Consider the following 72,089-nt stretch of genomic DNA (forward strand, 5'->3'; position numbering starts at 1 on the left):
TGCGTCTGCATGCCTTCAATAGCGCTTCGTGACAGAGAAATTGATTATCTGCGTGCGATGTCTTAATATTTTACCACGTGTTCATCTTATGCGTTTTTCATGTTTCTTTCCTTTCCTTCTTATACGAGCGAGATGTATATATCAATCAATCAATCAATTTATTTTTCGCATGGAAAAATACAGCGAAAAAAAGGTGACTGAAGAAAAAGCCGCTTTGTTGCGGCTTGACTAAGCTCCAGTCACCCATCACCCATTAGCAGCGACGAACAATGCTCTTATGTGAAAAAATACACAGCGGAAAGAGAGAGAGAGAGAAGCATACATCAGAAATACTGGAATGAAAAACAAAACAAAAACAGCAAAAAGCAAACAAACAAGGCATATTACATTAGTGCAATATGTAGTGGTAGCAGTATACAAAATTTATATGAACAGCTCGGTAATACGGTAATATTCGACGAATGTGCATTTAAAAAATCTGGTTGTTAGTCATTGTCGTGACCCACCTCTCTTTGTCTCTTGCTGCGCTGCTCCCGTCGCAAGATTATGCACCAACCAGTCCAACTTTTCACCTTGTTAAATCACATTTCATGTAAACAGGTAAGTCCGAATGGCCGAGCCAGCATGCATTCACGCGAGTGGATAGATGTATTACACCACCTGCAACGTAAGCATGTGCCTGAAATTTGGCACATATGTGCGCTTAGATGCCTGAAATATGCATGAAAAAGAAGAAATAATTTTATTCAGCCAGAGCCGAGAAATCGAGCATTAACCTTTTGGGGCTTTCCCTGGGACGCACAACTTTTTGAACACGGTAAGTTGCGGGGACGTTTTTGGGATGTGTTCAGGAAAAATGAGCACCGCCTGGGGAGATTCCAAATGTCCTGATGGGCTCTTTCTGGGAGATTTTGAGGAGGTTTAATGTTTGTTGGGAGGCAAGCTCAATTTGGGCTGGCCCACTCATTTCCCACAGGGGGCACAGATAGGTGGTCTAGCGGTTGCCCCAGCCCCACTTCGTCATGTGGGACCCACTACAGCCCCCACTTGTGTGCTACTTGGGGCACTTCTGCCGACCACGTATGATGTCCTTCTTGCCAAGAGAGCAATACGAATATCCATAATCTTCATAGAATTTTCTGTCTAAACTTTCAATCTGCTCACTGATATGGCGGCCCATGTTTCTTGAGCGTGCTGTAAATACTCCTCTCGTTGACCTGATTCTCAAAGCAGCGCTTGCTTGTCGCTGTGAGGAACCAAAAAACTTCATAAATTTTTCTCTGGACCGGGAATTTTCTCTGGACCAGGTGCGAAAGTAAAAATTTGTATCCTTCTCGCTGCTTTTCTTGCACAAATTTTTTTCTTTGAGATCTTGCATCAGTTATGCGTAATCACTCAAGGTAAGGTCAGCACGAATTTCAGTCGGAGATGCCGATGTGCCTGAGAGGCCAAGGTACGAATACATTTTTTTTTTCAGACGCTCCTCTGAATGCTCCTGGCTTTCTGTTTGGGGTGCACCACTCGAACCTTTCGTGCGCGTTTTCTGTTAAGAGGGCGTCCGCCGACGGCTGCTGGCTCCTGATGCATTTATTTACATATTCATCGATCACTTCAGGGTCACTGTGATTTGTGTGCTCTCCACTCTTGGGCGTGAGGGGGGGGGGGTCAAAAGTTGCCGTCTTTTGTATTCCGCAAAGGTACGAACACACTAGCGAAAAAACGCGCGGCACTTTCTATCGCTCCCCCCTTTCTTTCCCTCTCCCTGTCCTCTTATTCCCGCTAGTCGCAGCTCAGGTGCTTCAGGTTCCGAAGGCAGATGCCGCGGCTAGCAACATATTTTCCTTCCATTGTTATTTTATTAACAAATAGCCGCTAACAACAACAAACAAGGAAAGGCGCGAAGAAGCTGAAATTCAAATTTTGACTACAGATAACTCAGCTTCTACAAAGCGCAATAAAAAATTCTTTCTGAACAATACTCGTGAAGCGGCTTGCTCTAACGTCCCAGGCATACCGCCACTTCATTAGAGCCCCTTTCAAAGCCCCTTTAACATTCTCGGTGGCAGGTCCTATCCCCTGGAATAAGGCACAACGAAGGGTGAATGCTCGCAACTGCCATTGTTGACTAATCTCTGCCCGCGGCGTTTCTTCACGTGTTAAAAAAATGGGTTGCAACACCACTTCGACGCCAGGCACGTTGTGTACTTTTTCACATAAATTTTATAGTGGTGAGTACATACGTTTACAAGATCTTCTGCTTTCTTAGGCCGAAATGCCAAAAGGCGGCGGTCTCCTACTGGGAGATTTTCGAATTTCACAATGTGTTCGCCCTTTGGTATACATGGTGCTATGACACCTTCGTGGTCCTAGCTAACATGGAGGAAGGTCACAATCTGAGATCAGAAATAAAAAGTTGTGATCGAGGCGTATGTTCACCGCGTAAAAAATTCTGTAAAATATCGAAATAAATTTATTTTCACGAGCACTATCTATTCGCAGTTCAGTAGAAACTTGTGCTGCCTCAGTTTGCCATGCTTAAAATTCAACAACACACAAGAACAACAGATATACACGAATGTTGAGATAAAGGCTGACTAGTGAGGTGCCTCTTAATGCCTGCAGCATGACCGTGAAACGCTAACCACATGAGACGATAATTAGCGGCGACACGCAGTACTATGCCACAACGAGGTGGGTTGGCAGCCACGTAAGCACCGCCGATCATTGCTTCGCTCACTTTCTGGGCTTCCAGAAAATTGCGCCCATTGCCCGGAAAGCAGCTGGCGAGACTAGCCAAGAGCAGAAAGTTTTGGGGCCACTTAACTTCCTATCTAGTTGTTCTGCGAACGAAGTATGTTATTTCGAGCGCCGTTTCAGTGAAGGAGCTGCCGAACAGGTCCATGCTGCCAACGCTCGCTTTGCCTCGGATAGATTGGTGGACGAGGAGCTGTCATGATGAGCCATGCATAGGAACAGCTCACTAAAAGCCTGGTTGGAATAGGAGAGCAGTTTGGTTTTGTTTACGGGGTTTAACGTCCCACAGCGCCACAGGCTATGAGAGACGCCGTAGTCGAGAGCGCCGGAATTTCCACCACCTTTACCGTGCACTGACATCGCACAGCACACGGACCTTGCATTTACCATCCATCGAAATCCGACCGCCGAGGCCAGAATCGAACCCGCTTCTGTAGGGTCAGCAGCTGCATGAGCACCATAACCACTCAGCCAATACGGCGGCTATAGTAGAAAGTGAAAAGATACGTGGCCTATACCTCGATCAGTTATTAATAGTATCAGCACCTTAAAATATATTAAGTGCCACTGCGCTTGTGCATTATCAGAGAGGTATTTTCATCATTGATTTTATCAACCGTGATGGGGTACTATAGTGGTGTCATACATTCTTGATAACGCGAGGCGACTGAGTTTTGAAGCAGTTTCAACGGATGCTACAATGAAAACGCGCTTTTCTATAGCCGAGGCTCTTCGCTTCGTGGCGTGTGGCAGCGGCACACACGCACCATAGTACGTCGCGTCGCGAGGAGCACAGCCTCATGTAATTACCGTTTAACGTATGGTCTTTGAGACAATGCATTGACAAGAGTGGTGTTGTCCCTTTCCAAAATTCGGCTGGCATGTCTGTTGACAATTTTTTGACTCTTTTAGAATTTTACCTTAAAGGTACATTTATCGCTTTTAACAATCACCTCTATTTACAGACGAAAGGCATTTGCATTGGATCTTGTGTTGCACCCATTTTAAGTGACATTTTTTTAGCCAGCATTGACCAGGTTTTAAGCACTGTTTTTAACTCGGACGAGGTCATCAAAGTGTACCGATATGTTGACGATTTTTTAATATTTTTGGACAAGCAGAGCCCTTTACACTACTGCGCTATTGTTAACAAGATTTTAGATGCTTTTAGGAAGTATGGAAAGGGACTAACATTTACTTTCGAGACACCGGATAACGACGAACTTCAGTTTCTAGATATTCGAGTGAAGTTGGGCAGAGATCATACTTGTTGGATGTACGCCCCTCGTGTTCAGAAGCAACTCTTGCCTTACGACTCTACTCATTCGAAGGTGATAAAAAGAGGCATAGTTAGTTTGTGTCTGGATTCGGCGCTTGAGAAATCGTGCGTCCATGAGATGCAGTCTAGCTTTCAGAACCAATTGGCTAGAATTTTGTCAGCGGGCTACCCCTTGTCGGTCGTGACTTCTGTTGCAGAAGCTTGCCTGAAAAAAGTGAAGGCACGCACAGAGAACTCAAAGAAGAAAGAAAGGAACATGAACCTGCGACCGGAAGTTGCCCCCTACCTACACAAGGTGTCGCATAACATGAAGAAGGTTGCGAACAGGTATGGGGTGCCGCTCGTTTTTTCGGCGCCGGTGAAGCTGTCAAAGTTGTGCCCTCGTATTTCCGGAAGCGAAACAAGGAGAAGCGGGTGTGGAAAAAAGCACACTACGCCCTATGTGCAATGCGCTTCTGAGGTGGTATACGAGCTGCCACTTTCATGTGGAAAAGTGTACATCGGTCAAACGGGGCGATGTATTAACGACCGGCTAGGGGAGCACCAAAGGAATTTAAAGAACAAAGAGAATGTGCACTTGGTTAGGCACTGCCAGTCATGCGTGACATGTTCGCCACGTTTCGATAGTGTTCGAATCCTAGGCAGAAGCAAGTATAAAACGGCACGTGAACTCCTGGAGGCCTTCCACATAAAGGAAAAAGCAGATTGCTGCATTAGTGATGCATCAGTTTTTTTGTACGCTTCGGAATTCAACCTTTTCGCGGCAATACGATAAGATGTTATTCCGTGGCACGTGTTTGTTTTGGTTTTCTTTCTGTAGTGTGCAGATGCGTGAGCTATTTTAAGCTTGAATTCTTTTCGCAGTAAACCAGTTGTGAGTGCAGCGTTCGTCCGTGTTTTTTGCGTGTTCCTTCTCTGTGTGTGTGTGCTTCTTCGCTGCAATATGAATCAAGAATGTTACCAACTTGCCCAAAAACGTGTTTTACTCAAGTATGGTCTTAAATTACGCTTATAGCCGGAAAATAACTTAAATATGGTGGCTCTCCTCCATGACGATTTTCAAAGGCTGCAGACTGACTTGCTTGCATAGGTGCTTGTGTTGTCTCTATAACCACTGCCGAAGTCGTGAAGTAGCTGGTGTCTTACTTTACAGCGTGCAGCCCAAGGCGGATGCGCAGCCTACTAAAGCCACCTTGCTGCCGCTATCACAACATCGCTTCAGCGCTGCCTGGCGATCGGCCCATGTAGCAGTGGGGACGACAGAATTTCATTTCCCTACGTCACGCGTACTCAGCCACTGCGATTAAGCTGTCGCGACAGTAGTCGTGGCACCGTGGACCGATTTTGATGTTCCAGCCAGCCATCAAACAGGCTTCGTTGACGACACAAAGCCCCGGGCAGCGTATGACCATCGGGAACCGGTGAAAGCATGCCGAGCAGTACAGTGGCGTTTCGGTGCAACCACGGCTCGAGGTGCAGCGCTGAACTTCATTTTTTTTCTTGTTTAAAACAAAAAAAAAGGCTCCGATAAAAAACACTGAGCAAAATTGAATGCAACTAGTTATCAATAGAGCTACAATTTATATTTTTACTATGAACGCCTCTGTATGAAAATTATGCTCGAAAACGCTGCACAGCGCACTTTCTTTAAGTTCCGTTGCTCCCATTTCTCCAGAATAGGCAGCCCACTCCTCACCCCCCCCCCACCCCCCAAGTCTTCAACTTCTTGCAGTCAAATCAGATTCCTAACAAACGCTTCAATTTTAGGACGTTATTAATGTAAAGCACACTGGGGCTGAGCTTGTTGGCTTCATAGCAAGCCTTAAAACCTTTATTTCAGTAACCTAAATCAATCATGTCCCAGCAGAAACTGTTAATTGACTGAGCTTTGTTCATGAGCATGATTACTAGCTTTGAAATAGCTGTATGAACAAATTTTTTTTAATGCAGTCGATCACGTACAACTTTGTATATATTAGGTTGCCCGTGACAATTCAAGTTTTATGTCCATTACAAATACGCTTTTGAACAGCGAAGTATCAAAATATAGACAAAAAGTAAATAAAATTGAATAAACATTTAAATAAAACATAAAATAAACAACTAAAAAACTCCAAGACCAGTTTCAACAGCCGAACGGTGGCTGTGACGTCAAAGTGTGGTTATACTGAAGAAGAACAGCATATTGGGCGAGTTGGTTTTCCATAGTTACTCATAAAACAGCGCTACGGACACAGGACAGAGAAGAAAATGACCAGAGGTGGGCAAATGCCCTCATTTTCACTTTTCCTCCCTCACCCTCACTTTTGAATACACGGCCCTCCCTCGCCCTCATTTTGAAAAGTTGTCCGGCCCTCCATCGCCCTCATCCTCACTTCCAAAAATTTTCTGGCCCTCCCTTGCCCTCACCCTCACATCGTCGGCCCTGCCTCATCCTCACTAAGGGTCATTTTAAAATTCGAGTTATATTTCCTAGTCTGCAACTTGTGGCGATATTATTGAGTAATAAACAAACAAGATACGCCCTCAACGCTCTACTGAACGAGAGGCTAGACGCTTATACTGTTGTGTGTGTGCGGGTACGTGTGTGTGAGCTGTTTGAGCTAATACGTGAGACAAAGCCGAGACAGTTAAGAGATGGGCCCTAAAATATCACTCTGCCTTTACTTCTGGCAGGCACTGCATGCATGCATGTAACCTACACTTATAACATTTCATTGTTATCTATGTTTATTTTGCTTATACTGCAATCCCCACTGGGGGTTTTAGCATGCTGGGATACAGATAAGTAAACACGACGTAGTAACACAGGCAATGAGCACAAGAACAATCTAGAACAACGTCGCTTGAAAATTTTGGAAAATAAGCATACAGAACAGATTTGTAAACAATACTGGAAAGAAATGTCGACAGAGATCATTTTGAAACGTGGTCATTGGTTAGGAGATTCCGTTCGATTACTGTTCGAGGAAACAAAGAATACTTACAATGGTTATTACCCGTTGTAAATGGCGTTACTGTGCGGCTATTTCTTTGCCTAGTGGCGTGACCAGATGAAAAAGGAATTATTCTCGTGAGTTCTCTCTTATAGTGGCCGTTATTAAATTGAAAGAGGAATTTCAGTCGCGACACCCGGTTTATTTGCGATAATGGGGGCAAGGCGCTTTAGTTAACACTTCTGTCACTGACATACGTCCGAATCTATTATAATTGAAGCGAGCTGCTTTTCGTTGCACCATTTCTTTCTTATTAGTGCAAGTCTTAGTGGAAGTGTCCCAAATAACGCATGCACAGTCTAGTATCAGCAGAATTATTTTTGTATGCGAGCAGTCGGACAGAAGGAGTAGAAAGTCTCAAAGGTCTCCTCAGAAAGAACATCTTGCGATTAGCATTAGCCAGTACGTAGTCAATGTGCCTAGTCCAACTGAGGTCATTAGTCATCAAAAGTCCGAGATACATATAATGTATCTCGAGAAAAGCTCGAGAAAAGTATCGATAGGATGAATATTTAAGTTTCTTATCTAAAGCGGCGTCTGCAGTAGCGAGCAGCGCATCTTTGTGGTGCGATCTTATATCTACTATCTGGCTATTTCTTTTGGCAGTAATTGATCCGCTAACAAGAAAGAGGTCGAGCATTGATTGAGAATTGCCCTGAAATATTGTATTTTCTTCTGCATTCTGCAATAAGTCGAAGGCAAAAGCATGCTCAAAGCAGCTTCACCTGGGGGGTCATGGTTTTGAACTGAAAAATTTGACCAGTCTACTTCAGGCAAATTAAAATATCCTGACAGTATAATACGATTGTCGGGTTTAACATTCGTGCACAGATATTTTTTCAGCTCGTCTAATACGGCAACGGTATAGTTGGTGGGTCTGTACATTGCTCCAATAATATATCTAACGTCTCCATAGAACGTTGTGCAAAAAATGCACTCTACATTGGATACATCAAGCACTGGTAAAATTCTTTCCCCTCTTCTTCAGCGCTTTTCCATTGTTGTTTCCGTATTTCGCTAACTCGTTTAGAAAAATCTTCAGCTAATGATTTTGAGCTTTTTTGGCATTTGGATTTTGAGCTGATTTTGGCCTTCTTGAGCCAATAGCATGACCGCCATACTGAAATTTTTTCACAGAAGTCGAGGAGTTTCAAAACGACTAGTCGCGCCTTATTTATTTTCTTTTTACCCACCCTGTGGCATCTTTCGACACCACTCACTGTTCAGCCTTGTTCCAGAAAAAAAAAAAAACACCATCAACTACTTCCTTTCCCATTTCCTCGCTAGCCTCCTCGCTAAGCTCTTTTATTCCGTAAATGATCAGGTTATTTCTCCTGCCTCTCTTCTCTAAATCGTCTATCTGGTTCCTAATTGTACTAAACTGCTCCTGAAGTTCCGATATTGCTGATTCCATGTATTCTACTTTCGTGGCTAAAACATTTAGGCCAGACAACTGTTTCTCAGTGCCATCAATTCGCTGAGTTAAACCGGAAAATTTGGTCTCAGTTATATTTTGAGACGCCTGCAGGCCCTCCGTTGTTGAATTAATCTTGCTCTGGCACTCCTTGGTGATGAGCTCAGCAAATACCTCGCGTCTACTGCTTTGTTGCTGTACTTTTGCGATGTGTTTATGTCGTATCCTAAAAGCTTGGTAAATTATTTATTTAATGCAAATAAAATATATTTTCAATCTTATAAATGTCATACTAAAAAAAAGCTGTGGCGAAGGCGTAGTGGTCTGAAGCAGCAGCCAGCGGAACTGATTTTTTAGCGCCGCCGTGGGTTCGGATCCCGGTCCCCCAGCTATGAAGTTTTTTTTTATTTCTTCAATGTCTTCCCCCTGTGCGGTGCCGGCTTTCCGCTGCAGTGAGGCTCTTAAGCGGTCGCTTAAAATAAAACATTATTGAGGGCGCTTGAAAATCAAACGGCTCGCTAAAATGCAGCATTTGAGCTGAATAATGGTAATCACTAACTCCCCGAGTCCGGAGTGAACGATTCCTGCGGTTGCCATTTTAGTGATCTAGCGCTTCCAATCCGCAGAAAAGTGATTGTTTGTTTGTCCGAAGCATGCTTCTTGCAAGTGGGCCGCCTTGGTCACGTGACGTTGTGACGTCATCATAAGTTGCCCATCGGATTGTGAGCAAACTGCCCACCGTGGCAGTTCAGTTTAATGATTAGTGTCGAGAGATTCCGCAGGAACAACATAGATCTCACAAAGCCACACCGATGGCAGCACCTGCCATTGCAGGGCAGTGGCGCGTAGCTTAACCGGTGCACCTCTGCGCGTGGAGCAGAATCAGGACTCCCAGGTATCTGTGAATGTAGGGAATGACCAATTCTACCGCAGTACAAGTCTAAAATGATGAAATAATACGCAAACTTACATCCTATGATATATCAACCAAGGTAAGCATGTTCAGGCCAAGCAACAGAATAGAAAGTCAAGATAATTAAACCATGCGAGACAGGACTAACGGTGCTAGCGCACGATGATCCATGGTTAACCCCAAGCGAAACCACCCGTGATATTTTTACTTGCACGTCCACGACTTACTCAAACGCTCTCGATTACCTACCATGCCTCCTAGAAATTTGGTTCATAAAATCAGGCTCGCGATTACGCCGTCACAGGTCTTATCAGGGACAGAAATAAACCGATAGATCTTGATGTTATGTGGAGAGCAGTACAATTTTTCCTTTTTAAGCACATCGCACAATGCAAGGCGTAACGAGCGATGATTCAGACCAAGGAGGTCAAGGTGCTGCTTTATTTTCAGGGTAAGACTACAGTGGTCGCCCTTGCCCACCGCATTGCGGCACCGCTTTCCTATACCACAGTTCCAGAGAAAATGGAATATAGAAAGAAGATATGGCTGTATTGAACTACACACAGCATGAGTAAAAAAAATCCACACCAACGCCGCCAACAGGCTTTGATTTGACAGTGGAATTTCGCAAAAGCATTTTTGCGCTGCAGCCGATTCTGTGAAACCTCACTGGACTGAAATCGGACTTCGTTCCAACAAAGAAGGCCTAGAAATAGGGAATTCAACAGCCTTACTAGGTATAATTTCTTCGTGTTTTACTCTACACTCTGATCATCCGACAGACTCGGGGCTGATAATGAAAATGTTGACTGCGGTACCATGGTTCCCATTGGACTGGCAGCCAGCCGCACGGCCTGGCCAGTGGGCTGTTGTTAGCGCACTATACAGGGTGTTTCACCGAATACTTTACACGCTTAAAAAAAAAAGTTTTTTGAGTTAGAAGAGCGCTTTTTTCGGCGGTGTAGTACATCACGGGGACCGAGATGGTGTGCTGCACCCGCATTTCGTGTTCGCCTCGTGTACATCCAGAGTGCAGAAATTACGTCTTTCCCGGGAACCCTAAGAAGTAGCGCTTTAAAGCGGGAATTTATAACGGACAAAAGTAATAGCCCGGAGTACGGTCTACCATAGTCCTCCATAAAGTTAGCGATAAAATTCCAATAAGGCAGGGCATCAGGCAGGGAGACACGATCTTGCCAATGCTATTCACCGCCTGTTTGCAGGAGTTATTCCGAGGCCTGAATTGGGAACAGTTGGGGATACGAGTTAATGGAGAATGCCTAAATATTCTGATTCGCTGATGACATTGCCTTGCTGAGTTACTCAGGAGGTGAACTGCAAATCATGACCAATGAGTTAGACAGGCAGAGCACTACGGTGGGTCTAAGAATTAACATGGAGAAAACCAAAGTAATGTTCGACAGTCTAGCCAGGGAACAGCACTCAACAAATGGCAATGAGGTGTTGGAAGTGGTAACGGAATTCGTCTACTTAGGTCAGGTGGTGACAGCTGATCTGGATCATGAGAGGAAAATAACTAGAGGGTTAAGAATGGGGTGGAGCGCATATGGCATGTTCTCTCAGGTAATGAATAGAAGGTTAGCAATGTCCCTCAAGAGAAAAGTGTACAACGTCTGTTTCTTACTGGTACTCACCTACGGGGCAGAAACGTGGAGGCTAACGAAAAGGGTTCAGCTTAAGTTAAGGACAACACAGCGTGCCATGGAAAGGATTATGATAGGTGTAACGTTAAGAGACTGGAAGCGGGCAGAGTGGGTTAGGTAACAAACGCGTGTTAATGACATCCTAGCCCTAATCAAGAGGAAGAAATGGGCTTGGGCAGGGCATGTACTTCGAAAGCAAGATAACCGATGGTCGTCAAGGGTAACGGAGTGGATCCCAAGAGAATGCAAGCGCCCCAGCGGGCGGCAGAAGGTTAGGTGGGCGAATGAGATTAGGAGGTTTGCAGGCATAGGGTGGGAGCAGCTGGCAAAGGACAGGCTTAATTGGAGACATGGGAGAGGCCATTCCACTGCAGTGGGCGTCGTGAGGCTGATGGTGATGATGGTGGTTGGGGCCACCACTCTCGCCCTCAAACAGTGAATTCTGCCCTCCATCGCCCTCGCCCCATCATGTCTTCCCTCTTTCGCCCTCACCTCACCATGTCTTCTCTCCCTCACCCTCACGTATTTTCATCCCTCCATCCTCCCTCACCTAGTGAAATCTTCATGAGGTGAGCGTGAGGGCGCCTTCATGAGGGTTCGCCCTCGTGAGGATGTCCATCTCTGAAAATGACACACACTGCTCAGCGCAGTGCGTGTCATTTTCCTCTCTGTTCCGAGTCCGTAGCGATGTTTTATGAGTAACTAGGTGTGTCCTTATCACGCGAGGCATGAAGAAAACTGCGATGTAATCGCTGCTTTATTGTTTTAATTCACTGCAGTACTCAAGTCAGCCCTCCTCAAGAGCCGGAACGACAACGAATGCAGAAGTAGCTATTAGGTATGTTGCACATCCTCATGCTTGACGTGACCTTTAACCACACTTTGACGTCCCAGTCATCGTTCGGCTGTTGAAATCGAAACCCAAACAACACGAGAAAGAAATTCAATTAAGAATGTTAGCTCTTAATACTTACGTTTGTCAAGAACGCGTGTCTGCAATGAAGGTCAAATTTACCAAAGCGACACCACGTAACAACACTAATCACATAGCAACAGTGGGTGCACAGCGCCTCAATTGATACCTATACTTTCGATCCATTACATATATACGCGTATAGCGGCCATCTAAGTGGTGTCAAATGACGGCATGTTCCTGAGGGTAAAACTACTAATTCAGATGAAGCCCGAAATATGTGTAGGAGTCGCAACGACGACCTTTCCGCCCCCAAACCGTGAATTTCGAGGACCTTCAGACGGCCATTATGGCCAAACAGTTTGTCGCAGGGGGTTCTAAATGGTTTATGGGAGTTTAATGTCCCAAAGAAACTCAGGCTATGAGGCACGCTGTTGTGAAGGCCTCCTGAAATTTCAACCACCTTGGGTTCTTTAACGTCCACTGCCATCCCACAGTACAAGGGCGTCTAGAATTTCGTCTCCATCGAAATTTGACTGCTGTAGCCGGGATCGAACCCCGTATTTCGGGTCAGAAGCCGGGCGCCATAACCACTGAGCCACCGCGACTGCGTATGATCCGGATAGTGTCAAACGATTCGACGTGTTGTGATGCACGTGTTTCAAAAATTTAACTGCTATAACGAGAAAATATGCCGGATATAGCGAAGGTGGCTGTAAATCCCAATAGTAGTGCAAAATCCATGAGGTAGATGGCGTTGTTTGTGTCTTAAAAGTTTGTGTCTTATGAAGAGACCCTGACAGTCGACAGATCGTATAAATACCTGGGCATAAATTTGTGTGCTGAGACTGACATGTTCAGACTGCACGAGGCCAAGGTCCGTCAATCTGCACTTCGAGCGCAATGCATCCTCCGACGTCGGTTGCTGTGGGGGTGCCACCAGTACACCATGGTCCGCGACCTCTGGAAGCTCGCGCACGTGCCAGGACTCACATTCGCCAACGCGGTGGTCTGCCTCCCATCAGCCACTAGAAATTGGTTAGAGCGCAGACAAACAGAGGTCGGCCGCACTGCAGTCGGATGTCATGGACGGGCGGCCAATGCATCCATTCAAGGCGACCTGGGATGGTCTAGTTTTGAGGCAAGGGAGGCATGCAGCAAGGAGTACCGCAGTCGACTGCAGTTCATGAGCCGCAACCGATGGGCAAGGCGGGTCTTTGAATACCTCGCTGCGACATGCCTACGCACTACATGGGTGAAGCGCCTCCACAAGATAGAAGGCAAGTATGGACTTTTCCAGACACCCATAAGTGCCGAATCGGCAACGGCATGGAAACAGGAGGCATGGAGACGGGTCCAGGAAAAAGAGAATCGCCAATGGCTGCAGGCGCTCGCGGAAAAACCGACACTGGCTGTGTACCGAGAGTGCAAAAACAGCATCGGACCCGAAAAGATTTTTGAAAACGGCCTGGGTAGCGCATTGCTGTTTGAGGCCCGTGCCGGAGCGCTGCGAACACTGGTGTACCGCCGTCGCTTCGATGCAACACCAGAAGCACAGGCAGCAATATGCCGAGCGTGTGGCGACGCGGAGGAGACCATCGAGCACCAGTGGTGATGTCGTGCCAGAGACTCCATCCGATGCCGACAGAGGGCACCACATTCCCACAGGCGCTCGGGTTTCACGGTCCTGCAGTGGACGACGAAGGCGACAGCTCCAAGGTCAAGAGCGAGGGGGTGCTGCGAACCAAGCGTCGACTAACACTTTGGTGGAGCACTGTGTCTAAAAGCGCGAAACCGCAGAGTCGGAAGTGAACGAGGTCGGTGAGCGAACCCCCCACCTCCTGATTAGCCTTTGCGTGTTTTTTTTTGTTTTTTTCTTCTTTTTCCTTTTTTGTGCGTTTTATCTTTCTCTCCTTGTGCGCTTCCATCTTCTTGTTATTTTTTGTTTTTGTTTTTGGTCCGGGTGCCCAACCTAGTGGTGCCCACCCGTTACAAAGGGCAAGGCCTCAAGTATCTGTCTATCTATCTAAGCAGAGATTGACATCCTCACGAGGGCGATCGAGTCCTCATGAGGGCGTCCTCAACCTCACCTCATGAGGATTTCACTCGCTGAGGTGAGGGAGGATGGGCGCGTGAAAATTCGTGAGGACGAAGGTGAGGTGAAGGCGAGGGAGTGAAGACATGGTTAGGTGAGGGCGAGGGAGGAAAGTTGTGATGAGGTGAGGGTCAGGGAGGGCAAGATACACTGTCTGAGGGCGAGAGTGGCGGCCCGCACCGTACTCCGGGCTAACTTTTTTGTCTGTGCAACCCATTATGCGTGCCCGTTTTAAAACGCTGTTTCTACGGGTGTAGGTTCCCGGGACAGACGTAGTTTCTGCAGTCTGGAGGTACACAAGGTGAACACTGAATGCAGGATCAAGCCGCACGCCTTCTTCGTCGCGATGCAGTACACCGCTGTCAATGCTATGCGGAAAAAAAGCGCTCTTTTAACTCAAGAAGCTTTTTTTTTTTAGAAACTCTGTAAGGTCTCAGGTGAAACACCCTTCATAGTGCACTAACAAGAGGTCACTGGCCGGGCCGTGCGGGTAGCTGCCGGTCCGACGGGAACCGTGGTACCGCAGTCAACATTTTCATTATCAGCCCCGAGTCTGTTAGAGTGTGGAGTAAAACATGTATAAATTATGCCTAGTAAGGCTGTTGAATTCCCAATTTATAAGCCTTGTTTCCCGAAGCGAAGTCCGGTGTCAGCTCAGTGAGGTTTCAAAGAGCGCAAAAAGTGCGTCTACGAAATTATACTACCAAATCAAAGCCAGTTGGCGGCGTTGGTGTGGAATTTTTTTCATTCACACTGTGAGCAGTTCATTACAGTCGTAGCTTCTTTCTATTTATTGCTGGAATCGCGATATAGGAAAGCGGTGCCACAATGTGGTGGGCAAAGTCTTGCCATGGAAATAAACAGCAGCTTAACAACCTCGGTCTGAATCATCGCTCGCTCCAACTTGCATTGTACGACGTGCCAAAAAAGAAATAAGTTGTACTGCTCTCCAAATAACTGGAACATCTCGGTTTATTTCTGTCCCTGGCGAGACGTGTGAGCACGTAATAGCGCTCCTGATTTTATGAAACATATTTGCAGGCATGGTATGGAATTGACACTCACCGTTCGGGCAATGCTGAGACGTGAACGAAAAAAAAAGTCACGGACACTTTAGCCAGGGGTTAACCACGAATTATCGTGCGCTAGCACCATCGGATCTGGTTTTTCATGGTTTTTCTTGACTTTTATGCTTTTGCTTGACCTGAACTGGCTTGCTTTTGTTGATATATCACAATATGTAAGTTTGAGTGATATTGCATAATTTTAGGCATGTACTGCGGTAGAATTGGTCATTGTCTGCATTCACAGATCTCAGGAAGGCCTGATTCCGCTCCTGAGCAGAGGTGCTACGCGCTACTGCCCTGCGATGGCAGGTGCCACCATCGCTGGGGCTTGTGGCACCTACGTTGTTCCTGAGGAATCTCTCGCGACTAATAATTGAACTGCCACGGTGGGCAGCTTGCTCCCAATCCGGTTGGCAACTTGCGATGACATCACAACGTCAAGTGACCAAGGTGGCCCACGTGGTAGAAGCAGGCTTCTGACGGACAGACAACCGCTTTTCGACGGAATGGAAGCGCTAGGGCACTACAATGGCAACCACAAGAATCGCTTACTCCAGACTCGGAAAGTTAGTGATTACCATTATTCAGCCCAAATGCTGCATTTTAGAGACCCATTTGATTTTCAAGAGGCCTGCATAATGTTTTATTTTAAGCAGCAGCATCAGAAGCTCACTGCACCAGAAAACCGGTGTAGCAATGGAGGAAAACATTAAAGAAATAAAAACTTCATAGCTGAGGGAGCGAGATCTGAACCAGCGGTGGCGCTAAAAAATCAGTACCGCTGGCCGCTGCTCCAGACCACTACGCCATCGCCACAGCTTTTTTTAAGCATGATAGTTATTACATTGAAAATATATTCTATTCACATTAACTAAATTATTGACAAACGTTTTAATAAAGTGCACGAAACACATTGCAAAAAAAATGAGCAGACGCTGAGGAAGCGATCGAATATCGAATCCCTGCCGTGAGCTAGACCCTAACTTAACTAATAAATTTATGGTGCACGAAATGCAAAATCGTATGCCACCATCCCAAACACTCTGTGACAAACAGTTGAGCCCCAATGTTCATATGAAGATTTGTAAAGGCAGGACCAAGTGGCCCGACTTTGACGCCTGCCAAACCGGAATATATATTCATATTGCTCACAGCGCAACAAAGACGGCAGGAAAGACGAATGGGATATATATGCTAGATCGAAATAGTTTAGTTCTGAGTTCTACGGGCGTGCGAATGTTCGGAAATTTCGAATACCGAATCGAATATCCTTGTATTTGATTATTCGAACGAATCAATCAGTGTATGTTCAAAATTATTCGAAACTAATCGAATATGCACTCAAGTTTTCGAATACTTCGCGAATAATTGGCGCGAGGTTCGAATAAGGCCAGCAGTACTTTTCTTCCATGACTTTTCCAAAAACAGGGACCATACACGCCGCATTACCACGCTGCCGCGATCGGTATGCACGGGATGGAAGGTCCAGCTCCACAGTGCGGTCAATTCGCGTGGCGGTGTTCGTAATCCTCATACATGGCCTCAAAGATCAGATGATGCAGCAGGGCCCAGGCAGGTTCAGCAAACCCAGCCTTAAAGGGACACTGAGGAGAAATTGAAGTTGGCTTGTATCGATAGAATAGCAGCTCCTGATCACAAAAATGCCACTCTTACTGAAAACAAAGCTCTTGTAATGTAGAAAATAGCAAAAACCAAAATACAGGTATCGCCGCCACAGGCCAATCTCGCAAGTACAAGCGTGATGACTTCCTAGGACAAGAGGCGCCACTTTGGAGGAATTTTCCTTACTTCCTGGATGTCGCGAATCTCTGAGGCTGGCAAAGGAAGGTTGCGCACCGCACCGCTAGCCGTCAGAAATCACGGAGTCTGCGTTTACGTCACGTGTCACGTCACTCCGTTCTGAGATGTCATAAGAGTTGCCGTGGCGTCATAAGAGTTCCCTGAGTTTGAATCAGAGCGGCGGGAAAAACTTTTTCATCTTCGAATCCAAATTTCTTTGAAATAAATGCATATTTCGTGCCCGGACAAGCTGCAACGAAGCCATGAAATGCCGAATTATCAAATTTTGCTAACAAAAAAAAATTGATAGAATTCTCCTCAGTGTCCCTTTAATGTCTGACCTCGGAGGCCAAGCCTAATACGTAAGCCCTCGTCCATCTCATGCACTCAAATGTGGCGCTAGTTTATTATCTTCTGTTATCAAGAGCTAAAGGTACATTTTCTGTGCGCATACATGTCAATCATAAAGTTAACACATTTACTTTGTTGGACGAACCCCCGGATTGAGATCAGTCTTGCCTCTTTTAAAAGATACAGCTATAGCTGCGAAGGCAGCGCCGCGCAGCGCGTCGCTGTTCCTCACAATTGCTCGTTGAATATTTGCACAAGTAGCGAATATTTGTCAAAATATTCGTATTCGATTAGGTTGCCTCATTATTCAATTCGTATGCAATTCAGTTTTCTGCCAAGCTATCCGGATTCGATTCGGTAGCAATGCAACAATATATTCGATTGGGTAGCAATAGCACGGTAGAGCTATTCGCACACCCCAATTGAGTTTTGGTCCTCGGGCATCACGCGGCCGCCTGTTATTATTTGAGTCCATTATGTAATCACCTCAGTTGCCATTGCAACCACTGGGTGACGGTTTGCGTTATAACACATAACGCTGAGACCCGATACGCAAGAAGTAGAGCTTAGCGCTCTAAAAGACACAGCTCGGTAAGGCTCAGCACATCGAGAGGGAGTGCCACTCTGGTTTGAAACCGGTCAGTTCATACACTTCCCTCAGATGAACAATCAGTTGGGCGAAATCTTAACATCCTGCCTGAAAGAACTGCCGAGCGCTTGAGCTGTTGTTGAATTGTCGTCTTCGTCACACACCCGCATTCACGCATGTTAAACTACCAGTCTGTCATGCTGTAATTTGAAAGTATGGTCTTCGTGATCTTGCATCCGTGTGCCTGGAAGCGTCATCAGGCAAGCATGCAGCAAACTGCGCTAAATGGTGAGAGATTAGAAGCAGTGAAATTCAGAAGACCCAGTGCTGTAACAATATCATCATGTAATGGTAATTAAGTGAACTGCAAAATGTCCTTGCTCCGAGTCTATTCTGTGCTTAGCACTTATTGTTATTTCGTGGTAAGCGCTACTGCGATGTTTTTTAAATACTTTTGGCGTACATTAGTTTTTCTACACGCACACAAAAATGCACTGACTCATTTTAGCAGTGCATATAGATGATAAAGAAATGTTATAAGTGCAGGGCACATGTATACATTCAGTGCGTGTGCAAAGGAAAAGCAGAGTGATATTTTGGGGCTCCATTCGTAACTGTCTCGGATTTGTCTCATGCATTAGCTCAAACAGCACACATACATGCACACACACAGCAATATAAGCATCTGCCTTCTCGTGCAATAGTGCCTTGAGGGCTTGTCTTTTATGTTTATTACTCAGTAATATCGCCAGAGGTTGCCGACTACAAAAATTGACTTGTTTTTCAACGAATGTTAGTGAGGGTGAGGGAGGGCCATGGATTCAAAAGTGAGGGTGAGGGAGGAAAAGTGAAAATGAGGGCATTTGCCCACCTCTGCTTAGAAGGGATGTAAAAGGAAACATCCGCAGATGTTTGGATTTGGTCTGCTCCACGTATGCTGGGCACACCGATGTAAACACTTGAAGCTCCTGTAGCTAACGCTTTTAAGTTGAACACTGAGGCAGTGTTGGAGGAGAATTTTGAAGCAAAACTACACTATGCCAGGTAAAGCCTACGCTAGTTGAAGTCGCTCTTTGCATGGCACTGAATGTGACCTTTGACCTTGAACAGAGGAGAAACCACATGACAGCGCTAGCTATGACTTTACTCAGCCTGAGCGCTGTTTCTATAGGCAGTGGCATTCCTGTTCATTGGCATTGACGTTCTAGACTCCGATGATTTTGAGAAAAGGAAGGGCGCATAACTTGCTCTCTGGGCCAGTGGATGCCTCAATCACACTTTGAGGTACCTGGCTGGCAGTGGTAAGAGAGAGAGAGATGTGGGCAGCATGCATTAGCGCTGACATTGTGGCAGACACGCCGCGCTGCAACAATAGGCCGCAGCGTTCATTGAGTGACCAACCTCTCATGATCAAACATTAATTTAACCACCACATCCCACGGTGGCAGGGTGCGCACCACGTTGCCTATCCAGTGTGCGGGCCGCACTTAAAGTTACAGACATGAAGCCACGTCTACTTGCCCGATTCACCACAGCTTTCACTCTCTAACCAGGTTCAGCAGTAGTTATACTGCAGCTAATTTTTTCCTTTGCTCAACAGTGCCCCGCAGACGCCCCACGAGTGCCATAGCGCAAGATCGCCATGGCTCGCAGCTGCTGTGAAAGTTCTTCTAAACCAAATCACTCATGATGCAGTTGTTAGTCTTTTCTTTGAATTGAATCCTATGGGGAACCAACCAATTGTACTACTTCCTAACTTCAACCACCCATCTGACTCTGCTGGCCCGTGCAACTTTTGTATTCACAAGGAATATATACCTGCAGGGTATTAAACTTGAGACCTCAATCTGTCAAAGCTGCAGAAAAGGAATGACTGCTGACAATGCACAGCCAAGTTTATTCCCATGAACTTTCATATGCCATGTTGCAGAACCACTGCTGTGAAGCATTAAAACCATGGCTGCTAAAAAAACAACGGATGGTACTGCAGTGCACTGGTGGGATGCTCCATCTCCAGTAAACACTGCACGAATACCCTGATGACAACACTCTGCCAACAAAATAGAGTGGCCTACAAATGCTGAATGGCACCATGTGCTTCTACATGCCTGGACACAAATGCAATGGTACTGGGGATCCACAGGGACAAGAAAATGGTGTGGCCATCACTCTGGACTACTGATGCTTGGAACACTGGTTTCATCAGCTCTGATGTTAATGCAGGCCTAGCCAGGGCAATGGAGACTTTTGTGCACATGTCTAAATTTGCTCCATGTTCACATCATTTTATTAAACCACTTTGAGGCAATAGCTGCCAGTAAACCTGAATATGGAGTGTTCACTGGGACAACCTGAAAAGCCAAAATAAGCTAAGTTCAGCCACAAAGTGCTAGGTAATATGCTATGTGCATTTGGCATATGAAGACTTTACTTATATTTCACAGTGTTGTCACAAAGGATGCCAAACAGGAAAGTGAAAGTCGTTATGACTTGAGACAACTTCTCATTTCCCTGCATTTTGGAAACTTGGGTGTTTGATAACTCCAGCAGACATTCATTCATTTTCTATATGCCATTCTGTATTCTCTCCTAGACCCTACAAGGAACCGATTCATATTTGAACAACGCAATAAAACCACGGGACAGAACGAAGAATGGACACCACAAGCGCTGTACTCGCAGCTAGATTTTTTTATTCATGGCAAAGGTCTCTTAAATACTAGGAACAACACAAACGTTCTGTCCCATTGTTTTATTGCGCTGTGCAAATATGAATCAGTACCAACTTGCCCAGTTCGCAGCCTTAATAAGGAACCGGTATCAAGCACAGAAAGCACTGCTAGCTTTTTCTAAGCAAAACAGACAATGCTTGCATCACATTCATTGACTGAGCTCAAGCAGCCAAGCTCCAGAAATATGCTTTGCTCACAGGCACAAATTAGATCTGTATGACGCACCTTCATTCAGGCAAACACAACACTTCATACTACTTGGTTGCCACTGCAAGCCTTGCACAGGTGTACGAGAGCTGCTGTGAAGCACTTGAGTAGAGCAATTTTCTGTTGAGTGCATTAGACGCACTCTTTAACAAAGTGGCTTAGTGACTATGTGAAAAATATCTCTGTACAATACTTGTGCGTGTAGTTGTGTGCATGGAAAGGAAAAAGGTTGCAGCATCGGGAGCACACATGAACTGGGCCCTTGAAACTACCTCGTTGCACCCAACAGGCTGCAGCCGGAACCAACTTTACCCTGCCTACTTCACTGCTGAGCAAAAGCTCAGCCATGTATGCACAAAGTAATCAGTATTCAAGGCTGGCACAGCAAGTAAGCTTGTTTCACTGTACACTCATTCACATGCTGCACTTCTTTCGCTCCTAGATGAACCAACGACATTTTCAGAACTGACCTTGCAACCAAACAACACACTGCCAAAGGAGGGCAAATTCCAAAACAATGAGAACCAACGTCCAAAGTTCAGCAATGCCTGAACTGCACTACCGAAAACTTGTCTGGGACCACAGCTTCTGACGCCAGCCAATGTTCCTTCCTGGCCTCTGGCAGATGAGATGCCATAGAGAATGTGCCCAGCAAACCAGGCAGCTTTCAATGAATGTGACACAGAGCAGTCACCGATGTGCGGTAGTCACTCGTGAGTGTGCAGTGAGTGGCTGGCGTTCAAGCACACTCAGGATCCTTCGAAGCAGGTTCATCTGCTCGGCATGCCTGAGGTCTCTGCGATGCTCACGCTCGTCCCTCCGCCGTTCACGCCGCTCGTGCAGCTCCTGCAGCCGGTCCAGTAGCTGCTGCTGGTCCAGCGCTGAGCTGGCCCCCCGCTTCCTGGTGGCCCGCCGGCTCATGTGGTGCTCCTCGTCGCCCATGGCGGCCAGCTCAGCGAGAAGCTCAGGATCATTGTCCTCGGCCTCCTCCTGCTGTTGCTGCTCCGCCTGGGGCTCAGCCTCGTCCTCCTCTCCCAGCGCCATCACTTCTCTCTCCTGGGCATTTTCGAAATGCACAGGCATCACCCAAGCGGAAGAGGTCGAGGGGTGCGCTACACCCATACTGCTCAGGCGTAGAAAATGGCATTGCATTTTGGAAACGGCACAAGAGGGAACAAGACACAGAAGGCATACAAAAACGACAGGACCAGCGCCGTTTATTTACCATATTTACGCGCATAATTTGCGCCCTTGCATAATTTGCGCACCCTTAACTTATCACCGGGCTTTACAAAAAAACATTTTTTACTCGCATATTTTACGCACCACGCTGTGCTAGACCACCATCATGCACGCGGGCTCTACCCTACGGCTCTACCCAGTAGCATTCGGCTATTCCGCATGTTTGTTCGGAAGGCGTTTTGAATCTTTTGTGCACTGGGCGTTCATGGTGGTGTCAGAGGCCGCTGTCACAATCGCGGCGGCACCAGCGGCATCGCCACTCGGAACGGCCAGCAGCACTTCCGGGGAGGATTGCCAGCTGATAGAAGAGTCAACACCGCTGTTTGTTTGGCTGATGCATGTGACTTGACTGCCGGCTACGCTTTTCTTTGTGGCTCTGACTGCTTGCGTTTGGTTGTTCGGTCGTGTCTTGCGATGGGATATCACAACTAGGGCCCTAGAAATACTTGCTAGTCTGGCGTACTCCGGCTGCGGCGGGGTCTGCTGCTGAATGACCGCCGCGGTGGCGCTGCAAGCAATCGGTGTGCCTTGACAGCCACGGCGTCTGCAGTAGACGCGCACGTTTTGCCCCGCGAAACGAATTCCCTGGGTGTTTTCAGATGACTTGCGCATGCGATTGCACTGATTTTTTTTATTTCAGCTTAGCCGTGGTTTTTCAATGCGCAGTTCAGTCATCGGCGTAGCGACGCAAACGATTTTTTTTTGCGAGCAAATTTTGTGCGCGTACTCCAGAGTCTGAGGCGAAACGAACCCACTTATTTTTACACCCTCTTCCCCTTTCTGAATACTGCTTCCATGCCGTATTATGTACCGTCTTCTGAGGAATTTAAATAAAAATATCCTTGCATCAAAAACGTTACCCACGATTCTAAACCACATGACCGTGTGTGCACGCAACAGAGCGCTATTGACAGCGGCATTTTCATTCATACTATTGATCCGATCTCAACTCCTACGAACTCTGAAGCTATAAAACACTGAACACTTCTAGATGCACGCACAATTAAAACATGTAAGATGAGAACCTGAGTCCTGTAAATCATGTGCTTTAGGCAAACTGCAGGAACGCATTCCTTAGTGCTTAGGCAACCGAGTTACAGAAGTAATGAACACAAGCATGCATTCTAAGCAGTTCTTAGAATCCCGTGCTTGGTAAAATATCATTATTAGCCCATGCTGTGTAGGTCAAATGACCTGTCAGGGAAAAGATACTCAAGGATCAGCAATGTATAGCACAAAATAAAAATCATTGTTAAACACATTTATTTCCATCACTTTCGCACTCAGGCTGCCGACATTTTTGTTTGCACCACCTCCTGGCATCTTCTCATCTTTAACAGCTTCGGCTGCTATTTTTTGGCAGCCCTCTCAACATTGATTGACTTCATGTAGAAGCGCAGGTGAAGCAGAATATAGAATTTGATTACAGTGTTAACAATTTCACGTCCATGTTTCACACAGCCCAGAGGCGAAAAATGTACATGTGCTAAAAAATCAGCGAAGTCAACTATGCTCTTCTCGTGCAACTTGTTCAGACTAAAATAAGTAGTGAAGCTGTCTTCAAGGCCGGTGATAATTATGTTATTCAAGGGGCCAGACGGATACAGTAAGCCACCATTATCAAATTTTGCAGTGAAAGCTGCAATCCGATCATTTTCTGTATAGCCACTGCTTTTAAGTCGTCAAGGCTAAAGCACAGTCTATGCACTGGCTTTTTTTCAGTGGTTTTCTAGCCCGAGATACCATAAATTAACATCTCGTGGCTTTATTCCTGTCACACAGGCACTGTCGTCAGAGGTAATACTTGTACGTGGCGCACAAGAAACCAATGCAGTTTTTACATCATGAGCGCTCCTTTATCAATTCATCTGTCGAGTCTAGGCAGCATATTCTCGCTGCACGGCTGTTTCTTCGCCACCCAAACTAAGGAATTAAGTGACCGCTTCTGGAGCACAGTTTCCCGATGGTGGTAGTTTCGCAAGATTGTAGAATGTGAGTACATTAACAGTAACCAAATACTGAGCGGCATTCCGATGGTCAAAGATCCTGATGATTGCCGAACAATGCTAAATACGCTTTCAAGTCTGTCTTGGCTCAAGTTTGCAGTCGTCACATACTTAAAACGATGTGTGCCGAGATCTGCATCTGCGACTAATTAAGTGCGCTCTGAATTGAAACACGAAGTCCCTCTGCTATGCTGTTGCTCAAAAACCCGCCGACTGTGGCCTTTGCATGAATTTCCGACTTTGTGAGGTTTTCAAGGAACTCCTTTAAAATAAAAATTTTGTTAACTGCGGGTATAACGCTGCTTTTGGCACACGCGCAGTCATTATCCTGATAAGCTTATTTATTCTTTTGCAAAGGATTCAGTGCCTTCCACGAAATCATAAGAGCGTCCTAACGGGGTGCAATAAATAAAAAGACCTTTAATCATATGATCACCAAATAGCTGGAATGCTGGAGCAACTCTCGTTTTCTCAAAAGAATTGGGATTCAGGTGCATGCTGGTGATCTTCGGCATGGCTTTAAGCTAAACACTCGATCTGGCTGTCCATTTTCTAAGCTTCTCGGATCGGTTTGAGCGTGCACCCGGCCCTTAGGTGCATTAAACCATTTGCCTGCAAATGCATTTCGCACGTTTTTAACTAGATGGTGGAAATCTGAAGGAAAGTCAGATGGCGAATTGAGCTGGCAAGATGTGGCGCTTGTCACGTTGTCTAGACATGACGCGATCACACATACATAAGAACACACAAACTAACACACACGCGAGTCAGCGTTCATGGATTTCGCAAAAAAACAAAAAAAAAACACCAGTATTATGGGCTCGCGACCAAGGAGCAGCGCGCACCACTACCGCAGCCACGGCACGACCGCTCCTGCAGGCATGACGTTCCGAATGTGTGCAGCGCCCCCTGCGCATTCATCCGAGGCGCGGCCAACTGGTTCCGTAGAGAGCCCCGCGCGAACGGCAGACTAGCAAGTATTTCTAGGGACCCTATCACAACTATACGGCAAGTTTCAAACTGCTTGCGTCGGCAAACTTGTGCGCACGTGGCTATTCTCGCTGGCTTCGTGGCTCCGCGCCGTGATAAGGCGCCGACAAGCAGTTTGGTCGACGCTCGCGCGGTATTGTTAAAGAATTGTGTGGTGTGATAATTGATTTGATTCGTGCTTGCTATCCCGGACGAAGTTGCGAAAGCAAACTTACGGAATCCGGAACTACCGAACAATTGGCTGGGCAGAAAGCAGTTTTAAAGCAGACGCTGTTTTAGCGTCTTATTCAGCTTCATGCATGCACCTTCACGCCATCCCGCAAGGGGGGGGGGGGGGGGGGGGGAAGATGTGCGGCTTTTCATTTAGAGTGAACATTTTTTTCGGGGGGCGGCCAGCGTGGGGTGCGGGTCCGGGTGCTGACGTATACGCAGCAACATACACTATACCTATATTGTGTGTTATGACTTTGTGGAGTTTTTTAAGTCGTACTCGCGAAATCCCCGCGTAATTTGCGCACCCCCTTCTTCGAACCCTAATTTCTGAATAAAAAGTGCGCAAATTATGCGCGTAAATACGGTATGTTCCTTCGGTATGTTCCTTCCACATTCTTGTTCCCTTTTGTGCCATCTCCAAAATACACTACAATGAACCAGCTAATCCAAATCAGGGTATTACAAGAAAATGGCAAGGACATCTCATGTTTGATGCCACTAAGTGTGTAATGTGAAAAACCCATAGCTGTGTGCAATCTTTTTGAAGCGTGCGTAATGTATAGGCACCCCAAAATAAAGAATAGTGCCAGATATACTTACGCATCATTGTAAGCACGCTCACAGTGTCCTGCAATTGTCCCACTAATACAGCCGCCTTCTTGTCTTGGCTGATTAGTTTGTGGGGTTCAACATCCAAAAGCTATGAATAGGCTAACAGAAATGCCACAACAGAGGGCTCAAATTAAGTTCAACCATTTGGGGTTCTTTAACTGCCATTGCACAGCACACATGCATATTTTGTATTTCACCTCCATCAAATGTGCCTTCTTCAGATCTTAGCAATACACTGCAGTGAAGTAGAGAAAATTTAGGCTTGACAGAAAATTTACACGAAAGCATATGCACACACAGCAAGCAATGTCAAACCTTTTGTAGGAATAAGGCCATCAAAATTTGTCATGCACTAGTGACACACAGTATTTCATTTCTGTATGCACATGCAGCTATTGCTTTCATTTCCATGCAAGCAGTAAGCATTGCCCATTTCTCTGCAAAGGCACCCCTTCCCCAATAGACCAAAAATTAAGATTAGGTGTTAAAAAAATTAACAAAATTTCCTCACCCAGACCCCCCAATAAACAGTGTACATCAAAACTCAGTTTTCCGTCTCACCGACAGCAAGCAGAGGTCTACCCCACTAAGCACCTATTGCAATCATATCAAACTGCTGCTGCAAGCAAATAAATGATGTTTTTTAGCAAAAAGAGTAAACAGCACACATCAAATACTAGACCAAAGAAGCAGTACCGAAAGATATGGGCAAAAAGAGACACAAAGCAAACACAGGCAATTACTAAAGGGGAGTACCGTGAAAAATCTCAACAAGAAGACAGAGCGTTAAAATGCAGTTCTGTATGTGTCATATCTTTACGCATGAGTGATTTTTAACTGAGCTCCGTCTTAAACACTTGTCAGACCAACTTGCCCAAATATATACAGTGCTAAGTCACTGACTTCCAACTACATGTCAGAAGACAAACTAGCTGCTTATAGCAGACAGCTATTATTTTCACGAGGTATACTCTTAAGCACACGAAACAAATGTAGCATGTTAAAAGTAACCATTTAAAAATGCCATTTTCTTTCCTGAAGTGTTTGCAAGGGTATCCTGAAACAGCTCAGGTCAGCCCTTTCGTCGCAAAGTCCCCCAACCAGGCTTCTCAATTTTATGGCTGTGGCTTCCCAGAAACTGGGCTTCAAGCTGCAGCTTGAGGCAGCCCCGCTCAGTGTTGCTGTTCACAGCATAGCAGCATCTGTGTGCATGCTCAGTGGAACACCAACTGATTTGGCGGATGTAAATCTGGTCACGTACCAGCGGTGGATTTGAAAATCGAGGGGAGGGGGCAGAAGGGAGAAATTTCCGGTGGAAGAACTGCACTGGCCTCCTCCCCCATTCCCCCTCCATTTGTGCTTGATGAAGGAAAACTAAGAAATGTATTGTGCAAATATGACAGCACCCTCCTCCCTCCAAAACATGCCCATTGAGCCACCCTTTCCACAAGTACAGCTATGCGGGGCGTTTCACCTAAGATATTACACAACTTTTTTAAAATAGGCTTTCTGAGTTAGAAGAGCAATTTATTCGGCATGCCATTGTCAGCGGTGTAGTACATCAGAATATAGCTAAGACGTGCTAACTAGCCGGCTGGTAAATTAAAATTGAATAGTTAGCTTTTTAACTATTACCGCAAGGCTCCTAATTACTGAGAGGATTGTGGCGCATCGTGAGTAATATGCATATCAATTTTTAGAACTTCGAAAACGCGATTACCCTCGGCGCGGTGACCAAACAAATTTTGGCTACATCGCGCCAAAATACATGCACTTTCGAGAAACTTGCAGGCAAAGCAACCTCTCCAGTGCATGTAAGTCGTCGAAATCCCAAAAATTTGTTGGGCCACAGCACACAGGGTCACCGCATTTTCGAAATTCTAAAAATGGAAATCGATATCATCAGAGTCCTTCAATAGCTATTGAAGGACTCTGAGTATTTACGGTGGGCAACATGCCCCTCAGTAGTTAAGGAGCCTAACAGTAATAATGAAAAGTTAACTATTCAATATTAGTTAACCAGCCTGCTAGTTAGCATGTCTTAGCTGTATTCTGATGTACTACGCTGGTGACAATGCTATGGCTGAAAAAACACTCTTCTAACTCAAAAAACTGAGAAGACACCCTGTATAGCTGCAAGAATAACCAACCACTCTATGGGTTCCTGAACAGTTACTCAAAACTGCAAGCTCATTTTCTTTACAGTGAAAGAGTGTTCAGTGCATGTCTCCTGCCTGGTTTTACATACTTTATGTCTTAAGAATAAACTGCACTTCTACGTTGGAAACAAGGCAACAGCGGGCCACAGTTACCTTTGCACCAAACAAATCTAATGTTATCAACAGGACAGTAGTGTTTGTGTGGTTTGGAAGGTGACAGAAATGACGACTACAATCAGGTGCACTTTGCGCTACATGTGAGCTCCCAAGGACATACTTGACTCATTTTTTTCCTTCTTTCCTTTGCTTTCCACCTGTGCTATGCATAAAATTCCACTGCCATATAAGCAAGCAAGCTGCATCGGCCAGGCAGGCCAGTGTGTCAATAAAAGAATTGCACTGATGCGGTAACTTGGTGGCATCTGTGTAGATGACAGCCAATGCTCAGAGACACTCATAGACAAAACCATGCAGCTGAAGATGGAGCCTCACCACATTACGGGATCACAGACCCATGCATCACCCAACCTCTGCTGCAATGAGCAAAAAAGGAGCTAACATTTTCTCATTACTCTTGATGCAGCGATGCGTTGCATGGTTGTTAGCTTTTTAAGGGAACTGGTTTCATACTATATAAGGGGCGTGCTTTACTACAATTTCAACACTGCCATTTGCCTGGAAAAAGAAAGTCAGTGGAGAGTCTCTCAGATTGCTAGTTAATGTTTATTCGTGCTGTTCTTTCACTCGAAGCATGTTAGCTCGCAGCTCCATGGATACAGTAGTGCACCCTTTAGCTACCATCTGCATGCACCTCCACCTGGTGTTGAAAAACCCACCAGTCAGGAGAAAGCCCTGTATGATGCCCAATGTGAAACCGCAGTAAAACAAGTAGCTTGGTTTGCTGGCATCTTGTTTTGGTCAGCATACGAACAACAAGCCTCAACAAGCCAACACGAAAAGAGTTCTTGTCTGTGCTGCGCCAAACTGTAATATACATTGAGCAGGTAAAGTGAAGGGTAGGGAGGTGATGAGCTCATTTTGATGTACAAACAAGAAAAGCCAACAGTCAACGAAACCAAAGAAGGCATAGGTGAATGTAAATGTAAGATGCATGTAACTGTAATGGTAAGCTCCCTTATGCTATCCAAAATAAGGCAAGCATAGTAGGAAGGTGGCAGGTAGTCATGTGGTTGAATGAGGCTAGAGGGTTTGTGCAGATCAGGTGGCTTCAGCTGTCAGAGAACAAGGTTGATTCGAGGTCACTGGGAGAGGCCCTCCTCCTTCAGTGGACGCAGTAAGGCTGATGTCAATGATCATCATGAAGCTTCCCTTTGTTTCAATGACTCTGGGCTTCTTTCATTGGTACAAACTACAAAAGATGGCACTCACTGTGCCCTGTTCCTCTTCCATGGTGCTGCTGAGCAGGATGTGAGTTGTGCCAAGGTTTGTGAGCTCCGCACAGCGCCGCTTCCGGCGCTTGATGGTCTTGTAGCGATTCTCGCACTGCTCTGCCGTGCGTTGCTGGCCTGTCTCTTCGAGGAGGTGCTCAGCGATGCGCTTGAACATCTCCCTCTTGCTGCGGAACTTCTTGTCTGGACCAACGTGCTGCACATAGCGCACATAGTGCTCCAGCAGGACCTTGCTCTCGTTGCTGTTCCACTCGACGCCTGCACAGAACACGCAGCCAGACATTATGGGGCGGGGGGGGTGGGGGTGAGATGCTACTAGCAGTTGGTAATTTTATGCCTGAAGGAATATTATTGCACGACTCATCATTCAGGATGGCTATAACCTCATACATGCCCTGTCATTTGGAAACAAAGAGCAGATGAATATTAACTTTCTACTGCTCAAAACACTAATCTCATCCACAGAAGAACACTTGCCAAGAAATGTACTCAACTACAGTAAAAAAAAATCCAGGTCAACTGCACTATACTCACCAGCCCGTGCATAATCTTAAAGACAGAAGATGCAAGGCCACCATGCGTAGCACAGGCATCACACACGGCACCTGAAGCAATTATCATTATCAAAGAATGACCACCAGTAAAAGGAAAAAATAGAAAATAAGCCATTCATTGCACTGCCTCCAAGTCAAGAGCTCACCTTGTGGGTGTAGCAACCCTCTCCCTATGGCAATTACGAGAACTGACAATAAGCGACAATCTCTCACACAATGCTGACACTGCACCAGAACCAGGCAAAGCTACCCCTCCTACGAATCTGTAGCCCCAACTGCTTCTCCTTTCGTTGATCCACTATGAATAGCGTTAAGAACACAAAACTGGGCAACTCGACGGCCATTAATATTTGCACAGGCCGCAAAAACACGGACAAGAGGCAGAGATATAAAGACATTACGAGTGCTGTTACAGTGGTGGCCCAGCCATTTCAAGTTCTGGAGTAATTTTTGCAGCAGAAAAATACTCATTTCGGAGCACCTTTGTATCAGAACGATAATTCAGGAGCAGCTCGAAGCAGCACGAACGGAATAAAGGAGTCACCCAGAATATTTTGTCACTAACGAGATCACATTCAGCCATGTGTAGCTAGGAAGAAAAAAAAACAGAAGAAAAGGTGCTCACAAAAAACAGTGATATTTCATTAATGCTGGCACTGTCTTGCACACAAGTTCAACCAAGCATGCTTGACTAAAAGTCCAAAGGACACATCCTTGAACCATTCTTTTTTTCATGTTGGCACTATCTCAACGCTTCTTGGAATTATTTTACAAATTCATCAAGCTCACAAAGCGAATCAGCAAGGCTGAAATTCCCTTGTTCCAACAAAGCTTGACCTCGTTGGACCTGCTCCAAGCTTTTGTTCTTCGAACCAGAAGATGTGACCCCTCCAGCCCACAACCTTTTGATGCAACTGACATCATGCGCGAACATGGAGGAAGGAAAACTCGAGAGATGTTCTCGCTATTCGAGCTGCTCTCCACAAAGTGTGCCGGAAGTCATGCGCTTTCACATGGACTATGGGAGTCTTTGTTGGGCAAAGGTGCAGCCAATAGTGACGCCGGGCGCAGTGGTGCTGTCTTCTGCATTGTCTGCTGCGCATGCACAAGCGCGCTGAGACAGCGGCCAGGTGGGGGGGGACGGGGAGTAGACTTCAAAAAATGTGACTTAACCGCCACACCCGAGTTTTTTCCTTCCTCCATGTGCGCGAATGAACTGGCTGCTAAATTCTACCACAAGCCAGCGCACCCTGGACTGCCAACTGCAGAAACGTTTTAGCAGGGAAAGCCTGAATGGTTCCAAAACTGCGACCGCGTCTTCCTTTTGGCACAGCTAAGGCGCAATACTGATCAATTTTCCGCTTTTGGAGCAGACTGGAGTAGCAAAATGCAAATGTATCAGTATGGTGCAAATGGAGCAGATGAAGCACCACTGCTGTTACTATCAGCTGAAATTTTTATTCAAAAAACAATGAAATGTATAAGCTGCTGATAGAATAAAAAATTACAAAAAGAGCGAACAAATTGAAGGGAACAATTTTATAAAAGAGAATAAGAAAATTGAAGGGGACACTTAAGCACCACCTTAAGGGTATGACGCGATAGCATTAATGGGCTAATGCCCATATATATGCGGAATTGGTCGTTCTCTATTTTACATTCAGAGATCCCTGGGAGTTCTCACACCACTCCTGCAGCAGCCGTTAAATGATGCGCCACTGCCCTGCAACGGCCGGTGCTGCAACCGGTGGGGCTCGTGAGACCCAGGTTGCTCTTCCTGAGCAGCCTCTCTCGCCCAATCATTCATTTCACCTGCCACGGTGGGCAGTTTGCTCACAATCCGGAGGGCAGGTTTGATAACGCCACAAAGTCACGTGACATAGATGTCCCACCTGGCATCTTGGTGGCCCACTTAGGTTGCTTCTCTGGGGATTTTTCGCTCACGACCAACAACACCGACGCCAACTACGGGGGCAAACCACAGACGCCGACAACGATGACAGCTTTTCGGCGACCAATGCCGTCGTGTTAAAGCTCATGCACACACAGAGAGAGAGGTGTGTTGTGTGTGCGCAAGTAAAAAAAAAACCTCACATGCCAAGTGTCAATGGACCATGCGCTGCCTTGTTCCTCAGCTGGCACCCTGCACCCGTTGCTTGGCATGCCAGAGAGAGAAAGAGAAGGGGCTTCCTCACTCACCACCACTGCGGGCAGGAGGTGGCGTAGTCAGTTTAGGGATCACCTGCACGGGCACCAGCGCGCTGCCTTCCAGGCTTTCTGCTGGCTCCACGTGGATCACCATTTCCTTCTCCCCTGCGTGAGAAGAGAACACTGTCCTTTCCACCCTTGGCTTTTCCCGCCTGAGCACCCACATGACACTAAAAGCAGCACAGATTTGTAGAACCAAGGCAAAAGACAACACTAAGAAACATAACACTATTTCTTGCATGAATAGAGGGAAGAGAAAAGGCTCTTTAATGAAAAACAGGCTTTAGCTGCAGTCTAAGAATCGCTCAGTAGTGCAGTTTGTGGGGCCAGTTGGTTAAGCGACTTATTCAACAAAACTGCACAAAACAAGACGGGACAAGAGTGCAAGCTTGCAACTGTATTTCCTGAAACCAAACAGCGTGTGACATGCTACGCTGTGCTGAGGAGGGGATCTGGGAGAGAACAGCTGTTAAAAAAAAAAAGTGCAGAAAGTAGTTAAAAGATTAAAAACACATAGCCAATGAGTTGGAGCGAATACGTGTTAAATGCAAACACAAGAAGGTTTCAGAGTTTGTCAGGAAGTGATTAGCAAGATGTGAGCCAACATAATATAAAGCTAGCTTTGTAATAAGATCGGCGAGAGCCTAAGAAACCATGCTGCCCACCACGGAGAGACTGCACAAGACTAGGCATGACAGCAGAGACATCCATATTGATCCGACTTGCAGTAACCACCTTGCTTATTCTATTCTGCTATATAAGCCTTCAGCCTCCTGCAGCACTCAAAACATTGCAGCATAAATTTTCAGCATAGTACACCAACTCTCCAGCATACTCTGGTTTTGCCACAGCTGTAGAGACAGCAACACTTTCTCATGAACACTAGAGAAACACAGTGCCCAAACTGTGTCGGCTGCAATATTATTTCGCATGCAGATTTTGACTACATTTAGCTATGGTGACAAGCTCAGCTAGTAGGCAAAAACGCATAAGGAGAAGGAATGGCACGCATATTTCACTAACGTGCTGCCACTAAGTTTGGTGGGACATAAACAGAACTTGCTCACGGGCAAATTTGTTGGTAATTGCAAAGGTGACAAAATGCCACCACACAGATCATCACAGACAGCACTGGCAGCATTGTGTGCAGTGCTGGTCTGTGTCCTTCTGTCTGTGATTAAGCATGCCGCACTGCTGTATCTGTTCTGCGACCTGGTAGGGCAGAGGATGCCATCATGGCAGGCTAGTGCCTTAGCTTTTATATGCCACCTCAGCGTAAGCATAGATTGCACTGCTGCAGACTCAATGCACAGGGCCTCCAAAGCTCGAACGGTGATGTCGCAGTTTCTCTAGGATTCTATATAATTTTTTAATTTGGGTACTGCACTTAACATATGGCCCAACCTAAACTTCCCATCTTTGCCATGGATGCTAGAAGCATACTAAGTTATGCCAAAAACTTAAAAGAATGCCCTGGTTTTACCACATGGCATGGCACAATCAGGCCTACCTTTGGATAGAAAGTGGGTGTACAAAGCTGCTAGACAACTGCACCTAAAAAAAAAAAAACACTGGCTTCAGAGTCATTATACTAGTTTTGTGAGCAGTATACTGCAGTGCTGGCCAGTCCAACTCACAAATTCAGTGCTGTTCTCACACCAGCTTTAATTTAGTGCAAATTCAATGAGAATATAATGCTTTTCTGCGAAAAATTTTAATGCAGGCAGTCTGAAATTATTGCAAAAACAAAATTTAACCCTAAGGCTGAATTTCAGTTTTTCTTGCATATGCACACATCTCTAGACCAATGCAGATTCAAGCAATACAATTTTTCTCAGTAAGAATAAAAATGTTGAATTCTGGCTGCTTACAAAACCCATTTTTATGGAGGCATTTAACGGCGCTGTACAGATTAAAAGACGTAAAAAAAGCTGAGAGATCCAAAAACTCCATGATACGTTGTACTCCTTTGTCAAGAACCGAAGCAGGCAAACCTATTCTTTCCATGCGGAATTGGCTCACTGAATAAAACTCCCTCTTACGCAAACAAAAGCACTGGGAAAATGCAACTGTGTAAACATGCCAACCGCATAACAATGCGGCAATATATTTGTTATGCCGTGTGATTGCTTTTGCTATTCAAAGCCTGCCACTGAAAAAACGAGATGTCAGTATGCATTGTTCAACCATTAATACATAGCTCTAAAGCACACATGACCGTGTTTCTGTTATGCTTTCCATTGTGATCTACGAAACTACTGTTCTGAACTGAACAACGTGCTGTATCATCAGCATGTCCGCTGTATCACCAGCGTGTCTCCCAGAGTTATGAATACAAAAACGAAATTTCAAACATTTCAAAAAGTAGCGCGTACCCCACAGACCGAATGGATTAACGTTCACCAATGCCCCCCGTCTCAAGCCAATCTATTAACATTACTTTTCGCAAATAAAAAATGCACGCGCCCTGCTGTGCAACCTAGAGTCACTGGATAATTTTCCAGAGACTCTAGTGCAACCTGCGCTACACGACCCTTCAGCATACTCGCTGCGTGGCCAGAACGCAGTACCGAGATCACAGAACGGTTCTGAACTGAACGAGGAGCGGTTGAAGCAGGCTTATGACTAGCTTCGACCTGTTCGGAGCGGTCCAAGTGACACTGCTCCCGCAAGGTGCGCAACAGCACGACCGTGCACACAAGCACTCTGCGACTCTGGATGGACACTGGCGTACAGCAGACGCGGCCGACGGGCGCCCAATAGAACGACACACGCTGCGTCCGCCATGGCGTACTGAGCACCACCCGAACCGACCTAAAGCGTTCGGGGCAACCCACCTTCCACGCGGACTTTTAACAGCGAAGTCTGTTGTTGTTGCTGCTGCTGCGCCATCACCAGCCGGAGAAAAGCACGTCAAACGTTTCCAAAACGCGGGATTCGGAGCACAAAAAATCGTATAGCGAGCGCCTATTCTAGGCAAGTGCAGGGAATTGCCCACCACAGCTCCGAACCTGCACTGTTTGGCCACTCTGAGCGGGTTTCGAAGGGAGGCGCTAAAGCAAAAATAAGCGCTGGCCGCGCGCGGCGCTGCCGGAAGCTCATTGTCAAAGAAAATATCTATGATAATTGTAGGGGAAGTTCTTTGTTGTTTGAGGCCAGGACTGGAGTTTTGCGGACTAAGACGTATAGAGTCAGGTACCAGGAGATAGACACTTTGTGCATTGCGTGCGGAGAGGAGGAGGAAACGGCTGAACACATACTTTTCTGTAAAGGGCTTCACCCTACAGTGGAAGGCAGCGGGGCTGACTTACCCAAGGCATTGGGGTTTAGGGATAGTGAAGGGAAAGTGGATTTTAAGAGGTTAGAAGTAACCAAGCGAAGGTTATCTGATTGGTAGCAAAAAGCAAGACAGGAGTAAAATTTCACAAGACATGGCTAGGTGGCTTGAGCTACCGCCCAATGTAAAGGGTTCAGCCGTATCCATCCATCCACCCATGTTTCTGGATATTAGGGGAGCCTATGACAACGTTATTCAGGAGTAATTGTGGGACATACTGGGCACATTGGATGTGGAAGATGAAGTAATTAATCTTTTAAAAGATATATATAAAGGTAACAGAGTGCTCATAAAATGGGAAAAAAATGTATCAGGGCCTGCAGAGATACAGCCGGGGCTTAGGCAAGGATGCCCTTTGTTGTTCATGTTGTACCAGCAAGGGTTGGAGACCAAACTAGAGGGGAGCGGACTAGGCTTCAACCTTTCTTTTTTCAAGCAAGTGGAATAGGTTAAACAGTCATTACCGGGACTAATATAAGCGGATGATATAGTGCTAATGGCTGACAACAAGGAAGACTTGCAGAAGTTGATAGACATATGTGGTACAGAGGGAGATAGATTAGGTTTCAAGTATAGTAAGGAAAAATCTGCAGTCATGATATTTACTGAAGAGGGCGGTGAGCATGGAATACAGGAGTTCATGCTAGAAGTAGCGGAGGAGTACAAGTATCTTGGGGTGCGGATAAATAACAGTGCTGAGTATCTGACAGAGCATGAAAAATATGTAATGAATAAAACTAGTAGGAATGCAGCTGTCATGAAAAATAGGGCACTGTGGAATTACAATAGGTATGAAGTGCTAAGAGAGATATCTGGAAAGGGCCGGGTGATGGTCCCTAGCCTGACTTTCGGTAATGCGGTCCTGTGCATGAGACCAGATGTTCAAGCAAGGTTAGAAATTGAACAACGGTGAGTAGGGAGGTTAATTAGCTTTAGGAGCACATTGCAATACACCAAATCCGGGGGTACAGGGTGATATGGAATGGGCGTCTTTCGAGAGCCGAGAGGCTAGCAGTAAGATAGCATTTGAGGAACGATTGAGAAAAATGGGGGAAAAGCAGTGGCTAGGAAAGTTTTCAGATGCCTGTATATAAAGAATGTTGACGTTGACACGAAATGGAGAAAGCGAATTAGAAAATTGACAAGCAAATATCTGGACAGCAGTAAGGGGGCAAATCGGCAATTATCGGTTAAGAAAAAGGTTAAAGAAACAGAGAGAGCTCTGTGGAAAACAGGGATGACGAAATCGGCACTGAGAACATACCGGACCTTTAAACAGGAAATTGCCAAAGAAAATACCTATGATAATTGTAGGGGAAGCTCTTTGTTATTTGAGGCCAGGACTGCAGTTTTGCGGACTAAGACGTATTATTAATTATTATTATTAAGACGTATAGAGTCAGGTACCACGAGATAGACACGTTGTGCGTTGTGTGCGGAGAGGAGGAGGAAACGGGTGAACACTTGATACTTTTATGTAAAAATTAAGCTTCACCCTACAGTGCAAAGCAGCGGGGCTGATTTATCCAAGGCATTGGGGTTTAAGGACAGTGAAGGGAAAGTAGATTTTAAGCGGGTAGAAGTAACCAAGCGAAGGTTATCTGATTGGTGGCTAAAATCAAGACAAGAGTAAAATTTCATAAGTCATGGCTAGGTGGCTTGAGCCAACACCCTCTCAATGCTAAGGCCTCTCCACCGGCCGCGTGACGTCACGCCAAGGGACCGTGCAGGCCCCGCGCTCCGCGATTTCAGCGCGCCGCGCCCGTCTGCACTATTCGGGTACTGCCGTACGTAGCTGCCTTATAAGTGATTCCTTCATTTTCATTTTTGTCGTTGCTGCAGAAAAGAAATTCGCTAGTTTGTGCGCGCCTTAGGCTATCATTTTATCTGCTTTATATATTTTTTTTATTGCAGAACACCTTATTGTCAAGAAAGTTCGAGCTGCTAATACAGTTTTTTATAATAAACAATTTAGCATACGGCCGCCAATTTCGCATTATTGGTCATTATAATAAAAAATTGATTAGTTAATTTCAATTAATCATCTAATTATTAGGTTCTATCACGTACATGATGTCTGCCGTGCGGTAAAATCCATCCGCACAGACCGCACATGCGTATATCTAGTTGTTAAAGTAGAAGTTCGTGAACATTGAAAAAAAAAACACCGTCTACTGCGCATTGTGTTAGTTTTATTCTGTATTGTGTTTTGCTTAAAGCTTTCACACACAGCAATAATGACACTCACAATAATGTTGCGCTGTTGAGTATTTGTACAGCTAATCTGACCCTTACAATAAAAAACGACGAGACACCAGCAATGAAGTGTGCGCAAAGCATTTTTATTGCTTGGGAATAAAACTTACTTCTTCTTAAGCGTTGCTGCTTTCCGGGCTGCGGCCTTCTGCTGCGCATTGTCTTGTATGGCATCATTTCTTAGTTTGCAAAAGTTGTTTAGAACAACGTTGGTTGCAACGCGTACTACCAAGCGCAGGAGAGTTTGTGCAGTGTGGCCATTTTCACATGTCTCAATGTCGTGTTCGTCCAGGAGGGAAATCGTCTGTGAAATCACGACACCACGTTGATTTCTACAGGAGAGAAAATCTTCCGCGGTTGCTCCAAAAGACAACTTCTCTGCAACTAGTTTAGTCATCAGTACCATGTGAACTGTGCATGGCTGGGGAAACTTCAGCCCTCCTCTCGACAGGTTAGCTATCATGGCAGTATTTTCCGCTTCGATCTCTCGATTTTCAATCACCAATGTGCTGAAGCAATCAGAACATGAAAGCTTCTTTAAAGCAGCATGAGCAGCGTATCCTGCAATGTAGACAATAGCATCCATGTCAGAGTGGGCGTGTGTAATATCGTCGTCGCTGACAGCCACAGAAAAGTTGCATGGGACAAGATCCTCACTTACGTCTTCAAACTCTGTTTCCTCGCGTGGAAATGTCAAAAGTTTTTGAAGACGAAGCTTCTTCTCACATTCGTAGAGCTGACGCACGGAAATGTGGTACTGTGATCCTGCCAGCTGGCGGTAACGGCCGAACCGGTCTTCTAGCGCATCCGTCTGAAATTTGCCCAGCAGTACGTACTTGAAGTGAAGTTCTTCTAAGCAGTAGCGCGAGAGTTCTACCAGAGAATAGCATGTCAGTCGCAAAGCACTGTGAGTCTCTTTCGTCAGCGAGCCACTGGTGATGTTTATTCTTGCCCAAGCGTCCAACCAGTCCACAACGCCGCTCAGGAAAGCTAACTGTGTGTCATCAACAGACCTTACAGGGTCTTGCATGCTGTCCCTTAGCCTCTGGCCTTTGCAAGGGGTCTTAACATTGACTATTTGCCACCATGTGAGGATAACGTCAATGAAAAGAGCAGTCGACTCAGCTTGAGGAATCTTGAACGCGGAACCATATGTCCTGAGGGCATTTGAAACAAACTGATTAATGACGTCGAGAGCGAGCTTTACATTTTGCCGCTCCATTGAGGTTGGATTCACGGCTTTTGCGTTCAGTCTGTAAGCAGCCTTCACAAGCGACGTCTTCTCTGAAGAATAAAGCTGCCGCACAGCTGCGAAAGAAGCAGCTTTCATACGAGGAGGCCCTTCGGGCATTGCTCCACTCAAGTCCATTTCAGGGAAATAGAGGCATGTTCCAGGGTTTTTCTGGTTAATCCAATTGTTCCTAATGCACTTCAAGAGATGCACAGGATCGACCACGTAGAAAAGAGGGCGAGCGTTATCGGCTGGATGGGGATAGACAATGCTCACCTGAGGACTTGTAGCAAATAACGACATCATCTTGCGGTTCAGAGCATTGTTGTCCGTTATCACAGCGATAATTTTGAGCCCCATTTTCTCAACATTAATGATTATGTTCTTAGCATGCTCGTGCAAAATTTCTGCGCTCAGTTTGCTCACAGGTAATATGTGAATGACGTCCTTGTTTGCAGAAAGGAGTGATTGTACCATGAACACATGGGCTGTTGTTGCTGGTTCCGTTGAAATAACCGACGATCCTACTATTGTGCCCCCTTTGTAGTCGAAGTATGGTTTTATGTGGATCTCATCGATCATCAGGGTCACTGTCTTCTCGTGGTCTTTCATTGATTTGACTCGTTCTCGGATGTAGGAGAGACAGTGCGGTTGATTTTGCTCCACAAGAGGGTCAGCTTTGTAATTTGAGCAAACACGGCGCAGTGTGGAAGGATGGGGCAGAATGATTCTTGATGCAGCTCTTGTGAAGTGATATGCGTGAGGAGAAATTGAATTCAAAATACTGGCGAATACCAGCAGCTCTGCGCTATACACATGCTGTTTCGCGAGGAGAAGCTCTATCTGCTCAACCAGAAATTTCAGCAAAGAAGACTGTTCTTTCGTCGTATCACTGTCCTCAATGAGGTCTGCAAGCAGTGAACCGACAAACTGCAATACTTTAGTATGTTTCGACTCTTTCGTCACCTCAGGTATATTATGCAAGCCTATCTCGAGTTCTTCTAGCAGCAAGGACAGGCTGGAGGTGTCGCATACTTGAGCTGGCAGAATCCTGCCTGAAGGAAGCGACAGAAGCTTCACTCCATTCAAGAAAACAGAAAGTGACAGATCAGGGAGAACTACCAAGGCGCATTTCACATTAGGTGAAGGATCATTCTCGATGAGAAGGAACCTAACGCACTGCTCATCGACAGAAACGGTCCAGAATTTCGTGTTGCAGATTCCAGGCAACTTAGATTTGAACTCCTCGTAAGATGAAACTTTGTTTCTTTTCTGTTCAAGCTCATTAGACTGAAGTGACTTACTCATAGCCTCCTGCAAAGCAGCGTTTTCCCTTCTTGCTTTTTTCGTCTCTGGCGATTCACTCCGTCCAGGCGTTGAGGACAAGTATTTTGGGCAGTTTGGAAAAACAGAAGGCGCAGCATCAATCTTCAACTGTAGCCTGTCACGCTTCACCTCTATTATTTTCCCTGTCAGTTCATCTTGGTGTGACAACGTCGTAATGAAGTCGCCTGCGTGGAAGTGCAGTTCACACACCTGCACGAGAAAATGAAGCAAGGCCATTCGCCATGACTCTCCATTGCCTAAAACACTAAGTAAAAAGAGTCTGAATAGTGAACAGCTTTTACATATTTACACAGCTTTTACACAAGCCTTATGCACATCCACAGAACTAAATGCTTCCTGGACAATTCATACATAAGTGTAAGAAGTGATATCATTGCCTACAAAGACAGCATGCCTTTCCGGGAGCGACAGCTCACAACTAAGATAATTACCAGCGCCTATTAAGCAATATTTCAGAGTCTTACCCTCGAATGCTCTGTAGGTGTGAAATCCTTCCGTGGAATGGCTCGCAACCAGGCTTTTCTTCGTACTTCGTCTCTTGGGAAGCAATAAACACGTACTTTGGGACCATTCTGGTAGTTCCCGCGGCACCCGGGAACACAGCACCGGCCCATGTTTCACGAAGTTGCACTCGCTACACGGCAGGCAATCAGTTTCCCATTCGTGCGCTAGCACAGGTACGCACGCCACACAAGAAACGGCCACACGAAACAGACACAGCCGTGCGAGGAGCGAACGGAAATGCACCCAACGCCAGGCTGAAAGACTCAAGCAGCAGCTAGACGCTCACTGCAAGACTGCGTTCGTGTCTGTGCTTGCCCGGGCAAGCGCGAGCACATCGAGGGAGACAACCGAGCGGAGCGGAGCCGCGCTTGGTGAGCAGCCTGACCGGACACTTGGCGTGACGTAGCGCGTGTGGAAAGGAGGGCCTGGAGAGGCCTGAAGAAAGTATTTAGAGGGTGTTGCCTCAGCCCACCTCTGCAAACAGCGAACAAAGCTCCAGCCGCTTGCGCTGGAAGAAGCGCCGCGCCGCGGATGAAGCGTGAGATACATAAGTTTATTTATTTATTTTATTTATTTATTTCCTCAAGGGTCCAAAAAGGACATTACATGAGGGGTGGGCAAACAAAAGTGTTTTAAATGGATGAATACAGATGGTCTTCGATGGCGGATTTGAAGCGAACGGGATTGATAATGGTTGCCACTTCGGACGGAAGGTCATTCCAGTCTTTGGCTGTTCTAAGGAAAAAAGATTGATGATATGTTTCGGTGCGGGCTTGTTCAGGGTAGACGGCATTAGGATGACTGTGACGAGAAATCCCATGGGCGCGTGCGACAGGGGGAGGTTCGTGGTGGAAAGTGTGATAAAATTTATGATATAAAGAAAGACGGGCGATTTTACGGCGACAGGCCAGAGTAGGAAGATGGAGCTGTGATTTTAGTGCTGATACGCTAGTGTGATAAGAGTAGTCCGAGCAAATGAATCTGACAGCGCGGTTCTGGACCGCTTCGAGCGTGGTGATAAGGTTAGCATAGTGGGGATCATACGCGGCAGATGCGAACTCTAGTTTAGAACGTACAAATGTTAAGTAAGAAAGAAGTTTTATGGAACAGGGGGCTAAGGAAAGGTTACGACGTAAATACCCTAGAATTTGATTAGCTGAATTAGTGAGGTTGTGAATGTGTAGAGACCAGGTTAAATCTTTACTTAAATGGATACCAAGGTACTTGTACGAGTCAACTGACGCAACAGGATTATTGTTAATAGTATAAGTGGTACCTTGGTGGTTTCGCCGGCGATGAAAAGAAAGAAGGGACGTTTTAGTGCTATTAAGCGACATCAGCCATGTACTGCACCATTCTTCGACGCGTAGAAGATCTTCTTGAAGGGTGGTGATGCCAGATGGATTATTTATTGGGCGGTAGATAACACAATCATCTGCAAATAGGCGGACGTTGGACATTATGTTAAGGGGTAAATCATTTATGTAAATAAGAAATAGAAGAGGGCCTAAAACAGTACCCTGGGGAATGCCAGACAAGACAGGGGAGAGAGATGATGAGTGAGAGTTAGCATGAACGAATTGATAGCGATCAGTTAGGAAAGCCCGAATCCAGCCCAGAACTAAGGAATGCAGGTTTAGTCGCGATAGCTTAAGAATTAGGCGCGCGTGAGGGACTTTGTCAAATGCCTTTTCAAAATCTAGGAATATGGCATCAGTAAGAATGTTACAATCGAGGCATGCATGTATATCATGAAGAAAGAGAGTAAGTTGCGTTTCGCAGGAACGACCTTTACGGAAACCATGCTGATTAGGATGAAAAAAGTTGTGCGATGACAAAAACTGGGCAGTGTGTGAATATATTATATGTTCCATAATTTTACAACAAACACTGGTTAATGAGATTGGCCTATAGTTACGTGGTGAAGATCGGTTACCTTTCTTGAAGACTGGAATGACCTTCCCAATCTGCCAGTCACGAGGTAATGAGCACGAAGAAAATGACTGCTGAAAGAGGAGAGATAACATGACACTACAATGTTCCTTTGTGTTTTTTAAAGTTTTAGCGTTGATGCCGTCAACACCGGCAGATGAAGAATTTTTTAAAGCGTCAATGATCTTGGCAATGCCGCGCGGCTCAAAGATAATGGTATCCATTGGTGCATGGAGAAAACAGGGGGCTTCAGGGAGGTTATTAAGCGGTTCGTGAGTAAATACAGAGCAAAATGTCTCATTTAAGATATTGGAAACATCTGATTCGGAAACGGGAACTCCAGAATGATCTGCTAGGTGAATTATGCTAGAAGTAGAGGGGCTAATAGTTTTCCAGAAGCGCTTTGGATTATCATGCAGCATGTTAGATAATGTGCTAGAGAAGAAGTTAATTTTAGTTTTGGCTACCTGAGTGTCATAGTTAGCAGCGGTAGTGTAATATTTATTCCAGGCGAGATCCGTGTCTGTCACTTTAGCTGCACGAAATAGTCGCTTCTTTTTGTTGTTTAGTCTTTTAAGTGTTTTATTATACCATGGGGAACCAGGTCGTTCTTTTATGGTGATAGTCGGAACATGTATGCTTATTAGGCGTTGCATTTCGGACTTAAAAAGTAACCAGCTAGATTCGATGCAGCGAAGCGAAAAACCAGATGTAAATGTGTTAAGAAAAGTAGCGAGGTCGCGGTTAAGACTGATGTAGTCACCTTTATCATAAAGGGTAAGCGTTTTCTTTATCATTTTGCTGTTTTGAAAATGACAAGAGAATGTGGCATGAATGGCCAAGTGATCGCTAAGTCCTTCAAGATAAGTTATCGGAGAGAAGCTATCAGGTTGTGACGTGAGTATAAGATCGAGAATATTAGCGGAATGGTGTGTTATTCTGGTTGGACGGTCAATTATTTGATCTAAGCCGAAGGTAAGGCAAGTGTGGACGAACTCACTTGGAGGGTTAGTATTTGAAAGCGTAGAAGCAAGATCGGACCAAGTGATAGATGGGAAGTTGAAATCGCCGAACAATAAGATAGGTGTATTGGAATAGAGGGTTGTTAGTCTGTTCAGGGCGTCATGCAGCAAAAAATTAGAGGAATCATGGTTCGGAGGGCGATAGCAGATTCCAATCAAAGCACGTGGGTAACATGTATCACAGCAGAGCCAGATCATATCTAATGGGCTTGAAATGTTTAGACGTAAACAACGTAAGTTGCGATCAGTTGCAATGAGGACCCCCCCCACCCGTCCGGTCGTTACGATCGGTTCGGAATATATCAAAATTGGGAAGAGAGGGTAATATCTCAGTGTCGTTAATAGCAGAGGTAAGCCAAGTTTCGGTTAATAAAACTACATTAGCAGAACGTGATTCGATCAGGTTACACAAGGCATCGCGTTTTGGGATCACACTGCAGATATTAGTAAGTAAAAAAGATAATTGGGAACGGCGAGACTGTTTTACTGCGTGCTTTTTTTGAGGTAGTTGCTAGGGTTTGAGTTCAATTACGTTATTAGTGGCGTGGTCAAAGACATATGACGTATTTCCGGATACCAATCTGTCATAGCGCAATTTGAAAGTTTGTCCTTGGCTTTTTCCATAATCATAAAGGCGTTTACGTGCAAAACGGGTGTTTGGGGAATAATCCTCAGAGACGCTGTAGCCAGTATCCTTAAATTTACTGCATGACGATAGGACTCGTTGTTTGTCTTTAAAGTGGGCCAATTTGACAATAACAAGTCGGGTTTTTTTTGGTGAAAAAGCGCCAAGACGATGGGCGCGTTCTATGTCCCGAGGCTCGATCGATACGTCCAGATGCTGGCTGCAGTGCTCGATGATTATTTTTTCAGAATCTTGCCATGATTCATCCTTAGAATCTTTAATTCCATAGAACACTAGATTATTTCTCCGTGCTCGGTTCTCGGCGTCGTCCAGCCGGGCAGTCAGCTTAGCGATCTCAGCCTTGCATTCGGCTGTTGTAGACTTTATACTCTCTACTTCAGATTTAATTGAAGAAAAGGAGGCGACATCTGATTCAATTTTAGAAAGACGGCTGTTCACCTCAGTGAAGGCTTTTTCGTGCTCCGAGAGAGATGTTTTTATGGTTTTTAGCTCTACAAGCATGCTTAACTGCCCAGACTGGACTTCTTTGATGGCATTGAGTAGGTCAGATGCAGATGGCTGAGTGTTAGGCCCAGGGTTGGACTCAATATCACCGGCCATCAAGAGCAAGTCAGATATCCAACAAGAACAGTCATATACAATATTACATGCGTAGTGTGGGCTTGGCAGCACAAATAAAAAGCGGTTACTAGAGCGTTTTGCATACAAAGAATGGCGATTGCTCACCTGCACAAGCAAGATGGAAAAGTTTTGCGGGTAAGTGTGGCCCATCATTTCCGTGCCGCCAAGCCCACTGAAGGGCGCATTGCTGTGGGAGGGCTTTATAACGGTGAGCTGAGGTGAAGATAGCTTGGTCACGAGGCTGGTATCCCGATAACGAGGCTCTATCCAGTTCGACGTATCCAGGGCAAGGTACACCTGCGCAAGCTGTGCTGCGCGGTCGGCAGATGCGTTGGCTACGCGGCAGCGGATGCGTCCGAGAAATGCAGTGGTAGATCGCAGGGAAGGCTTTCCAAGGATGCAAAACCACCACGGCAGCAGGAGTCGACGAAGGGTGTCAGGACGAGGGAAGGCTCGCCGGAAGGAGCCTGAAGGCACAGCCCGAGGAACTGCACAAGCAAGATGGAAAAGTTTTGCGGGTAAGTGTGGCCCATCATTTCCGTGCCGCCAAGCCCACTGGGAAGCCAGAATCTGACAGACGCATGGTGTAGGAGAGGGGCAGAGCGATATACCAGAATGCCAACAGCGCGCGCCTATAGACCGTTTACAGCGCGCGGTTCTTCAGTTTGAGAGCAGATGGCGCCACAGGCGCGCTAGGAACACGGCGCCATTACGGGCCTCGTAAGTCGCCAGCGTGTACGCCTCGACTATAGTGTATTCTAGTTCACTGTAGCCTCGACGCAGGAGTAAAAATATCGCGGGTGGCCGTTGTATGTGTTCTTTCTACGAATATGTGAAAATGCAGAGGAAATACATGCTGTTTTGTGGATTGCAGGAATTGCGACGGAGAGTTAAATGTGTGGGATGAGATCGATTGCGATCATCACGGATCCGAACTGTTCAAGGACGTACTGCCTCTGTCGCGCCCGTTCGGCATGCACCCTTCCGAACGGGCGAACGCAACAAGCACGTTCGCCAGCAATAGATAGCCAATATAGGAAGAAGGTTTCGATCTTGGAAAATCTGCAAGGGCAAGTGCCCAACATAGCCGCATGAACAAACTGTTCCGCCACCGAAACCGTCACTTGTGCTTCCGGATGCTGTGCAGTTGCGTCCGCGTGTGTATAGCGAGACCCCATTGATCGTAAGTTAACGTGTACGACCATTAGTAACAGGAGCGCATGAGGACGAATTAGGAACGGCAAAGAAAGATGACTTACGCTCTTACATACCGCTACTGCAGGTTATGCGGTCCACAGACGCGCGAGCGGACAATGCTACCGTCAGGCCGTGTATTACATGTCGTCGGGCTACTGTTGAACTTCACTCAAAGTAGCGTGGTTTTCGTGGACCATGTTCGTAATAAAGCATTTCTGTTATGGCTGGTGTGCTCGGTGGTTGTCACTTCCTCGCGGATGCGAGACAGTAAGTGGCTCCGCAGGACAATGCTCAGAGTGAAACTGATTACTTACCACCAACGAGACCTCGAGCATTCTCATATTCGCATATGGAGCGTGGAGCGTACCACACTTTTTTTATGAGAGGCTGACATAATTGTGAACTTCGTGTAGTATTAACGCGTTTCCATGCGCGCGTTCTAACAATAATATCGCGGAATCCTTGGAAACTGTTGCACGCCAGCTCGTGAAGACTGCTTTATGCATGGTGTTGCTATCATGATAGTTAGCATTTATAATCTATTTATTTTTGTCGCCTTTCTGTGTTTAACGAACCAGAAGGAAATATTTTAGGTTTCCTAAGCACCGCTAACAGGTTGTAAACAAATGCCTACGATGTCCATGTGAGCGGTGTCTGCATGCATGTACACAACACGACAACGATCTGCGAACACTAAACCTTGGAGTTTTAGATAACAATAAAAAACATGGAGCAAAGCTTTCAGGCGATCCATCCTTTGGCTCGAACAGAAAGAGCTGAGCGGCTGTACGCGACATGAAGCCCGATCACGTTTTCACGCCTCAAGGGATCAAACTAGGGCTCTCACATGTCCTTCGAAGCTTTGGCCAAACCAAAGTGTCGTCTGCCCACTCCTTTACAGCCGAAACACTGCCCGTCAGAACCGAGCCATCGGTCACAGCAGCCGTCGCGTAGAGGCGCGCATTAAACAGCGGTTTCCTAAATCTGCCTGAGCACTGTCGCGTCGCCCAATCTTGGAGGTTCGTTATTTATTTATTGTGAGGTGCCCTGTAATAGCCGTAGGTTTCTCACAGTGGTGCACTGGGAGGAAGCGAAAGAGAAAAGAACAAAGAAAAGAATAGGATAATAATAACAAAAGACCAATCAAAACGATGGAGAAGATGACAACGAATGACAGAAAATGTTCACAGTCAAAAGGGGTTAAGAGTATCAGTGAGCATGGCAAGTTGCTCCTGATTACACAGATGATCGATGTGCGCAAAACATTAGACGAACCATGTACACGGGGGAAACACAAGGACTGGCAAGCCCTTGCAAGTCCTTGTGTTTATCCCGTGTACGTGGTTCTTCTAATGTTTTGCGCACATCGATCATCTGTATTATCACCATGCAACAACTAGGCCCAACAGACGCCAGTCCTTGTGTTTCTCCAGTGTACGTGGTCCTTGTAATGCTTTGCGCACATCGATCATCTGTATTATCACCATGCACCAACCAGACCCAGCAGACGACAGTCCTTTTGTTTCTCCCGTGTATGTGGTTCTTCTAATGTTTTGCGCACATCGATCATCTGTAATTGCCATGCACCAACTAGGCCCAACAGACGGCAGTCCTTGTGTTTTTCCCGTTTACGTGGTGCTAATGTCTTGCCGACATCGATCATCTGTATTATCTCCATGCACCAACTAGGCCCAACAGACGCCAGTCCCTGTGTTTCTCCCGTGTACGTGGTTCTTCTAAAGTTTTGCGCACATCGATCATCTTTATTATCATCACGCTCCAACTAGGCCCAACAGACGCCAGTCCTTGTGTTTCTCCCGCGTACGTGGTTCTTGTTTTGCGCACATTGATCATCTGTATTATCACCATGCACCAACTAGGCCCAACAGATTCCATTCCTTGTGTTTATCCCGTGTGCGTGGTTCTTCTAATGAATTGCGCACATTGATCATCTGTATTATCACCATGCACCAGCTAGGCCCAACAGACTCCAGTCCTTGTGTTTCTCCCGTGTACGTGGTTCTTCTAATGTTTTGCGCACATCGATCATCTGTATTATCGCCTTGCACCAACTAGGCCCAACAGACTCCAGTCCTTGTGTTTCTCCTGTGTTCGTAGTTCTAATGTTTTGCGCACATCGATCATCTCTATGATCACCATGCACCAACTAGGCCCAAAAGATGCCAGTCCTTGTGTTTCTCCTGTGTACGTGGTTCTTCTAATGTTTTGCGCACATCGATCATCTGTATTATCGCCATGCACCAACTAGGCCCAACAGACGCCAGTCCTTGTGTTTCACCCGTGTACGTGGTTCTTCTAATGTTTTGCGCACATCGATCATCTGTATTATCGCCTTGCACCAACTAGGCGCAACAGATGCCAGTCCTCGTGTGTTTCTCCCGTGTGCATGGTTCTTCTAATGTTTTGCGCACATCGATCATCTGTATTATCACCAAGCACCAACTAGGCCCAACAGACGCCAGTCCTTGTGTTTCTCCCGTGTACATGGTTCTTCTAATGTTTTGCGCATATCGATCATCTGTATTATCACCATGCACCAACTAGGCCCAACAGACGCCAGTTCTTGTGTTTCTCCCGTGTACGTGGTTCTGATAATGTTTTGCGCACATCGATCATCTGTATTATCGCCTTGCACCAACTAGGCCCAACAGATGCCAGTCCTTGTGTTTCTCCCGTGTACGTGGTTCTTCTAATGTTTTGCGCACATCGATCATCTGTATTATCGCCTTGCACCAACTAGGCGCAACAGATGCCAGTCCTTGTGCTTCTCCCGTGTGCATGGTTCTTCTAATGTTTTGCGCATATCGATAATCTGTATTATCACCATGCACCAACTAGGCCCGACAGACGCCAGTCCTTGTGTTTCTCCCGTGTACGTGGTTCTTATGTTTTGCTCACATCGATCCTGTTGTGCTCGCGCTCCCTTCCTGCTGTTGAGTTCGGCGAATTTGGACATGGGGGAGGATTCCCTGAAAACCACCGCGAATGTGAATGAGCCCTCTGGAAGAAACGTGGCTGCAGGAAGGTCGGAAGCAGCGACGATAATAGCGCCCCCACGTGTTCGAACAGGCCATCGGGTGCAGCGACGATAATAGCGTCCCCACGTGTTCGTTCCGGTCATCAGACGACGAAGTACACGATCAGTGTTGCCATCTTCAGTCACGTTGGGGTTGAACAATTGCCCGAGAGCTGCGCCTTCGACAGAGGTTCCGCGTTCCGGTCATCAGTACAAGATCTTTCAACCCCTGCTGGGAGACAGCCCGCATTCCTGTGTCACGCAGGCGCCTTACGGTTCCACATGGGCGCGGTCCGGACACACGTGCGCGCCCACCTGGAGGCCGCGTGGACGACAACGTGACCGGGTCCTTTTCCCTTTACCTCGACCGAGCTGCGAGAGAACATCCGGACCGCCCTGCCGTCGGTGGTACCATCAGTGCCATCGTGTGATTGGACATCATTCTTCGAACTGTATTCCCCAGCTAGGGATCTGGGGAATACGAACAATATTTAACGAGCTGCTTGTTAGGTACCAGAAGAGAGCCCCCTTCATGAGAGTACCCTTTACTGGGAGAGACTCCAGACTGCAAAGAAGCTCTCTTTACTGAGAAGCACTCTCAGTTGACCTTACATGTACATTATGTAAATAGTCTTTGTATGAAGTTTTCTAAGTTTTCTTCCTCCGATCGTCCTCGTCTTTTCTCCGGCCCAGTCACGCTACCTGAATCCCAGCAACTGGGGGCAGCGGTGGGATGTCCACGTGAAGTTACCGGCTCCAGCAGACCTCGGCAGCTACGGGACTGACGGGCTTGAGGTATACCTTGGCAGGGTGAGTGCCCAATGTTTTCCGTTCATTTCGCCAGACCGTATAGCACAGGCAGATGCTAGGTGTGGATTCCTGTTGTCTGGGAAATTGATTTAGGGAAACTGTTTACCACTTCAAGCTAGGGCTTTTGTTCTAGTGGGCTTGCTAACGAATGGTGGAACTCACGATGGAGAAGTTAAAAGTGCAGGAGCTGTTCGAAATTCGCCAGGAGCTGGGGGTTTCGCTACGTTCTGCGAAAAGAAAAAAATTCTCGAGGTTATGCGGCAGGAGGAGGTGACTACTGAGGAGGTCGACGAGGCTTGGGAAACGATTGTTGGACGCAAAGAAGAGCAGAAAAGACGGGAGCTGTGTGAGCAGAAAGAAAAAGAGCTTCGGTTGGCTTAAGAAAGACGGGAGTTGTGCGAGCAGAAAGAAAAAGAAGAGCTTCGGTTGGCTTCGTGTGAACGAGGCTTTCGTGGACGTGGAAGCTCTGCTCTGCTGGGCACGATCGGCTAAGTTTCGGGTGGCTGGTTGTGGCCTTTTCTCTCTGCATCTTTGCGCGGTAAGGCAGTAAGCCCGGGCTATGCCGCCCCAGTCTCCCGGCCAGGGGAGCTCCCTCTGGTCGGCTTCTCTGTCCCCTGATCTCCTGCCGTTGGAAGCTTTTTTGCGCAGTGGTGTCGGCAGTATCCCTGTAGCGCTGGTGCCTAAGGATGGTGGTGTAATCAAGATGAACAACCCTGGTGCTGTTCGGGCTGCTCTCCAGTCGGCAACTTCTCATTATGGGTCGATCTCAGAGGTACGCCAGTTTGGACGCGGTGGGATGCTGTGCAGATCGCCAGACCTCGCCTGTGTAAGAGATTTTCTTAACTCCTCATCCTTTGCCTCCCTTCGGGTAAGTTCCTTCATACCTTCACATCTGGCGTGCACGAAAGGTATTATACGAGGCGTAGACTCTTCCCTGTCTCCGGCAGAGACTCTTGAGCTTCTGTCGGCTGCAGGTGTTGTTGCTGTGCATCGCTGTAGCCGGGATGTAAACAACTTGCGAATGCCCACTGAATCTGTAATTGCTACATATGCCAGCACTTCCTGCCCCTCTGAAATCAAGGCATGGCCTCTAATTTTTCGGGTAGACCCGTTATCATCTCGGCCTCTGCAGTGTAACAACTGCTGGCGCTATGGACATAGCGCCGACGGTTGCAAATCCAACTTTAGGTGTTGCAACTGTGAAGATGGTCATTCAACGAGCACCTGCTCTGAGAAGAATGAGAAGTGTTGCCTTTGCGGCAGTGCCCACTCTGCAAACTACGCAAATTGTTTCTCTCGAGCTCAGGAAATCCAAATTCTGGAGATAATTGACAGAAAACGCTGTTCGCGGCGTGACGCTATTTCAGAGGTCAAAGAACGTGCCCACGGTTATGCCGGTGTGACCGCTCGGCAAGGTGTCATGTTAGACTCAACGCTGTCCCAGGCAATTGCGGCTGCGTGGAGGCTTCCATGTCTAAAATGGCAGAAAAGATTGTCACAAGTGTGTCGGAGTGCCTTACAAATATTCTAGCGGCTCAGCTTACACATGCCGTGCAGACCGGTTTGGCACCTCTTTCGACAGCAATTCCCTCTCCTCTTATCCGGTCTACAATTCCAGTAGCATCACAGCCCCAGGAACAAAATTCAGCCCCTTCCGCTGTACCTACCTCGGGTACTTCGAGGGATGTTGGTATAATCTATGATTCCGAGATGGTGGAGCCTGATGCGCGGCTTAAGCGCAGCGGGTCCCCCATGTCTCATTCGTTGTCGTCTCTGTGCACCCAGCCCAAATCAAAGAAGCAGCAGCTTGGCACCAAACCCAAGGATACCATTTTGGAGCAGGCAGTTGCTGCTGCTATAGGCTTTCGCAACCATAGCGTCGTTGCGAGTTCTGCAGTGGAACTGTCGCTCTATTCTTTCAGCTTCCACAGATTTACACTGCATTTCTACCCAGCTTAATCCGGATGTCATAATTCTGCAAGAAACGTGGCTTTCGACCGACAAACAATTTTCATATAAAAAATTACCGTTCATTTCGCCTAGATCGCCAGTCTAGAGGAGGGGGTTTACTAACTTTACTCTTCAAAATTTTGCCACAGGGCTATGGTATCTTTTCAACAAATGTCTCCTGACTGTGAGATTTTGGCTCTAGACTTTGTACTTCCTGGGTGCTCTCCATTTTCAATAGCAAATTGTTACTTCCCCAATGGAGTCCAGAATGTTAGACCTCTGGACTTGTTACTCGCTAACTGTAAAAACCCAGTTCTCGTGGCTGGGGACTTCAATTCTCACCATGTGTCGTCGGGTTTTAGGAGTAATACATGCGGCAAGCGCCTTTAGGACTGGGTTTCTGATCACAACTTGATCTGCTTAAATCGGCCACTTATCTTCGCTCACACACTCAATCTGTTTTAGATCTCACGTTAATTAGTCCTGGAATTGTCGTAACGAATTGGTCGACTGTTGATAGCGGCACCTCAAGTGACTATATACCTATTCATTTTTATATCATATGTCGTGTAACTCCGGCGTCTTCTCAGTTGTGGTCACATGTAAATTATGACAGATTTCAGAAGGCGTTGCGCTCTGCCCTTGGTTCAGTGTCTAACATCGCCGAGGCCCACCAGTCAGCAAGCATATGTCTGACTATAGAGGAAAGCCGTAAAAGGCCGGAGTTCCTGGTGAGGCCAACAAAAGGGAATTCTTCTAACTGGTGGAATGCGGACTGTACAAGAGATTACAGGCGGAGGAAGGCAGCATGGAAAAAGCTTCTTCATAATCAATGCCCAAATAACTGGAGTGATCATAAGTTTATAGCAGCCACGTTTAAACGCACAGTTTCTCGTGCGATGGAAAAATATGACCCAGAACTTTTAGATTATCTTCCGAAGGCGGGCAACCGACGTGCACTATTCGGTTTTCTACGGTCTAGGAAACAGCTCATGTCCTCTCATAATTTTCAGTCATTAGTTATGTCACCTGAAGAAGCTACCCAGGCGGTTGAATTAATTGCCACAGAAAGCGTTCTCGTCTTTACTACCTTTGCGCCCAACGTTCTTTGCACCAGTCGTGCCAAATGGTAATGCCTCACAAGTAAATCTATCAGAGCTTTCACAAGTTGCTCAGAGATTCCCAGCTGCTGCTCCTGGTCATGATGGTGTTACTACAAGGATGCTCAAGATTCTCTTTGAAGAGTCTCCGAACTCCTTATTGCACCTAATAAACTACTCTCTCAAACAGGCTTGTATACCTTCTGAGTGGAAGCTGTCCAAGGTGATCCCTTTACTTAAAAATCAGGGTGGAAGCTGTGAATTGGATAATATTAGGCCAATTTCTTTAACATCAAACGTGGTAAAGTTGATAGAAAGGGTGTTACTAATTGTGGACCGCAAAACTATACTCAGCCCGAGCCAACTCGGTTTCCGGCCACGGTGTTCGATATGGAATGTACATGCTGATCTTGAGAGCGGAATTCTCCTTTCTCATCGTCAACGCCTGGTCGCGGCTTTGGTTACGTTAGACGTCGCCAAAGCTTACGACAGTGTAGAACACTCCATCCTGATACATAGGCTACAGTCTCTTCAATTTCCAGATTATATAGTTTCATGTATATCTGCATTTCTTTATAACAGGAAATTCTTTTGCGTACATAATGGTGTTCATTCAGAGAGGTACAGACAAACGCGAGGTGTACCGCAAGGAGCTGTTCTTTCTCCTGTGCTCTTTAATATTCTGTTGAGCTCAATTCCTCTCCACCGCCATGTACTCACTTACGTCTATGCGGACGACATTGCGTTTTTTGCTGCTGCGCCGGATATACATTCCCTGTATGGTCTTTTGCAGTCATATTTGAATACACTAGAGCACTGGTTGAGCGCATTACACCTGAAGTTAAATGTTGGCAAGTGCGCCACCCTTGTTTTCCCTCTATACACTCCTGTAGTGGTTTCTCTCACTTGCCAGTTAAAAATAATACCGCAGGTTCAATCCCTAAAATACGTAGGGATCATTTATGACAACAAACTCACCTGGCGACCTCACATTGACCATGTCGCGGCGAAAGGGGCTCTTGCCGTGGGCATGCTACGGAGATTAGGTCATCACCGGTACGGCATGCGCAGAGATGCGCTATTAATGATCTACATATTGTATGTCAGGCCAATTTTAGAATTTGGATCAGTGTTGTTTTCAGGCTCGGCTACATAAAAATTTCGTCCTCTCGTCCTTTTAGAGAGGGAAGCACTTCGCATGTGCCTCGGCCTTCCAAAATTTGTGGCTACCAATGTGCTGTACCTTGAAGCCCGCATTCCGCCTCTCTTATCACGACTTCAATTTTCAACTGTGCAAACTTACCTCAGGATCTATGAATCCCATTTCCACCGTTCCCAAAGCATTTTCCGTTGTCAGCCGACCTCTTTTTTTGGTGTCCCCTGGTCTCGTTTCAATTCCCCTCAGGTAGTGTTTGTGCAAACATTACTTCAGCCTTTAGATGTAAACATTTATGATATCCTTCCTGCGCTTCGCAATGGGCCCGCTATCCACATTGTTTTCGACGACATATTCCAAAAAATGCAAAACTTTTGCCACCGAGTATTCTAAATGGTCTACTAGATCATCTGAGGACCCTACCTACAGACATAGCAATAGCCACTGACGCATCGCAATGTAATGAAAAAGCAGGTGTGGGAATATTTTGCTCGCATTTAAACTGGTCCTTTTCACTGCGCCTTCCAGATTTCACCGCTATTTTTCAAGCAGAGTTTCTAGCAGTTGTACTTGCTCTACGCAAGCTAGACCCCTCTATTACAGCAGTTGCAGTAATTACTGATTCTTTATCTTTGTGTTCGTCCCTCGCTGCACATGTTGACGGTCCCATTTGAACTACTTTCTTATCCCTACTTCCTCCGCATTTGAGCCTTGCTCATTTAGTATGGATTCCCGGTCACAGCAGTGTGACAGTAAATGAGATTGCTGACAATCTCGCAAAGGCTTCCCTCAGCGGCCCCGTGTTGCCAATCATCCCGGCTACAGCCTATATTACAGCATCTAGATTTCGGCGACGTGCGTTTTTAAGCACGCAAGACACAACACTTTTAACTTCGGCGGGTTATGAGCGCCTTAAATATTACTGGAACAGGAAAATTTGTTGCTTTCAGCAGCTTGAAGTATCACTGACGGCGCTGCGCTGCCGCATCCCCCCTCTAAATTTTTATTTACACAAGTCGGGTTTGGCGCTCTCTCCCCTTTGTGCATTTTGCCGTGAGCCTGAATCTATTGAACATTTTTGGCTGTATTGTCGCCGATTGAACTCTCTGAGAGAGAGGTTGCTGGAGGAGCCCTTGCAGCATCTTGGCCTTAGTTTGAGCAGCCCGCTCTTGCTATCATTTGGCGCCACCACATTTGGGTTCAGCCACAGATCTGTTTGTACCGCTGTTATAAATTTCCTGATAGAATCTCACCGACTGCCTTGCTAAGTGGTCCAAGATTTTTCTTTTTTATCAATTATTGCATTTTGACTTAATCATTATTATTTAATCCCCCTCTTTATTATAATTCTTATAATTTTGAAATAAAAAATTTCATCCCTTTGCTGTTCATGAGGAAGAATTCACCGGTGTTGCGCTCCCACGTGCTTTTCCTTTTTATTAACTGCGTTCAGGTTAATAGCCACCCGATTCTTGGCCGATCCCCCAGTTTGGGTATGTGCCATTTTTTTTATGGCTAACAACAACAACAACAAGAAAGACGAGAGGTCCGTGAGGCAGAGGAAAAAGCGAGAACATGCTCGAAAAATGAAGGAGCTCGAAATCGCGTCGAAAGGAGGGAATATGGCGCGTCTTAGCCCTGTAGCTTCGGTAAGGAGCAAGGGAGGCAGAGATTGCAGGATCTCGTCTCACCATACCGCGTGGGAGGCGATATTGCACTCTTTTTGGTAAATTGCGAACGCGCATGCGGGAAAGTGCACATCGACAAGAGCGCTTGGTCGGAGAAGTTACTTCCTCTCCTTCCGTGCGAGGCGGCCGAAGTGGTGGCTCCCCTCTCACGGGAAGAGTATGATGACTACGAGAAGGTAAAGAGCGCACTGCTTAGGAAGTACTGGCTTTCTGCTGAAGCCTTTAGGCAGCGATTCAGGCAGGCAAAGAAAGGCGGAGATTCGCATACTGCCTTCGCGTACCGGCTTAAAGTCAACTTAAATGAGTGGCTTAAGACCGCTGAGGTGCACAGAAGTCATGAAAAGGTACTGGAGTGTATCGCACTAGAGCAGTACTATAGCGCGATTCCAGAAGATCTGAGGATATGGCTGCAAGACAGGCTAACAGATATAGACCTAGACAAAGCGGTACAGCTCGCAGACGAGTATTACGTTCGCCAAAATCTCCAAAGCAAGGCAGGGTACGATAACAGGTTAAGAAAGGGAGAAACCTGTTTAAAGAGAATCCCCGACCGAAGGGTGCCACCAGCAGGCCGGGATCACCGAACAGAGAACGCGGGATCAAAATGAGGAGGTAGCGAAATAAAGATTGAGTCACCCAAATCTGCCGATTCGCCGAAAAGCAGGCACCAGCAGCTCGCGCGTTTGAAGCGCGAAAGCCAATTGTCTGCTATAATTGCAACAAGGAGGGTCACATCTCATTGAACTGCAAACAGCAAAAAGATGGCGTTCGCGTGCATGTGAGAGTCGGAGGAATACCTTAAATTGCTGGAGCCATACATGCGGGACGTGGTGATAAATGCCAAGAAATTCAGGGCACTTCGGGATTCAGCGGCTACCATGGATGTTGCTAACTCGTGCTAACCCATATTCCACGGGCTACACCGGCGAATGCGCCTGGATTGAGCAGGTCGCCGAAGAACAGAGTGCATGCTTGCCTATAGCGAAGGTGACTCTAGAGGGGACTTTTGGCAGGCAGGAAAGAGAAAGGTCTCTCTTTCACCTCGGGCTTGGCTTGCATGGCGCTAACACGTTCTCGAGCGCGAGAGGTCGCAAAGAAACTCGACTGCGCTCCGATAAATGAGCAGGCACCGAACCGTTCTCCCGACCAGCCGGGGGATTCTTGCAGGAAAACTAATCCGTCTAAACCGCATGAGCATGACCATGAAGGTGTTCCCGAACCAGCGGTAGCTCTTGAAAAGCCACGTTTGACGGAAAGTCAACGAGGATACATGAAAAACGTCGTCCGCGACTTTGAGGCGGTGGTTTCAAACAATCCAGGAAAAACAACCCTCATAGAACACGACAATCACTTGTCCTGCGAACAGCCGATCAGGAGCAAACCGTACCCTGTCTCTCCAAGACAAAAGGAAATCAATGTGGCGGAGATCCGCCGTATGGGCGAACTTGGCGTCATAGTGCCCTCCGAAAGTGACTATACGCCACCAATCATTGTAGAGGTTTCAGGCAAGGATCCGGGACCTTGCGTGGACTACCGGATGCTGAATTCAGTCACAGTGGACCAGACCTACCCCATTCCGAACATCGAGGAGAGGGTTGAAACAGTCGCTAAATCAGAATATATATCCACACTGGATTTAGTTCGTGGTTACTGGCAGGTGCCACTCACTGAGCGCGCCAGCAGGTACGCAGCATTCGTGTCCCCCGCGGGCACGTTTCGCCCTGTAATGTTGGGCTTCGGCTTGAAAAATGCTCCGTACTGCTTTTCAAGGTTAATGGACCAAGTGCTGCGGGGACTTGCAGATTTCGCTCTCCCCTACCTTGACGACGTGGCCGTTTTCTCACGGAACTGGGAGGATCACATTGAACACCTGCGTATTGTGTTGAGTCGACTGCTTGAGGCTGGTTTAACGGCAAGGGCGGGAAAATGCCACCTGGGATGCGCCGAAGTGAACTATCTTGGGCACGTGGTTGGATGAGGCCAACGCAGACGTGCAGAACTTAAAGTGGCTGCCGTGGTGGAGTACCGTCGCCCAACCACAAAACCAGAACTCAGGGCTTTCTTTGGCCTAGCAGGCTATTATCAACATTACGTAAAGGGCTACTCTGATTTATCCAGCCTCCTGACCGACGCGCTGAGAAAAAGTGAGCCTACCAATCTTTCCTGGGACCAAAAGAAAGAGAAGGCATTTCAGAGTCTCAAAACGGCCCTAAGCGAGCGCCCAATACTGGCAGCGCCAGATTTCTCGAAACCCTTTATCACACAATGTGATGCCAGCGACCGCCGGTTAGGCACTATTCTTTGCCAGGAAAGCGATGGCAGGCACACACGGCCTGTCCTTTACTTGAGCCGCAAGCTCAGCACGCGGGAAGAGGCGTATTGCACGTCTGAAAAAGAATGCCATGCCTCGTTTGGGCTATAGACAAACTGACATGCTACGTCTCCGGGTCCCGTTTCACAGTAGAAACGGACCATTGCCCTTTGACTTGGCTGCACAATATGTCGCCAAAAATGGTCGTCTACTGAGGTGGAGCCTGGCCCTCGAGCACCACAGCTTCGAGGTTCGCTACAAGAAAGGCAAGCTCCACACAAATGCCGGCGGACTAAGCCGAGCCTTTTAGCTGGTAAAGATTTTACCAAAAGGAGATGTCCCCCAAAATTTTAGTTTTGGAGATTTATTTCACATTATCTTCTTAATGGAGAGCGTATATCTCCCGCTTTCTTTGCAGTAATGTTGTTCAGAATCAGGGAACATACCTATGAGTACGTTTTCCTTTCGGCCATGGATAAGTAAGAGCGAGTGGTGTAACGTACCTTGACTCTAAGGTATTGGGGCGGGCAAAATTGAACGCCACGTCGGCCAAAACCAGTCACCTATTCCCGTACCGCGTGCCCTCTAAGCACCAACCTGATTTCATTTAGCGAAATTTTTTTCCTACCGAGTGCACCTCGAGCGGGAGCACTCGCCTTGGACAGGCGCGCTGTCTAAACTCCTCGTCGGGAGACACCATGTGTTCATTCAGGCAAAACATTTGATCTTTTCCAGTTTTTGTTGAAGTTTTTAGCTAAGTGCAGTTTTGGCCCTGAGTTTTGTTCTGGCGTGATGAATGGGTTCTGAGGACACGTGCTTTTTTCAGGTGTGGTTTGGCGTCTGTGATCCCTTTTGGCTAGCATTGCAGAGGATGTCCCAAAACGGCCATCTGACGAGGGGAAGTGATGCCGAGCTTCGGCACTGAAGGTCATCCGAAGACTCCCTAAGAGCAACTGATTCCTGGCACGCCCAGTCAGCCGAGCTACGTGCGAGCAGTTCATCTTCCGGGCGCAATATCTGGCGGCGGGGTGCTGTTGTGCTCGCGCTCCCTTCCTGTTGTAGGTACGAATTGCGCACAAAAGACACACACAGAAAAAAGCACGAGGGAGACTGAAAGAGCGCAAACTATCAACTGTTTGGTTATTAGATTCAGTGCCGGTTTTATAGGCAGTGTGCACACGTGCCTACGAAGAGGGGAAGGAGAGGAAAAGAAGGCAAATCAACCCTGCGCGACAATCCATCAAAACCGCTCCAAAAATTCTTTTCCGCGTTGTACAATGAAACGGAGGTGTCACTCACACAGTTATCACCTCTTGCCTTGATGTGGTATGCCTCTAGAAGTTCACGGGAAACTTTGTCATTACTCCTGCCCAGAATTCTGATATTATTTAGCAGTGGCTCACAACCCGTGCCTTCAATGCAATGAGCAGACAAATTTGCTCCTTCTCTATTCCTAATTGAACGCTGATGCTCCCCTGCGCGTTCATTCACGCAGCGTCCTGTCTGGCCCACATACACGCGACCACACTTGAGCGGGATGAGATACACAACGCCCGTGGCGCATTTTACAAATTGTGCCGCATGCTTTATCACGCATGCTCTTTGTCGAGCGCCTTCCGCGCTGATCCTTGGGCACAACCCAGCTAGCTTGCGTGGCGCCGAAAACACCACAGGGACGCCATGCCTATTAGCCACTTTTTTATATTGTGGGCCACCTTGTGCATATACGGGACGACCGTAGTCTTTCTTCGCGGCAATCGCTCCTCTTTGTTGGCGCGGTTTCCTTTTTTTACCTTCCGAAGAAGGTTCTCGGCCTCAGCTGAGATGACCTCGCAGGGGAAGCCTGCTAAAAGCAGCCTATTTATCTGGTTATGAAAGCTTGTGTGCATTGCATGCGGGCATGACATCGTCAGAGATGATTCCAGGCACGAGCTGACTATGGCTCTCTTAACAATCTTCGAGTGGGCAGAATCATAGGGAAGAAGACTTTCTGCGCTCTCGGTGCGTAATGCCAGCAGAAGTGATGCAATCCAATCTCTAGGTTGAGATCTAAAAATTGCAGCGAACCATGGTTCGGAAGTTCGTGCATAAAATTCAAACCCTTCCCATTACGTTTAAAAAGAGTTAAAATGCTACCCACTGATTGAGTGGGTGTCAAGGTTTTTTGTTTAGATAAAACAATTAGAAAATCGTCAACGTATCTAAATGCCTTAAGTACACCCTGGTTACTAAACACCTGATTCAGGGATCGGTCAATAGCGGCTAAAAAATATTGCAAAGGGTCGGTGCAACGCAGGATCCAATGCAAATGCCTTGTCGTTGAATGTAAAAGTCATCGTTAAAAGAAATAAAAGTGCCTTGCAAATAAAATTCTAGCACGGAAATAAAGCTGTCTGCTGGCACACCGGCTGAGTTTCGAAAACTTACTTCACCATTCCTTTCAATACATTCTCTGAGGGCAACAAACATATCATCATGAGGCACGGAATAAAACAAATCCTCCACATCTACAGAGAATGCATAGCCTATAGGGGCGTTGGATTTCAAAAAGCGCGCAACAACACCGGAGGTCTTTGCGGAAAATGGGTCCTCAACTTGTAACCTGCTCAGATGCTTGTGCAAATACTGGCTTATTAGGAACTGCCATGAACCCTTCTCACTAACAATTGCTCTGAACGGCACTGTGTCCTTGTGGGTCTTTGCGGTGAAGAAAACCGATAACGCTCTCTTCCTGCAATCAGTTATCGATCTTGCCAGCTTAGTTAAATCAAGATCACTGCACAGAGCCGCGGCCCTGCTCTTGATTCTTGTTGCACTGGGTTTCACGCGTACAAAGTTCTTAGCGATCGCTTGGCTAGCCTTTTCGTTGAAAGCTTCTCGTAAAACGACGAACCCTCCAGTCTTATCAGCCTGTAGCAACCGCAGGTTGTTTTTCCTGAAGAAAGAGACAACACTTCTGGTCGGGTCTTTGGTGCGTTTAGTGTTAACAGTTCTTGCTAGAGCTTCTACTCCTTCCAGGAGGCACCTTTCACGATCTTCTTGTTCAACCTTGCTTGAAACACGCCAGTTAAGTGCTAGCTGGTCGTGAGCTGGGACCGTAGGCTCGTAGCTGTACTTTGGACCCTTGCTGAGTATACATGTAACTTCTTCAGGTAACGCCACGTCTCCCAGGACTTGAAGACCTCTTCCCTGGATTGGCTTGGGCGATGTTCTATCATAAGCCCGGACCTGGTGCAGGCACTGAGCCCAACTAAATTCAATCAACTGGGCAGCAAATCTTCTGGCAGCACGTAGCTTGATTTCAGCTAGCCAGGCCGGGCCTAGGGCATAGCAAATCGTTCCCAAGAGATCTTGGAACCTGCGCACTTGACGCCAGAGTTCCGATCTGAGGTACCTGCATATGCGTTTTAAAAGGCTCGCTCGCGGTTTTAGGAAGCCGAACATAGAACTTACATTTTCGGGTATGAGTCCCTTACGCAGGCAAAAGGCAAGGTGCCTGGCGCGGCAAGTTGATCTGACGATGAGGTTCACACAGGAGTTGACTTGCAAAGGTAAAGGAGGAACATTCATGAAAGGGCCCTCTGTACTAGACAGGTAGTTAAGAAGAACTTCTTGTTCGGCGAGTTGGAGCATACTGTTGTAGGTACGAAGTGCGCACAAAAGACACACACAGGAAAAAGCACGAGGGAGACTGAAAGAGAGCAAACAACGTGTTGTTTATTAGATTCAGTGCCGCTTTTATAGGCAGTGTGCACACGTGCCTACAAAGAGGGGAAGGAGAGGAAAGAAGGCAAATCAACCCTGAGCGACAATCCATCAAAACCGCTCCAAAAAATTCTTTTCCGCGTTGTACAATGAAACGGAGGTGTCACTCACACAGTTATGTCACTCACACAGTTATGTAGATGTGGAGGATTTGTTTTATTCCGTGCCTCATGATGATATGTTTGTTGCCGTCAGAGAATGTATTGAAAGGAATGGTGAAGTAAGTTTTCGAAACTCAGCCGGTGTGCCAGCAGACAGCTTTATTTCCTTGCTAGAATTTTATTTGCAAGCTACTTTTATTTCTTTTAACGATGAATTATACATTCAACGACAAGGCATTTGCATTGGACCCTGCGTTGCACCGACCCTTCGCAATATTTTTTTAGCCGCTATTGACCGATCCCTGAATCAGGTGTTTAGTAACCAGGGGCATTTAGATACGTTGACGATTTTCTAATAGTTCTATCTAAACAAAAAACCTCGACCCCCACTCAATCAGTGGATAGCATTTTAACTCTTTTTCAACGTTATGGGAAGGGTTTGAATTTTACGCACGAACTTCCGAACCATGGTTCGTTGCAATATTTAGATCTCAACCTAGAGATTTGATTGCATCACTTCTGCTGGCATTACGCACCGAGAGCGCAGAAAGGGCTTCTTCCCTATGATTCTGCCCACTCGAAGATAGTTAAGAGAGCCATAGTCAGCTCGTGCCTGGAATCATCTCTGACGAAGTCATGCCCGCATGGAATGCACACCAGCTTTCATAACCAGATAAACAGGCTGCTTTCAGCCGGCTTCCCCTGCGAGGTCATCTCAGCTGTGGCCGAGAACCTTCTTCGGAAGGTAAAAAAAAGGAAACCACGAAAACAAAGAGGAGCGATTGCCGCGAAGAAAGAATACGGTCGTCCCGTATATGCACAAGGTGGCCCACAATATAAAAAAGTGGCTAATAGGCATGGCGTCCCTGTGGTGTTTTCTGGGTTGTGCCCACGGAACAGCGCGGAAGGCGCTCGACAAAGAGCATGCGTGATAAAGCATGCGGCACAATTTGTAAAATGCGCCACGGGGTTGTGTATCTCATCCCGCTCAAGTGTGGTCGCGTGTATGTGGGCCAGACAGGACGCTGCGTGAATGAACGCGCTGGGGAGCATCAGCGTTCAATTAGGAATAGAGAAGGAGCAAATTTGCCTGCTCATTGCATTGCATGCACGGGTTGGGAGCCACTGCTAAATAATATCAGAATTCTGGGCAGGAGTAATGACAAAGTTTCCCGTGAACTTCTAGAGGCATACCACATCAAGGCAAGAGGTGATAAATGTGTGAGTGACACCTCCGTTTCATTGTACAAAGCGGAAAAGAACTTTTTGGAGCGGTTTTGATGGATTGTCGCGCAGGGTTGATTTGCCTTCTTTTCCTCTCCTTCCCCTCTTCGTAGGCACGTGTGCACACTGCATATAAAACCGGCACTGAATCTAATAAACAACAGTTGATAGTTTGCGCTCTTTCAGTCTCCCTCGTGCTTTTTCCTGTGTGTGTCTTTTGTGCGCAATTCGTACCTACAACAGTCTGCACCAACTCGCCCAACAAGAAGTTCTTAACTACCTGTCTAGTACAGAGGGCCCTTTCATGAATGTTCCTCCTTCACCTTTGCAAGTCAACTCCTGTGTGAACCTCATCGTCAGATCAACTTGCCGCGCCAGGTACCTTGCCTTTTGGCTGCGTAAGGGACTCATACCCGAAGATGTAAGTTCTATGTTCGGCTTCCTAAAACCGCGAGCGAGCCTTTTAAAACGCATATGCAGGTACCTCAGATCGGAACTCTGGCGTCAAGTGCGCAGGTTCCAAGATCTCTTGGGAACGATTTGTTATGCCCTAGACCAGGCCTGGCTAGCTGAAATCAAGCTACGTGCTGGCAGAAGATTTGCTGCCCAGTTGATTGAATTTAGTTGGGCTCAGTGCCTGCACCAGGTCCGGGCTTATGATAGAACATCGCCCTAGCCAATCCAGGGAAGAGGTCTTCAAGTCCTGGGAGACGTGGCGTTACCTGAAGAAGTTACATGTATACTCAGCAAGGGTCCAAAGTACAGCTACGAGCCTACGGTCCCAGCTCACGACCAGCTAGCACTTAACTGGCGTGTTTCAAGCAAGGTTGAACAAGAAGATCGTGAAAGGTGCCTCCTGGAAGGAGTAGAAGCTCTAGCAAGAACTGTTAACACTAAACGCACCAAAGACCCGACCAGAAGTGTTGTCTCTTTCTTCAGGAAAAACAACCTGCGGTTGCTACAGGCTGATAAGACTGGAGGGTTCGTCGTTTTACGAGAAGCTTTCAACGAAAAGGCTAGCCAAGCGATCGCTAAGAACTTTGTACGCGTGAAACCCAGTGCAACAAGAATCAAGAGCAGGGCCGCGGCTCTGTGCAGTGATCTTGATTTAACTAAGCTGGCAAGATCGATAACTGATTGCAGGAAGAGAGCGTTATCGGTTTTCTTCACCGCAAAGACCCACAAGGACACAGTGCCGTTCAGAGCAATTGTTAGTGAGAAGGGTTCATGGCAGTTCCTAATAAGCCAGTATTTGCACAAGCATCTGAGCAGGTTACAAGTTGAGGACCCATTTTCCGCAAAGACCTCCGGTGTTGTTGCGCGCTTTTCGAAATCCAACGCCCCTATAGGCTATGCATTCTCTGTAGATGTGGAGGATTTGTTTTATTCCGTGCCTCATGATGATATGTTTGTTGCCCTCAGAGAATGTATTGAAAGGAATGGTGAAGTAAGTTTTCGAAACTCAGCCGGTGTGCCAGCAGACAGCTTTATTTCCTTGCTAGAATTTTATTTGCAAGCCACTTTTATTCCTTTTAACGATGACTTTTACATTCAACGACAAGGCATTTGCATTGGATCCTGCGTTGCACCGACCCTTCGCAATATTTTTTTAGCCGCTATTGACCGATCCCTGAATCAGGTGTTTAGTAACCAGGGTGTACTTAAGGCATTTAGATACGTTGACGATTTTCTAATTGTTTTATCTAAACAAAAAACCTTGACCCCACTCAATCAGTGGATAGCATCTTAACTCTTTTTCAACGTTATGGGAAGGGTTTGAATTTTACGCACGAACTTCCGAACCATGGTTCGTTGCAATTTTTAGATCTCAACCTAGAGATTTGATTGCATCACTTCTGCTGGCATTACGCACCGAGAGCGCAGAAAGGGCTTCTTCCCTATGATTCTGCCCACTCGAAGATAGTTAAGAGAGCCATAGTCAGCTCGTGCCTGGAATCATCTCTGACGAAGTCATGCCCGCATGCAATGCACACCAGCTTTCATAACCAGATAAACAGGCTGCTTTCAGCCGGCTTCCCCTGCGAGGTCATCTCAGCTGTGGCCGAGAACCTTCTTCGGAAGGTAAAAAAAGGAAACCGCGCCAACAAAGAGGAGCGATTGCCGCGAAGAAAGACTACGGTCGTCCCGTATATGCACAAGGTAGCCCACAATATAAAAAAGTGGCTAATAGGCATGGCGTCCCTGTGGTGTTTTCGGCGCCACGCAAGCTAGCTGGGTTGTGCCCAAGGATCAGCGCGGACGGCGCTCGACAAAGAGCATGCGTGATAAAGCATGCGGCACAATTTGTAAAATGCGCCACGGGCGTTGTGTATCTCATCCCGCTCAAGTGTGGTTGCGTGTATGTGGGCCAGACAGGACGCTGCGTGAATGAACGCGCAGGGGAGCATCAGCGTTCAAGTAGGAATAGAGAAGGAGCAAATTTGCCTGCTCATTGCATTGCATGCACGGGTTGTGAGCCACTGCTAAATAATATCAGAATTCTGGGCAGGAGTAATGAAAAAGTTTCCCGTGAACTTCTAGAGGCATACCACATCAAGGCAAGAGGTGATAACTGTGTGAGTGACACCTCCGTTTCATTGTACAACGCGGAAAAGAATTTTTTGGAGCGGTTTTGATGGATTGTCGCGCAGGGTTGATTTGCCTTCTTTTCCTCTCCTTCCCCTCTTCGTAGGCACGTGTGCACACTGCCTATAAAAGCGGCACTGAATCTAATAAACAACAGTTGATAGTTTGCGCTCTTTCAGTCTCCCTCGTGCTTTTTCCTGTGTGTGTCTTTTGTGCGCAATTCGTACCTACAACAGTATGCACCAACTCGCCCAACAAGAAGTTCTTCTTAGCTCCCTTCCTGCTGTTGAGTGTTGCGAATTTGGACATGGGGAGGATTTCCTGAAAACCACCGCGAAGGTGAATGAGTCCTCTGGAAGAAATGTGGCTGCAGGAATGTCGGAAGCAGCGACGATAATAGCGTCCCCACGTGTTCGTTCCGGTCATCAGACGACGAAGTACAAGATCAGTGTTGCCCTCTTCGGTCACTCCGGAGTTGAACAATTGCCCGAGAGCTGCGCCTTCGACAGAGGTTCCGCGTTCTGGTCATCAGTACAAGATCTTTCAACCCCTGCTGGTAGACAGCCCGCATTCCTGCGTCACGCAGGCGCCTTCCGGTTCCACATGGGCGCGGTCCGCACACACGTGCGCGCCCACCTGGAGGCCGCGTGGACGACAACGTGACCGGGTCCCGTTTCCTTTCCCTCGACCGAGCTGCGAAAGAACATCAGGACCGCCCTGCCGTGGGTGGTACCATCAGTGCCATCGTGTGATTGGGCATCATTCTTCGAACTGTATTCCCCAGCTAGGGATCTGTGGAATACGAAGAGTATTTAACGAGCTGCTGGTTTGGTACCAGACGAGAGCCCCCTTCTTGAGAGATACCCTTTGCTGGGAGAGACTCCCGACTTCTAAGAAGCTCTATTTACTGAGAAGCACTCTCAGTTGCCCTTTCTTGTACATTATGTAAATACTCTTTGTATAAAGTTTTCCAAGTTTCCTTCCTGCGATCGTCCTCGTCTCTTCTCCGGCCCAGTCGTGCTACCTGAATCCCAACATCAGCCGTGTTATCATCATGCACCATCTAGGCCCAACAGACGCCAGTAATTGTGTTTATTCCGTGTATAGAGTCGACCACACTTGTCTAGAGCGCTTGGGCGGTGTGCTGCGGAGCAAATGAAGTGAAAAATTTTCGCAACTGCTTTGGCAGCGTTTAGGCGCTGATGACTGTGCGGTTCACTTGTCTATTCGGCTGCTCTGCAGCGCTAGCGTTATCAGTGAAAGTCATTATCTGCTTTAGAATATCATCTTATTTCCCGCGGACGGCATCTCTGGAACGCTCTAGACAAGTGTGATCGACTCTGTACGTGGTTCTTCTAATGTTTTGCGCACATCGGTCATCTGTATTATCACCATGCACCAACTATAGGCCCAACAGAAGCCAGTCCTTGTGTTTCTCTCATGTACGTGGTTCGTCTAATATTTTGCGCACATCAATCATCTGTGTTATCACCATGCACTGACTAGGCTCAACAGCAGTGTTATTGAAGTTGCTCCTGAAATAGTTAAAATCTTGATGAAATATATCAGGAACGCATGGTAGCGTGCCGTCATATGTACATATCATTCGCACAATGTGCCTTAGTTTGAACGGTGACATGCCAAACGCACGCCTTTCACGCACGCACCGTCCAGGTACCCGAACCTTTATCGAACTCGCTATAGGTGCACGCAGTGAGTGCGTCCACGTAGACACTTTTGTGAGCAGAATGAACGCCTCCACGCGAAATGACCTCTTCACGGAGATGTACCCTTCTTACCGCGCAGACTGATCGCCGTAGCATGCAGTATGACGTCGGAGTGGGCCGGGTTTTCGACACTCATCAAAGAGAACTGCAGTGGACCCTGTGCGAACTCTGAGCACAGCTAGGACATGTCATATCCTGAAAGCGCTCATCGATCCGACCAAAACCAAAGCAGAAAACAAAGCAATATACCGATTAATCCACCAGTTCGAAGGAACCGATGAGGAACTCCTGGACAAAGTGCGCATCAAGTGCTTCGGGAACACAAACCCGACAACCTATGCAAGAGATTATCGGGGGAAAGAAAATCTAAACCTAGATAGACCCATCACACGAGAAGAAGTCTATGCAGCAATTCGAAGCACAACTAGGAATACGGCAGCGGGTGCGGACAAAATCAACAACGCACTCATCCGCAACCTCAGTGACGAGCTAGTCGCAGAATTAACCGATTTCCTCAACAAGCACTGGGCAGCGGAGACCGTTCCCGAGGATTGGAAGCATGCAGAGGTGGTTATGATTCCAAAACCGGGTAAAAAGCTACAAATCGAAAACCTAAGACCCATCTCCCTCACATCGTGCCTCGGCAAGCTGTACGAGAGGGTGGTAACATTAAGGCTACAACAATACATGGAGGATCACGAACTCTATCCCCACAGTATGTTCGGATTCAGGGCGAAGCTGTCGACCCAAGACGTACTTCTACAAATCAAAGAAGGAGTTCTAAGTAACGTCCCTAGGGACGGAGAGAACGTAATAATGGCACTGGATATCAAAGGCGCTTTTGACAACGTAAGCCACGAAGCCATCCTGAGAGGCCTGGACGACCTGAACTGCGGCAGGAGGGTCTTCAGTTACGTCAAAGCTTTCCTCTCAGGTAGAACAGCGACGATAGGGCTGGGAGAACTCCGCTCGGAGAGTTCCACACCCCTAACAAGGGAACTCCCCAGGGCTCGGTCATCTCACCTACGCTTATTAACGTTGCAATGATCATCCTTGCAAAACAATTTAAGGAAGTCGAAGGAATATGCCATGGCATGTATGCTGACGACATCACCATCTGGACAAATACGGGCTCACTAAAAGAAAAGGAAGAAAAACTACAGGAGGCCGCGACCTGCGTAGAGAACTACGTAAAAGCGAGAGGGCTAGCATGCTCCACCGAAAAATCAGAACTGCTCAGAGTCTGGAGAGGGAAACAAAACCGCACAGTCCCGAACAGCGACGAGCTTAGGCTCAACGTCTACCTAGAGGGAAAACCCATACAAGAGAAAACACTCATAAGAATCTTGGGCATGTGGATACAATCAAACCAACGGTGTACACATGCTCTTGCTCTACTCAATGCTTCCACCCTACAAGTTGCCCGCATGATCACGCGCGTCTCCCATAAACACTTGGGCATGCGAGAAGAAGACACGCTAAAGCTGGTCAGGAGCCTGGTGATCAGCCGAGTCACCTGCAGTCTTCCGTACTACAACCAAATCAAAAGCGAAATCCAACAGATTGATGCGATTATACGCAAAGCATACAGAACAGCACTCCATCTACCGCAATGCACATCCACAGAGCTTTTAGCACTAGGACTTCATAACAACTTTGAAGAACTGAGAGAGGCACAACACGTCGCCCAGTTGCAGAGACTACAGCAGACTCCGTCTGGCAGGGAGCTTCTGCAGAAGTTGGGATGCAACGAACAAATACAAGAAATCCAGCGAACCGCAACTATCCCGGACGGCATACGGAGCACAATTAGCGTGACCCCCATCCACAAGAACATGGACCCCAACCTACACGAAGAACGCAGAAAGGCGAGAGACGAGTACATCCAAAAATCACTAGCCCGCCAGACAACAACGGTGTATGTGGACGCAGCCACATACCCCAGAAGGACGGGACAAAACAACCCCAACGCGGTAGCGGCTGTGATTAACTCGGACATGCGGGAAATCATCAGCGCGTCGCTACGGGACTGTACGGTAGTTAAGGCTGAAGAAGTGGCCGTCGCTCTAGCGGCAGCGGAGGGCTACCGGACTAAGCGATCCTTAACAATACTAACCGACTCTCATATGGCATGCCGAAACTTCATGCCAGGCAGAATAGGTCACAGAGCGCTCGGCATACTCCGCTCTGGGGACCGAACCAAACAAAGCACAGAAGAAGTACCAATAAAACATACGATAGTATGGACTCCGGGACACGCGGGAGTAGAAGGCAACCAAGCGGTCGACAGGGTAGCTCCAGGGTATACTTTCTACCGAGCTCCCTCCACAAGCGACCTCGAGGAAGCCGAACCTGTCCCTAGAGATTACTCGGCAATCTTAAACCACTACAAGGGCTGCAGGAAACGGTCCCCCCACCACATAAATCTCTCTCCACGTAAGACGCCGTCGCCTGGAGGCTGCTACAGACGGGCTCATACCCGAATCTAAATACACTCAACAAAATACAACCCACACAATACACAGACAAATGCCCATGGTGCCATGAAACACCCACGCTTTATCACATAACGTGGGCCTGCCAGAAAATAGAGGTGGCACCAAAAATACCAAACCCGAGTGCGGAGCAATGGGAAGGAATGCTCTCCAGCGACCGTCAGGACGTCCAACTTGGGCTGATCCGGCGAGCACAGCTGGCAGCGGCATCCAGCGGAGCCCTGGACTAGGGGCAGACGACCATTGCTAAGAAGGCGGACGACACACCTGACTCCGCCAAATTGCTCACCTACTCTCTAGAGCTCAATAAACGTTTTCCTCCCTTCCTGTGCGATCTTCGTGCCAGTTATTGGAAAGTATTATTTGTTCATCGAATCGAATAGGATGATATTTGCTTCGCAATCCGAAAATTCCAGATATTGTCACGCCCCTCTTTGTCCTGGTCCTGTTGCTTACTTGCCTTCACCATTTTGCTGTTTCACTCTCAGCGGTCGCGCTGGGCAGGTGCCTTCTCTCAACACTATCATGCAGCCTTGTTCACTTTCTCCTTGTGTTTGTTTTGTTCTCGTGGCAAAACAAGCCTGCGTATGTTTTCGTGGTTCCCGAAACAAAACTGCCAGTGAGCGGTCGGGTGTCTTTCTGTCCCGTCTTTTGTTCTATTTTAAGGGTGAGTGTTAAAAGCGCGACACTCCGCCCGGACTACATTTACGGGCCTCCCGCACCACGACTGATGCGCCTAGGGGCGCGTCTTGCGACTTCACCGCAGCTTTCGCGGCCTGTATACTGCGCAAATGCGCAGGGCGCGCCTGAAATAACTGCAGTTATTTCAGGGTGTAATATTGAGCGGCGTTTCAAGGCACATTGCACCGTCTTATTGCGACCACGCGATCGACCAGCCTGATAACGACGTAGTTAAGGCGTGGCATTCGCTGTGTGCACTGAGTGGTCACGTGACTGCGGACTCACTTTGCCGAAGAACACGACGCTACTCGGCGCAGGGAAGAGAACTGGGAGATATAGGCGGAAGGGGAGCGGGGCAGAAAAAATTAAAACAAATAAAAAGGTGAGAATATAAAATGCAGCCATTAAATGCGTACTAAGGTGCCTCGGCGAGTAACGATGTTACATATGAAATGATGAAGTGCGTAGTCGACAAATGGGCTAACAAAGTACACTGCGTGAAGAATATACGAGGATAACATACAAAGTGAGAGTACAGCTTGTCAAGATGTCCAATGTCCTTTAAATACGCAAATACAAAGTTCCTTGCGTGTCTTTGTTGCCTAGGGCAGGCTAAGACACCTAAAACACTGTACATTGTTAGAGGCACTTGGGAGAGCTTTTTCCACGGACTGTTCATTGTATGCACGCTCGTCAGCATACGCAGGGCGCTCAAGCAGGATATGTTCCAGGGTTTCGTTCTAGCTGCAGTTTTCACCAAGCAGACTGTTCATTTGGCCGAAACGGTTTTCCAAGCCGTTTGTAAATTCTGCGTTCAGGCGAAGCCGGTGATAAAGGGTTTCCAGATGGCGAGGAATTCTGGGTGGGAGTCTTGATCTAAGGTGTGCGTCGACTGAGTACAGAAATTGGTAGTGATGTGACTGTGGGGATCTCACCAGTCATCCAGGACTAATCGTAATATTCAAGGAGTCGAAGACAGGAGTTGTGGGGTAGATTTGCGATTGCGTCATAGGTCACCTCGTCGTGACCAGGAGACGTGCGTCTGTTTGATTCCGCGATAGCTGCGATAGCTCTTCAATTGTGAAAGGCAGGTCCAACGCTGGCACTGCCGCTTGTGGGATGCCTGACTGACCATCTGCGGAGAGTGTAGAAGGCACTGACCCCGTTGACAGTAGTCTGCACTATTCTTCTGAGACTT

At 46.9% G+C, this 72,089-nt stretch overlaps 1 protein-coding gene across 6 annotated transcripts; it reads right to left on the bottom strand.

Moving 5' to 3' along the window:
• Positions 1-19,712: 19,712 nt before the first annotated feature.
• LOC144127903 (uncharacterized) lies at positions 19,713-41,181 on the bottom strand. Of its 6 annotated transcripts, none has more exons than XM_077660883.1 (5): positions 40,803-41,181; positions 40,296-40,527; positions 32,159-32,272; positions 29,386-29,663; positions 19,713-21,830 (listed from the first exon to the last, which is right to left on the bottom strand). In XM_077660883.1, exons 1-5 carry the CDS (start codon positions 40,950-40,952, stop codon positions 21,465-21,467), a joined length of 1,140 nt encoding a protein of 379 aa, XP_077517009.1. In that variant the 5' UTR covers positions 40,953-41,181; the 3' UTR covers positions 19,713-21,464. The 6 variants fall into 6 exon arrangements, with proteins under 6 accessions (XP_077517009.1, XP_077517012.1, XP_077517008.1 ...); XM_077660886.1 differs by lacking the exon at positions 40,296-40,527 and adding an exon at positions 33,678-33,721 and having other exon boundaries at positions 40,803-41,143; XM_077660882.1 differs by lacking the exons at positions 40,296-40,527; positions 40,803-41,181 and adding exons at positions 33,678-33,721; positions 37,871-38,997.
• Between the last annotated feature and the right edge of the window lie 30,908 nt (positions 41,182-72,089).

Source organism: Amblyomma americanum, chromosome 4 (assembly GCF_052857255.1).
Source record: "Amblyomma americanum isolate KBUSLIRL-KWMA chromosome 4, ASM5285725v1, whole genome shotgun sequence".
Taxonomy (NCBI): Eukaryota; Metazoa; Arthropoda; class Arachnida; order Ixodida; family Ixodidae; genus Amblyomma; species Amblyomma americanum.

Coding starts and splice junctions, on each gene's coding strand:
- LOC144127903 (XM_077660882.1), bottom strand. CDS start 38,982: ATGGAGCGGCAAAATGTAAAGCTCGCTCTCGACGTCATTAATCAGTTT. Junction 33,722..37,870: donor GCAGCAACGCTTAAGAAGAA/GTAAGTTTTATT, acceptor TTTTTTTTTTAG/GTGCAGTTGTCTAGCAGCTT. Junction 21,831..29,385: donor TGGAAGAGGAACAGGGCACA/GTGAGTGCCATC, acceptor GAAAATGCCCAG/GAGAGAGAAGTGATGGCGCT.